At 39.2% G+C, this 55,385-nt stretch overlaps 1 protein-coding gene and 1 pseudogene across 1 annotated transcript; both read right to left on the reverse strand.

Annotated features, from left to right (window-relative positions):
- Window positions 1-17,517: 17,517 nt before the first annotated feature.
- On the reverse strand, window positions 17,518-23,245 carry LOC116521812 (vomeronasal type-2 receptor 26-like). Its single transcript, XM_032236463.1, has 5 exons — window positions 22,874-23,245; window positions 21,513-22,151; window positions 20,223-20,450; window positions 18,699-18,825; window positions 17,518-18,416 (listed from the first exon to the last, which is right to left on the reverse strand). The coding sequence occupies exons 1-5, from the start codon at window positions 23,243-23,245 to the stop codon at window positions 17,518-17,520; spliced, it is 2,265 nt and encodes a 754-aa protein (XP_032092354.1).
- Window positions 23,246-40,996: 17,751 nt separating this feature from the next.
- LOC116522738 lies at window positions 40,997-51,774 on the reverse strand (annotated as a pseudogene).
- Window positions 51,775-55,385: the final 3,611 nt, after the last annotated feature.

Below are 55,385 nucleotides of genomic sequence, written 5' to 3' on the forward strand. Positions count from 1 at the left end.
CTGACTCTGAAGGACCTGAGGTTTTCCCCACCCAAATCAAAACCCCTGGTCACCCATTCATCACATAATCCAATCAGGTCACAGTCCTTCAGCTATCTTTGGTCCACACCAGTGGTGGGATTCAACTAATTTACCAACCAGTTCTCTGCCCTAATGTCCAGCTGGGTAGGCGGGGGCTCGGTAGTCATGTGGTCATGTGGGCATGGCCAAGTCAATGTTACTCAGGTCGATGGGCACTTCGCCTTAGTTGTTACAATGGTAATAAGGGTTAACTGGAGAGGCAGTTTCTGTAAGCAGGGCAATAAAGATTAGGCTAGAAACAACACCAGAAGGTTTCCTTCCTGCCTTCCTTACAGGATTAGCCCTGTAAAGTGGGAAAAAACAAAAGATTTCTTCCAACAACCGGTTCTCGGAACTGCTTAGAAAGTTACCAACCGGTTGTCCCAAATAGGTGTGAACTGGCTGAATCCCACAACTGCTCTACACCTTCCAAAGACCTGGTGGGGATGTCCATGAGAAGAAATGTTATTTTGACTACAATTTCTCCACCCCACAGTTATCTCTCTATCCCACCACACGTTCCCACAGCTGCAATCAGCCTTGCTGTGTTAGCCCTGAAGATTTCCAAAATGGTTTCAGGACTGACAGTATGTTTATGATATGATAAGTGACCAAAGAACAGAAAAGGCAGATTAAAATTCATCTTTGGTATCCATTTCTGTCCTTCAGAACGTGGTTAATCTGGAGAGTCGTAGTATGAAGATAGAAAAATCTTCATCAGATATGTCTGTGATATGATATGTGACCAAAAGAACAGAATAGGCAGATTAAATTTAAAATTAATCTTTGGGTTTAATTTCTGTTTTTCAGACACAAAATATACTTGAACAAATAAGCTGTAGATGCAATATAAGGAAATTAGAAAAAACAAGTGAACAAATAGCACAAATAGTTGCATTAAATAGCATAAAATATAACACGCTTTCACTTAAGCCTAAGGCTATCTCTGAATTGCAAAAACTTTCATAAGACTGAGATTTTTTCATAAACTTTATTTGCAAAGGTAATCATCTTGCTTATTGCATGGAATTGTCAGTGATGCTCAGTAAACAATTTGTAGATATTATTTCCTCTTCACTAGCTGTTCTCTTTTATTTAGTTCAGGCCGTAATACAATAATGTAACATTTAGGTAAAAAAATGCAAGCCAATAACCCTGCACTGGAGCCAAAAATGGAGAAGATTTCCACAGCTACCATATGTTTGCCCTTGGTGCTCAGATAGGCTGGGAAAAAAGACAACCATACACTGCAGAAGATCAGCATGCTGAAGGTGATGAACTTGGCTTCGTTAAAGGTGTCAGGCAAGTTCCTTGCTAGGTAGGCCACCAAGAAACTGACTAGGGCAAGAATGTTCATGAAGCCCAAAACACAGTAAAACATGTAAGTTGACCCTTCATTACATTCTAGTACAATTTCTTTATGCAGGGAATACAGGTCAAAATCTGGAAATGGGGCAGAAGTTGACAGCCAAATGACACAAAGAGAAGCTTGAAGGAAGGAGCAAGAAAAGACAATAGAAATAGCCAATCTGTTTCCTACCCATTTCCTTATTCCAGATCCTGGCTTGGTGGCCATGAAAGCAAGAACTACAATGATAGTTTTGGCCAGCACACAAGAAATTGCTACTGAAAATATGAAGCTAAAAGCAACTTGTCGAAAGAGACATGTCAATATGGTAGGCCGACCAATGAAAAGGAAAGCAGAAAGGAAGGAGAAGAGAAGAGAGGTGAGGAGGAGGTAGGAGAGGTTCTGGTTGTTGGCTTTCACAATCGGTGTGTCATTGTGCTTAATGAATGTAGCAAGGACAAGTACTGTCATGAAAGCAAAGGAGAATGCAAACACCAAAGAGGTAATTCCTAAAGGTTCTTGATAAGACAGGAAGGTGATCTCTTTGATAATGCATGCATTTTGATGGACATTTGTATATTGTTCTCCTGGACATGGGACACAGTCATCTGCATCTGAAAAAGAAGATACTACATTGTTTATATTGCTACAACTACAAGCAAAATTATAGACCTGAATGTCTGTTAGAATGGATAGGAAAAAAGAGATTTTCTTCTGCAACCTCAACTCTGATCCCTTGTAAACTCAATTAAAACTTAATCTGCATCATACTGTGAGCAGAAATGGTATTCTATTTTCTTTAGTACCGGTTCAATAGCGTGAATGTGTATGTTTGGACATACACAGAAGGTCCTTCCCTTAGAGTCATATTTATATATATGACATCAGGTGGGTGGGAGGAGCCGTGTGCTGCTGCCACTACCAGTTCTCCCAAACTGGTGCGAACTGACTTCATCCTACTTCTGTGAGCTGTGAAAATCTTAACTTTCAAGCAAAATGGGAGGAAAGGAATCTTGAATAACAAAGGCAGAAATAGACCAATCAACACATTAGTTTTAATCAATCAAATTCTATTGACCCATGTCTTACCCACTTGTGCTGAAATCTTTCCTTCTGCACATGGAAGGCAGTCGTAGCAACAGAACAGTTTCCCTTCTTTTATGGTTTTTCTATAACCTGAAAGGCAGTGATCATTGCACACAGAAAAGGGCTGAACCTGAAAGGAGACCAGAGAAAAGGAAAATGATATTGCACATGATTCATTCATTCTTGTGTATCCTGCTCAGAGTACAAGATATTTATTCAGGATTATTGTTCAATTAAAGAACAATAATTGTGTAATTATTGTGTAACATGGAGGCTCAGTGGCTAAGACAATCAGAGCTTATCAATCAGAAAGGTCGGCCTTTTGGCAGTTCAAATCCCTAGTACCACAAGTGAGCCCCCTTTACTTGTCCCAGCTTCTGCCAACTTAGCAGTTCAAAATCATGCAAAAATGCAAGTACTTTTTGGCATAGCTTACTCTGGCAAACTATGGAACAGTGTCCTTCAAAGTGGTCAGTAGAGACCTCCAAAGGTTTATGAGACTTTCCATTGTTGTAATCCTAGTTAAGTACTATTCATTACATTTATACAATAAACTTCTGGAGTTTGAAGAGCAATCTAACACTTCATGAAGTGAAGCTGTATAATTGAAGAATTTGGGGACTTCTGCTATAGAATACAGTAGTGGTGAAATTCATTTTTTTCACCACCTGTTCTGTGGGCATGGCTTAGTGGGCATGGTGGAGGAAAGATACTGCAAAATCTCCATTCCTTCCCCATTCCTGGGGGAAGGATATTGCAAAATCTTCATTCCCACCCTACTCTTGGGCCAGCCAGAGGTGGTGTTTGCTGAACTACTCAAAATTTACACTACCAGTTCTCTAGAACCTGTCAGAACCTTCTGAATTTCATCCCTTCAACGTGATCTTGGAAGCTTTGTTTTTAAAGTTGTTTTTGTAGGGATGGTCACACAAAAGGTGGATCCAGCCTACCTGATTAAAACTGGCAGGCCAAACAAGGTCCTTCTCCTGGATGGTGAATTTAATTTCTTCTGAAGTATGTACATCTAAACTTCCAACTTTGATTCTAAGGAGGGACTGGTTTGCCAAGGTGATCCAGTTGATTAGATCAAATCCTGACACCAATTGGCCACGTTCATCAAAGGAAACAGGCTCCCCAGCATTATTGTTAAATGAGACGGTCCTCAGAAAATGATGCAACTCAATGACAAAAGTGAGAAAGGTTTTATATAAATGATTAGAGAAGGAACTTAGGGGACATTTGGAAAAGAGACACTCCCCCCCAAAATACTGATTAATTATTGCTTTCTATTGCAGTATTCATTTAAGAATAGTTAATCCACTGTCCTGGACATGATGCAGAGCATCCGGGAGTACATGAGTACGATGTCATCTAAAGAGGAGCTGCTGAAGGAATGCTGAGGGAATGCCTGAAGCAGCAGCAGACATGACAGGAAAATCAATCAGAGCAAGTGCCATGGCAATAGAAGACTCTCCAAGATATCTGGTCTCAGCAGATATCTGAGGTGTCAAACATTGGGAAATCCTATTAGTAGCTAGAAAGGGCTGATTGTAGCAGCACAAGAGCCATAGAAGCAGGGATCTGCCACACTATATAGGATCCAAGGTACAGACTATGCAGACAGTCTGTACCTTGGAGAAGATCCAACACATAGTAGTAGGAGTGTAAGATACAGGCAGGAACAGCGTGCACTGAATAGCATTTTTACAAGAACATCTGCATAGAATAAGGGCTAGTTCACACAGAAGATCCCATAGAAGCTCATGGAGAATAAGAAAACTAAGATTTTATGGGACTTCCAGTTTCAGAGAGATGGACTGGTAGTAGCCAATGAAATAGACATCATGGTAGTAGATAACAACCAGAAGATAGATGTGGTAATAGATGTAGCAATGCCAAGTGACATAAGAAAGAATGACTATGAGAAGGTGGGTGTGAAAAAAGAACTGCAGAATATATGGAAACTAAAGGCCAAAATCATAATTTGAGTTGTGAACTGGGAAAGTGGCTCCTAAAAATCCCAGGAATTACATCAGAATTGTCTACCCAAAAGGATGAGGTGCCAGAAACAGCTGAGATGTTGCACAATCCCTCAAACTCCCAGACGTCTGGTAAGTAGATGAGAGGAAAGATATAATTGATATGGATGAGAATAGAATTTACATTATGCGTGCATTGGATATGTAGATACATACAGATATATGCTGAAAATGATACCTGCCGTGATCCTTGATGTAGATGACTCAGTTGACTTTTATCTAGCAAAACTTTGTGTTTTCTTTTGAATGAATATAGAGCATCCAATGCATGTGCCACAGTATAAACGGCATTGTAGAGGGTGTAACTGTGGTTATTTATGTGGATGTCAAAAATTGATGAAGGAACAGTCTCTATCTTCTCTTCTCCAGTGCATATGTCATCAAAATTCTTCTCTCCACTGGAGTTGGGGAACACACATTGAAACACATCTTCCCAAAAATCCTTGAAAAATCCATCTTCTTGACTGGTGGCCAGATTCCTTTCCCTAACAAAATCCTGAAATCCAACCAAGTCCCCTAAGTGAACCACAATGGATATAGCACCATGAATGAAGTGTAGAGGGAAGTTCCTTTGCATAGAAGTGGAAGTGAAATCCATCTGAGCTATCATAATCCAGACTTTCTCATCTATTGATGGAACTCGATAAGAGAACAACAATCTCATAGTCAGCATAAATTCAGCTTGTACAACCACAGCAGACGCCATGCTTCCCATGACAGTGTCATATAGTTCATTTCCATCCTCTAATATTTCAGAGTACTCACTCGTGTACGTCTTCTTGGGGTAACTTATAATAAAGTCAAAGCAGATTCTTTTCTGGGAAAACATTGAGATCACTGTTGGTATAATCCCATCTCCATCATCAAAGTTCAGAGAAATCATCCCAACCCATATCCACCCAAAATGTAAAAATAATTGAAGAATCCCCCTGTATTGAAGCATATCATTAGGGGACATCCATAGGAAAACATCTCCATGATTATTGATAGGTGCAGAACCATAGATTAGCTGAAGGAAAAAAATCAATTGAAAGCTGTTACTGCAATAAGCATGCCAAATTTAGTGATAAAATTGTTGAATTGTTAAAGACAGCTTAAAAGAAGCAAACTTTTGATCAGCTGTTATATTCAGCAGTACACATAGAAAATTTGCTGGCAATTTTTTCTCCTCGAAATTCTTGATGCCACATCCCCAAATAAGTTATTGCTTTTGTCATTGAGCAACAGTTATTAAAATGAACATGGAAGATATATTAATTACTGTTATCCACCATGTCTTGACTACCTCACTGAGCTAATACTTAGCATACAACTCTGTCCAAGTGAGGAATTGAATTATATTGCAAGTTAAACAAGGAAGAGTTTTGCAAGCAACCACAATTCTCCATTTTTATTGCTGCAGAACTTTAACAACTTCAGATTTGAAAGAAAGTCGTACTTAGCAGACACATCTTACAGCACACTCTGTAACATTCTCTGTTCCACTTGAGCTGCCTATATTTGATCCCAATTATACTTCTAGTTTCTAATGCTTTCCCTAGTCATTGGGTTCACTGAACCTTTTGATATACTATATATTTTTGTGTACTATATATGAGAAACATAAACAGAAGCTGACCAAAACTCTATTAATTTGTCAAGTGTTGACTATTTAAGGTTCTTGTTTTATTTGATGACAATCACTGTGAAAATTTCAATTTTATTTTCTCTTTGAATATCTTAAGTACCCAATGAATTATTTATTGGCTGAGATTATAATCTCAACTTTTCTAATGTTCTGTTTTGGAAGAAAGGAAGGAAGGAAAGAAGGAAGGAGGGAGGGAAGGAGGGAGGGAGGAAAGTACATATAAGATTAAATATATATGGATGTAGGGAAAGAAGGGGCATCTACACCTGTTGAATCTTGTAGTTGCACAGAATATTTGCCATATCTAGAGCGATCTTTGTATAAGGTCCTCCAATGACAGCTACTTCATTGTTCTGGCCATCACACTTGTAATTGGGGGTGAATTTGTCCTTTGTTGAAAGAAGTTCCAGTGCACCACGATAGGTCCAGCTTCTGATGAAGTTGCTGTTGTAAATTTGGAAGCCCAAGGTGATGTTGGGTAGGAGGTGAAGGTTTTCATTGATTTCCTTCAAAGCAAATTCCAAAGCCAGAATATGTTGATAGTTTTGTGTCAAATACCTGTAAGATGATGATATTAACTCTCTAGTCTCTGTCAGAATGAAGCATGCATTGTTTTCCCACGACAATTGCTCTGGCATTTTAATTTTCTGGAACAGTATGATTGTAACACTTTATTTTTAATCTGACGTCAAGTGATGAAGTCCAGATCTTACATATCAGCTATGAAGCATACAGTTCATGCTCCTTAGATGTCATTTCATTTGGAAAGTAAAGTCTTTTTTCTCAGAAGCATCTGAGGAAATAGACTGTGATTTTGGAAATTTTAGACTGTATTGAATTTCTTCACATTTAGCTTGCCAGAGTACTTTCTGTAAGAATTGGCTAATTGATTGATTGGTGGCAAAAGAATATTAGAAAGTTAAAGGAAAATTAAAGTATAGGATTAGCAACCTTGACAAATGAAAAGAAGCAAAGATAAATCATGCCAAGTCAAATAGCCTTTAGATGGCATCGGTTTTACCGGTAATGCAAGTAAAAATTTTGAAACCTACATTTCCAGCACAACAATATCACATTAATAAGAAAACAATAGAATAACAGTTGGATGGGACTTTGGAGGTCTTCTCATTCAATCCCTTGCTCAAGGAGAAAACCTATACCATTTCATACAAATGGTTATCCAACCTCTTCTTTAGAATCTCAAATGTTGGAGCACCCACAACTTCTGGAGACAAATCATTCCACTGATTAACTGTTCGAACTGTCAGGAAATTTCTTCTTAGTTCTCATTTTGTTCTCTCTTTCATTCTTTTCTATCTGTTGCTTCTTCTCCTGCCTTCAGGTGCTTTGGAAAATAGGTTGACTCCTCCTTCTCTGGGGCAGCCCCCTAATTATAAATTGTGGCCCAAGAAATGCATTGACAAAAGTTTAACAACCAGACAACCTATAGAGTCAGGATATTCAGAGCAAGAGCAGTTCATTTAATGAATGTAATAAATTAAAAAGGCTTACAAAGGGAATCCAGGGTTTTCATGTGAGGGTGGGATTTCAAAGGAGAGTGGTTCAGAAAGCATATAGATTTGGAAGGTTATGACACCCAGGTTCAACTGTCCTGCCTTTAAATATCTGGGAATGGGAAGAGGTTCACTGACCAGACATCGACCAACAGCAAAGCTGTACATCATCTGAGACTGCAAAAGAACGAATAGTGGAATCTTAGTCATCATGCCAGGAGATTTCTTCCTCATCTATTTTTATCTGTAATTTAAATGTCCATTAGCAGCCTCTCTCCTAGAGTACAGAATATCAGGAAAAGATTGGATGAAAATTGGGCTTTCTGACTTTCTGCTGTAGCAGCTCTTCAAGATATAGGAAAGATTCTTTGTGTCATTTAGTTCTTGCCAGTAGCATCTGGAATTCCACTGAGAATACAGAGAAGAGTTTGATAATAATAGTATTATAACAGGATAGGTTGGGGCAGGATAGGATAAAAGGGTATTTCAATTAATTTCCAATTCCAAGCGGCATTTAGCTTGGCCCCAAAACAATTACAGATTATCAGGAGGTATTTGTTACTGAGAACAGTAAAATATGCAAAATGAAAACAAATCATAATACATAAAGAAAAACTCTCAAGATTCATTTCAACTAATGGACCGGAAATGGGTAGAATGTCAAACCAGGATCACCCCTCCAAAGTCTTTTTCAACCCCATTCCCAGATTTCTTCTTTAGATCTGCCACTACTTTGCTCTTCCACAATCACCACCACTACCCCTATGCTGCTTGTTTCTACTGTCCCTGTTTTGAATCAAAAATGTAATCATACTTCCTTTCAAAGCCTTTTCTCAGTTAAAGATCCAAAGGATGTCATTTGCCATTTGGATGGTATCCTTTGCATCAGTGAATGCAAACAATGGTGCATGCCATTGCACTTTTCCACCAAAATGTTTCAATCTCTCCTCCATTTATTCTAAAACAAAATTGGATATGTCCACATATCAAAATGCTTTCTACCCACAATCCTTTCCATGATAAGTAGAATAAGGGTGCCCATATTTCTATATATAAGAGTACCCATACTTTTCTTCATATTGACTTTGATTCTTTCTCTCTCTCTTACTCTCTCTTTCTTTCTCACTTTCATTCATTCATTCTTTCTTCATTGAACATTTCTCTCCATCCCCACCTCTTAGAAGGTCTTGAAAAACTTAATAACTACAAAACCATGTTTGGATAGGAAACAACTTCAGCCAGTAAAATAAATAGGAACAATGGAGAATTTCTGAATTATAGCTATTATCTTGTCTTTGCATGTCAAGTAAGTGTTGATTTTTGAGAACTGCCAGTCTTAGCCCTGCAGCTCTATTGGTAAAATTTCAGAAACATATCACCATTGATTGCTTCCTAAGGCTGAGAGAGAAAGTGATTAGCCCAAGGTCATCCAGCTGACTATGATTGCAAAACCAGAACTCATGGTTACTTGGTGCCCTAACTGCTGCACAAAACTGCTGCACTATTAAATTTTAGTCCATTAAGCAAATCAAGGGGTAGATTACATTTGAATGCTTCACTGTAACAGATTAATAAGGAATTAGGTATCTCACTATGCTGAGTAAAATGTCTAAAACTATAATATACCATATTATCCTTGAGCTGAGATAATTGCTTTCTTATGCAGTTGCTTTAGAATGAGTAGTTTGTTGCATTGATGGTGATTTTAGAACTAAATCAATACAATACAATACAATACAATACAATACAATACAATACAATACAATACAATAGCAGAGTTGGAAGGGACCTTGGAGGTCTTCTAGTCCAATCCCCAGCCTAGGCAGGAAAACTTACACCATTTCAGACAAATGGCTATCCAACATCTTCTTAAAGACTTCCAGTGTTGGGGCATTCGCAACTTCTGGAGACAAGCTGTTCCACTGATTAATTGTTCTAACTGTCAGGAAATTTCTCCTCAGTTCTAAGTTGCTTCTCTCCCTGATTAGTTTCCACCCATTGCTTCTTGTTCTACCCTCAGGTGCCTTGGAGAATAGTTTGACTCCCTCTTCTTTGTGGCAACCCTTGAGATATTGGAAGACTGCTATCATGTCTCCCCTAGTCCTTCTTTTCATTAAACTACACATACCCAGTTCCTGCAACCATTCTTCATATGTTTTAGTCTCCAGTCCCCTAATCATCTTTGTTGCTCTTCTCTGCACTCTTTCTAGAGTCTCAACATCTTTTCTACATCGTGGTGACCAAAACTGAATGCAATATTCCAAGTGTGACCTTACCAAGGCATTACAGAATGGTATTAACACTTCATGTGATCTTGATTTTCTCCTTCTGTTTATGCAGCCTAAAACTGTGTTGGCTTTTTTGGCAGCTGCTGCACACTGCTGGCTCATATTTAAATGGTTATCCACTAGGACTCCAATAAATCAATCCTCATTTTATCTCTGCTACTTACCTAGAAAACTAGGTAAGAGCAAAAGGCTATATAGGTTCTCAATGACCACTCATTCAGCAAAAATACTGGATGAGTGGCAGGGGTGGGTTTCTCGCCCCGTTCCAACCGGTTTGGTTGGAACGAGGCCGGCGGCGTCCTCGCGCACGCACACGGCATCCTCGCGCATGCACGCAGTGTCCTTGCGCACGCATGTGGCACTAGCATCTAGCATGCGTACTAGCATCTGCGCGATGCTCCAGCTGCTCCTGGAGGATCGCGCAGGTGCTGTATGCGTTCTGCGCATGCGTGGAAGCGCAGAATTCGTAAAAATCGGGTAAGGAGCGGGCGCGGGTATGCGGGCGCGCGCGGGCGCGGGGGGGGGGTTCGCCGTTCCCGGAAGTTTCTTACCAACCGGATTGCAGGGACAGGTGCAAACCGGTCGAAACCCACCCCTGATGAGTGGTAAATTTGACCAGACCACAAACAGTCATTGACAACCCAGAAGCTGACCTGGCTGTGACCGTTTTCTTTTTTTGTAGTTTTCTTTTTCTAATGGATTTCTTTTCACATGGTTTCAGGCTTGACACAGCTTGGAGCTAAAGGATGGTAGAGATAGATGGGGTTTTGTAGCCAAAACAAAATAGTTCTCTCACGAGTTAAGGCAGAGGTGGGTTCCCACCTATTCTATCCTCCATCTTGGTTTTCTGTTCTGCACATACACAGAACAAACTTCATTGAAAAAAATGTAAAATTTCCCCCTTTTTAATTTTGTGCACATGCACAGACCATTTTAAGTGCAAATGCCCTGACCACCCGGTCCACCCAGTCACTCCTCACCTCCCGGGTGGCTTCCCTGCCTAAGTTGCCTTGCCTGCATAAACTGCCACATTCTACCTGCCCTGCGCCCCAACTGAGCTGCCTCCTCCTGCTTAAAGTAAGTCTTGCTACCCCAAGCCCTGGATGTTGCTGTGCTCTCCTCACCGGGCTCGCAACCTTCCTTTCCCCAGCCCCTTCCAGGATTCCCATGGACCACATTATGGCTCCCAGTAGGCTTTAGGCAGGCCTGCTAGGCAAAAATATGGTGTGATGTTTGTTTGTTTGTTTGTTTATTGGATTTATATGCCGCCCTTTTCCCAAAGGACTCGGGATGTATACAACATTTAAAAAATCACATATTACAAAAGTTAAAAAGGAAATTAAATAAAGTATCCAAAAACAAACCCAATTAATATTAACAATACAATTTTAAAAATTAGATTAAAATTAACAATTAAATTAATCATTTATTTTATTCTGTTCAGGCCAGGCCAGCTTGCTGGAAAAGTCAACATTTAGGGAGAGTCGGAAGGACCGGAGGTCAAGGATTATATGAAGCTCCGGGGGCAGTTCATTCCAGAGGGAAGGCACTCCCACAGAGAAGGCTCTCCTCCTGGGAGTCGCTAGCTGACACTGTCTGGCCGACGGCACCCTGAGGAGGCCAACTCTGTGGGATCACACTGGGTGGTGGGAGGATACTGGTGGCAGTAGGTGGTCTCGCAGATATCCTGGGCCTAAGCCATGGAGTGCTTTAAAATATGTTGAATCGCACCCAGAAGACAACCGGCAACCAGTGCAGGCCGCCTAAAAGGGGTGCAATATGGGGGCACCTAGGTAACCCCATGATAAACCATGCAGTGGCATTCTGGACCAGTTGAAGCCTTCGGGTGCTCTTCAAGTCCCATGTAGAGAGTGTTACAGTAGTCCAGGTGAGAAAGGACGAGGGCATGAGTGACTGTGCGCAGAGCATCCCAATCCAGGAAGGGGCGCAACTGACGTACCAGGTGAACCTGGTAAAAGGCCCCCTTGGTCACGGCCATCAGATGTTCTTCAAAACTAAGCCTCGTATCCAGAAGGACTCCCAGATTGCGGCCCCTCTCTGAGGGGGCTACAATTTCTCCCCCTATTGTCAAAGATGGACAAGATGCGCAAATTGGGATGTTGGAAACCACAGCCACTCAGTCTTGGAGGGATTGAGCTTGAGCCTGTTCCTCCCCATCCAGATCCGCACAGCCTCCAGGCATCGGGACATCACATCGAGGGCATCGTTTGGGTGGCTTGGGGTAGAGATGAAAAGTTGGGTATCATCAGCATATTGATGATACCGTACCCCAAAACCATGGATGATCTCACCCAGCTGTTTCATATATATGTTGAACTGGAGGGGAGAGAGAACTGACCCCACAAGTGTCGCGCCTTGGGGTCGATCCCTGTCCCCCAGTCAACACAAACTGTGACCGATCCAACAGGTAGGAGGAGAACCACTGTAAAACGGTGGCCCCCACTCCCAACCCCCCCGAGTCGTCGCAGTAGGATACCATGGTCGATGGTATCAAAAGCCGCTGAGAGGTCTAATAGGACAGGACAGAGGAGCAGCCCCTGTCCCGGGCCCGCCAGACCTCATCAACCAACAAAACCAATGGCGTCTCCATGCTGTACCCGGGCCTGAAACCCGAATGAAACGGATCCAGGTAGGCAGCTTCATCCAGGTACAGGGGAAGCTGACATACTACCGCACTCTCGACAACCTTTAGTGCAAAGCGAAAGTTGGAGACCGGATTCTAGTTGGCTAAAGAAGCTCGGTCCAGGGAAGGCTTCTTAAAGAGGGGCCTCACCATTGCCTCCTTCAAGGCAGTGGGAAAGAACCCCTCTCTCAATGAAGCATTGGTAATCGCCTGGAGTGTGAGGATGGGTGGGGCCCAACACCCATTTTGGCTCCAGTAGGCTCCAAGCAGGCCTGCTATATCCAAAATAGGGCATTGGGGGGGGGGGGCAGCACAGCGATTTTCATTCCCACCAGATTTCAGGCAGGCCTGCTAGGCCCAAAATGGAGCATGGTGCTGCTGGTGGTGGGGGCTTATTTTGGTTCCCACTAGGCTTCAGGCAGACCGGCTAGGCCCAAAATAGGTAAGGTAACCAGACGTCCTGATTTCAGTGGGACAATCACGCTTTATAACAATTTATCCCGTGTCCTGGGCCGTTTTTAAAAAGTTTCGATTTTCTGGCTCCATGTTGAAAGCCCAGTGGATTTGCTTAAGAAATCCTAACCGGGGCAAGACAAAAGACACCCTGTCCAACCTCTCTCTCTCTGTCTCAGTACTTTCATTGAAAATATTAAAATGTTAAAGCAACAAAACGGACCCCCCCCGTGCCCCTTTTACTTCATTTTATAAGAAAAAATGACCAAGTACAATAGAGCTGCAGGAAACACTTGGCTAGAGACATCGTGAGTTTTACTTCCTGGATTTTCTGGAGGGGAGGGGTACGGAGGTTAGAGGGCTAGAAAAAATGGTGGCAAAATTTCTTTGAAAAATGTTTCACCATTTTTCACCATTTCAATTTGCTCAGTTCTTTATATTAACATCTACATCATTCTGGGTTGACTTGTAGGGCAAGCCTGCTGGTAAGTGAGCTGGGTTTTTTCTTTTAATTTTTTTTAATGTATTTTAAAAAATATTTTATTTATTGTGCATAGGATTTTTTAAAATTCTGTGTGGATTCTTTTTTTAAATTGTCTTAGACTATTTTAAAAAAGATTCTATCCAAAATAAATTGAAGTGAAACCATGTTTAAAAATTCTATGCACAATACTTTGAAATATATTGTGCATAGAAAGAATAGTTTGAACTATTACTTCAATTTATTCTGTGTGGATTCTTTTTTAAAATTGTCTTAGGCTATTTAAAAAAAGATTCTATCCAAAATACAAAATACCAGCTGCAGTTATTCACTTAAGAACTGTGGCAAGAAAGGTGGTATAATGGGCTTAGTGACCAAAGTTACAATGGCATTGAAAAAAGTGACTGATGACCATTTTTCACACTTAGCGACCATTTTCACACTTAGCGACCATTGCAGCATCCTCATGGTCACATGATCAAAATTTTGATGTTTGACAACAGTTACAATTTATATTTGTAAATTGTAGTTATGTTGAAATAAAAAAAAATATTACAATACTATTTTTGCGTTGTATGAATTTTTTTGTTGCTCCGTATAAAATTTTTGATCATCCCCCCCCCCCCCTGGTCAAATGTGTCCGTCTTTACCAATCTGAAAATCTGGTCACCTTAACAATAGGGCATGGGGTGGGCAGGCCCCCAATCCATTTTGGCTCCCACTAGGCTTCAGGCACACCTGCTAGGCCCAAATAGGGTGGGAGAAGGGCTATCAAGCCTCCCTGCAGCCCCCTGGAAGCAAAAGCAGGTGGAGGTCTTCAAGAGAGAAAGAAAGAAAAAAATCCTCACCATTTGTGGATCTTGAAGTCCATGGAGCAGAGAGGTCTTCAAATTTGGGAACTTTAAGACTTGTGGACTTCAATTCCCAGAATTCAGCTTTGCTGGCTGGAGAATTCTGGGAGTTGAAGTTGACAAGTCTTAAATTTGCCAAGTTTGAAGACCTCTGCTAGCTGCTATCCTTAGGCTCAGGCTAAGCTCATCAATAGTGAAGTTTTAAGAATGCCAGATGATCCATGGGCATGATCTCAGTTTCAAACATCTGGCTTTTCTTCCTCCTACCAAAGACCTTCTGGGGTTCTTCACAGGAAGGGGGAGAGGGAGGGAGGGAGGGAGGGAGGGAGGAAGGAAGGACGGAAGGAAGGAAGGAGGGGGAAGATGGAGGGTGGGTGGGAGGAAAGGGAGAAAATGGGAAGGGAAAGTGAATGAGATATGGATGGATTGATAGAGGGAGGGAGAGAAAGAAAGAAAAAGGAGAGGAAGGACCACAAACCTGGCACTAGTCACAGCTTCAGAGGCTGCTTTGAAACAGCATAGCAATCTAGGGCTGGAAGGGACCTCAGAGGTCACCTAGTCCAACCCCCTGCTCCAGCAGGAGACTTTATATCATCTTGGTTATTTTAGTGCCTCTAACACAGAGGAGAAATTCCCAGAAATCCCCAGACATTGCCAACCTCTCCCCACTAGTAAAAAAAACACCTAGAGCAAAAACTTCATGCAGTATTAAAAAGAATAGATAAGGGGGCTGCTGTTTAATGGACTGCTAAATTGGTAAAATGGACGGCTAAATTGGCAATGCCCACCCAATCACATGGCTGCCAAGCCACTACCACAAAATAAGCTACAGAATCAGTAGTTAAAAATTTTAAAACCCATCACTGAGTCAAGGCCATTTCAACTGCTGGATGACCAGAGGAGGAGGAGAGGCAACCAGCCAGCTCCTAGATTGGTCAATGTGACTTATTGTTTTGGAAAAAGGGAAATTTTCACTTTTTAATGAGGTGAGAAGTATGGGAACTCTTTTAAATTTAATCTCTTTTAAATACATAAATCTTATACAATCTTATAAACACAATAGCTGTAACTATTATTCTCAAAATCTATTCACCATATTCTTCGCATCTGCTTATTAAACATTCTCCGTTATTTAATTAAACACATAAGTAAAACTGTTCTTTCAGGAATCAAACTGCCTCGGAGTTCTGTTTGCAATGGGTCTACTACTTGGAAACTTGACAGTCAGGTGATCTTTGTGTTTGATGCTTGCTTGCAAATATAATGTAGTTTTTCATGGTCATGTGAAAGAAAGTCATTGAGGAAACTGGTAGCATGTTGCAAATTCCAAGCAGGTGATGTCCTTATTTAACATCTCAAGGTAGGAAATGAATGTTCTCCCTGAGGAACTCTAGAGGTCTGTAATGTATAATGGACTTTAGATGCCTCCTATTGATATGCCATATCGTTATTTTCTTGAATACACTAAAAAGTACATTATCTACTGTATCAACTCCTTCTCTGGATTTTCTGGAGAGTTCTAGGAATTTCTGGACAACACCAAAGAACATGGTTAATCTTCATCTAGCAAATAGTGTTATATATCGTCTTTTGACCCCTGAAATAAGCACTTGGCCTTATTTTCAGGGAGGTCTTATTATTTTAGAGGTGCAGAAGATGGCAAGCGTGATAACCTCATGGCTGCTGCTGTGTTGCAATATTTTCAGGGAGGGCTTATTCTTGGGGAAGGGCTTTTTTTAGCACATGCACTCAAAAGCCCGATTGGGCTTAATATCTGGGGAGGTCTTATTTTCAGGGAAACAGGTTAATTGAATCCTGTGCTGGAGCCAAGGATGGAGAAGATTTCCACGGGTACCATATGTTTCCCCTTGGTGCTCAGATAGGCTGGGAAAAATGATAACCACACACTGCAGAAGGTCATCATGCTGAAGGTGATGAACTTGGCTTCTTTAAAAGTGTCAGGCAGGTTCCTAACTAGGTAGGTGATCAAGAAACTGACTAGGGCAAGAATGTTCATGAAGTCCAAGACACAGTCATTGCTCTAATATTAGTTAAAATACTATTTATTACATTAATTTCATGTAATACATTTTTGAAGTTTGATGAACAATCTAGCACAATCTAGTTTCTTTTCTTCACAAAGGGAAACCAACGACCCGAGGAGTTTGGAGACCCTTGCAATACAATATGGCCTTGGAAACTTTATTTTTATTGTTATCCTTGAAAGGATAGTCACATAATCAATGCATCCAGCCTACCTGATCAAAACTGGTGTGCCAAACAATGGCCTCCTGAATGGTGAACTTCATTTCTTTGGATATATGTACATCCAAACATCCAACTTTTCCAATAGGACTCCAAGATCCCTCTCACAGTTACTAATATTGAGTCAGGTACCAATAGCAGTAGACTTAGCAGTAGACTTAGCAGTAGACTTATATACCGCTTCATAGGGCTTTCAGCCCTCTCTAAGTGGTTTACAGAGAGTCAGCATATTGCCCCCAACAATCTGGGTCCTCATTTTACCCACCTCAGAAGGATGGAAGGCTGAGTCAACCCTGAGCCGGTGAGATTTGAACCGCTGAACTGCTGATCTAGCAGTAGCCTGCAGTGCTGCATTTAACCACTGCGCCACCTTGGCTCTACCACCAGATACCAAACTCATGTTGGTGCAAAACATGACACCTGTGAAAAACATGTCTTTGCTTCCCTCTCTTTGCAACCTCTCGGCTCTGCTAAAAAAATAACTTAGAGCAACAACTTTGTGCAGTATTAAAAAGAAGAATAGAAAAGGGGGCTGTTGTGTACTGTTTAATGGGGTGCTAAATTGGCAAAATGCATTGCTAAATTGGCCACACCAACCCAGTCAAATGACCACCTAGTCATGTCCATCCAGTCACATAACATCTAGCCACATCCACCCAGTCACCTGACCACCTAACCATGCCCACCCAGCCAGTCATTAGGCAAATCAAACTACAGTCTTGTTTAAATTTAAAATGGAACTGGAATAAAATACAGTCAAAAATGAAATTGGAATAGAATATAATAATTTAAGTTATAGATAAGATAAAATTATAAAATACATGGAATTGTCAGCGATGCTCAGTAAACAACTTGGAGATATTATTTCCTCCTCACTAGCTGTTCTCTTTTATTTAGTTCAGGCTGTAATATAATACTATAACATTTGGGTAAAAATATGCAAGCCAATAACCCTGCGCTGGAGCCAAAAATGGAGAAGATTTCCACAGCTACCATCAGTTTACCCTTGGTGCTCAGATAGGCTGGGAAAAATGACAACCACACACTGCAGAAGATCAGCATGCTGAAGGTGATGAACTTGGCTTCATTAAAGGTGTCAGGCAGGTTCCTGGATAGGTAGGCCACCAAGAAACTGACTAGGGCAAGAATATTCATGAAGCCCAAGACACAATAAAACATATAAGTGGACCCTTCATTACATTCCAATATAATTTCTTTATGTAGGGAATACATGTCAAAAGTTGGAAATGGGGCAGAGGTTGTCAGCCAAATGGTACAAAGAGAAGCTTGAAGGAAGGAGCAAGAAAAGACAATAGAAGCAGACAATTTGTTCCCTACCCATTTCCTTATTCCAGATCCTGGCTTGGTGGCCATAAAAGCAAGAACTACAATGATAGTTTTGGCCAGCACACAAGAAATTGCTACTGAAAATATGAAGCTAAAAGCAATTTGTCGAAGAAGGCATGTCAGTACTGTAGGCCGACCAATGAAAAGGAAAGTAGAAAGGAAGGAGAAGAGAAGAGAGATGAGGAGGAGGTAGGAGAGGCTACGGTTGTTGGCTTTGACAATCGGTGTGTCATTGTGCTTAATGAAGATAACTAGCACAAGTACTGTCATGAAAGCAAAGGAGAATGCAAACACCAAAGAGGTAATTCCTAAAGATTCTTGATAAGACAGGAAGGTAATCTCTTTGACAATGCATGCATTTTGATGGACATTTGCATATTGTTCTCCTGGACATGAGACACAATCATCTGCATCTGAAAAAGAAGATACTACATTGTTAATATTGCTACAATTGAAAGCAAGATTATACTTGTGAGAGTTTGTGTATTAGAATGGATAGAAAAAAAAGATTACATATTCTCTTCTGGAATCCCTGAATCAAAACTTCAGCTCCATCCTATTTTGAAGTCTAAACATTCCAACTTTCTAGTGAAATGGGAGGTCAGGCAAAACATCTTGAATAATAGAGGCAGAAGTGAACCAGTCAACACATTAGTTCTTGTTCGATCAAAACAATCTATTGATACATATTTTACCCTCTTGTGCTGAAATCTTTCCTTCTGCACATGGAAGACAGTCATAGCAACAGAACAGTTTGCCTTCCTTCATGGCTTTTCTTTGACCTGGAAGACAATGTTCATTGCACACTGAAAGGGGCTGAACCTGAAAGGACAAGGGAGAAAAGGAGAATGTTGAATTCAGGTTTTGACAGTCTGGGGGCCATACAAGAGATTAATTAATTCTTGTGTCTCCTGCTTAGAGTCCAGCAAAATGTTTCTCCAACGTTATTGTTAAAGTAAAGAGCTTTTTAGTCATTGATACATATAAAACATGAATGAAAATAGTAATATACCTAAAGAAGCCAAGGTAAACGTAAAAAACTCTAGAAGGTCAAAAGATGGGAACCATTATAGAAGCAACCTATTTTAAGGTGTGATGAAAGTGTGTGTGTGTGTTTGTATATGTGCGTGTGCATGTGCGCGCACGCACACACACACACACACATATATATATATTTGTGTGTGTGTATACATATACATATACATATACATATACATATACATATACATATACATATACATATATATATATACATATACATATACATATACATATACATATACATATACATATTCAAATACATATACATATACATACACTTACACTTACACTTACACATACACACATACACACATACACACATACACACATACACACATACACACATACACACATACACACATACACACATACACACATACACACATACACACATACACACATACACACATACACACATACACACATACACACGTTGGTCTTGTTGTATTCGGGTCTTTTCCCATGTAAGATTGAGATTGTCTTGGCAACGTTTCGGTGAGGTCTTGCCGAAACGTTGCCAAGACAATCTCAATCTTACACGGGAAAAGACCCGAATACAACAAAACCAGCATATCTACACCCGTGAAAATCTATGAAAACATATACATATGTATACATACATACAGTACATACATACATCTCAATTCCACAAGTTATAGATACCAAAAATCTATAGGAAAGATGGTAATTATTTAAAAACACAAATAGCAAAGTAAGATGTTTTTTTTTTTTTTGACATACTTTAGCAAAATAAAGAATAGTGTCCTTCAAAGTGTTAGGACATATCTCCAAAGATTTATGAGACTTTCCATTGTTGTTGCTGTTGTCATTAGTGTCATATTTAAAGGACTATTTATTAAAATAATATAATAAACTTTTGGAGTTGGGTGAACAATGTAACCTTTCATGAAGGGAAGCCAAAGAGCTGAAGTATTGGGGGATTTCTGCTAGAATGTGGTCTTGGAAGCTTGGAATCTTTGCTTTTCGTGTTGTGTTTGAAGGGAATAAATTCATGTAATACATATTTGGGGTTTGATGACGAATCTATGATGTCATGAAAGAAACCAAAAGAGCTTAAGACTTGAAGGTTTTCTTAGATATAACGTGATCTTGGAATCTTTGCTTTTCTTAATGTTGTTTTTGAAGGGACAATCTCACAATAAATTCCTCCAGCCTACCTGATTAAAACTGGTGGGCCAGACAATGGCCTTCTCCTGAATGGTGAACTTCATTTCTTCAGAAATATGTACATCTAAGCTTCCAACTTTGACTCTAAGGAGGGACTGATTCGGCAAGGGGATCCAGTTGATTAGATCAAATCCTGACACCAATTGGCCACTTTCATCAAAACTAACAGGCTCCCCAGCATTATTGTTAAATGAAACAGTCCTCAGAAAATGATGCAACTTAGTGAAAAAAAGAAATCAAGATGTCATAAAATTAATTAGACAAATATTTAAAGGAAACTTGGAAGAAGTAACATTTGCTTGATTAATTATGGTTTTTTCATAATATCCATAATATCCTTTATGTATTGTTCAATATGATCCATTGTTCTTGATAAGCCCCATCCAGTAGTAAGATGGTACCTGAAGATGAGCTGCTGACAGTGGACATGATAGGAAATTCAATTACAAGAACTGTCACAGCAAGACAAGACCCTGCATGGGATGTACATCAAATAGCTGAGGTGTCAGTCATTGGGAAGTCCTACCAGTGACTGAACCAAAGAACAGCATGAGTCATTGATCATAGTAGCACAAGAACAGACACTAAGTACCAGACACATTGACGCTGTCTAAAAACATGGCAGGATCTAAGATGCAGACTTTGTAGAGAGGTCTCAGAGACAACTCAACACATATTTCTGGTCTGTAAGATGTAGGCAGGAACAGCATACAATGAAGGGCAAAACCAAACAACTGACATTTTGAACAGGAACATATGCACACAGTAATGTCTAGATCTTCTAAGTCCAGATGTGAGATCCCACAGATTGTGTGCGGAGTATAAGAAAGCTAAGAGTTTGTCGGACTTCCAGATCCAGACAGATGGTTTGGAACCAGTCAATCCACCATAAATAATCATAGCACTTAAGGACAGAAAGACAAAGTTGGTGATATATGTAATGGTGCAGAATGACAGCAACATCAGGAAAAATGAGAAGCTGGACAAGTACGGAGTGATTTTGGAACTGGAGAACACATGGAAAGAAAAGGCCAAAGTGGTTCCAGGTGTAATGAGAGCACTTGGGGCTATTATGCCTAAGATGGAATAGTAGCTCTGATTAAATCCAGGAACTACATCAGATATCTCCATCCAGAAAAATGCAGCACGAGAAAAATCGAACATAGTGTGCAAGCACACCAAACTCCTAGCTCTCTGGAAGAGGACTCAAGATTGAAGAAGAAACATAATGCAGAGAGAAAGACAATTTATAAAATACATACATAAACTGAAAATGTTACCTGCCAAAATTCTTGATGGAGAAGATTCAGTTGACTTGTACCTGGCAAAACTTTGTGGTTTCTTTTGAATGCATATAGAGCATGCAAGGCATGTACCACAGCATAGACAGCATTGTAGAGGGTGTAACTGTGGCTACTCATGTTCATATCAAAAATTGAAGAAGGGAGTGTCTCAATTTTCTCCTCCCCAGTGCATATGTCATCAAAATTCTTCTCTCCACTGGAGTTGGGGAACGCACATTGAAACACATCTTCCCAAAAATCCTTGAGAAAGCCATCTTCTTGATTGGTGGCCAGATTCCTTTCCCTAACAAAATCCTGAAATCCTACCAAGTCCCCTAAGTGAACCACAAAGGATATAGCACCATGAATGAAGTGTAGAGGCCAGTTCCTTTGCATAGAAGTGGAAGTGAAATCCATCTGGGCTATCATAATCCAGACTTTCTCATCTATTGATGAAACTTGATAAGAGAACATCAACCTCATACTTAGCATAAATTCACCTTGTACAACCACAGCAGATGCCATGCTTGCCATGACAGCGTCATATAGTTCATTTCCATCCTCTAACATTTCAGTGTACTGATTAGTGTATGTCTTTTTGGGGTAACTTATAATAAAGTCAAAGCAGATTTCTTTCTGGGCAAACATTGAAACAATTGTAGGTATAAACCAATTTCCATCATCATAGTTTAGAGAAATCATCCCCACCCATGTCCACCCAAAATATAGCAATAATTGAAGAATCCCCCTGTATTGAAGCATATTTTTAGGAAACATCCATTGGAAAACATCTCCATGATTATTGATAGGTGCAGAACCATAGATGATCTTAGAAAGAAAAATAATTGCAATGTGTTACTGTTGCTAAGCATGCAAAATTTAGTGACAGAATTGATGCATTGTGTAAAGACAGTTTATAGTTTAAAGTATGTAATGCCTAGTCATTCGATCCACTGAACATTTTGACATGTCATGTATGTTTTTGTAATTTTGTATGAGAAACAAAAATAGAAACTGACAAAATAAAAACATGCAAGCTGGCCAAAAATGATTTCTGTTTTAATTTGTCAAGTATTAATTATTTCCAATGTTCTTAGTTGTTTTATTTGATCAGAATCCTTGTGAAATTTCAACCCTCATATTTTTTTTCTCATTGAAATGAATTGTTTAAGTAAGTAACCCACAAATTAGTAACTGGAGATTATAAACTCAAACCTTCCTAACGTGCTGTTGGGAGGGAGGGAGGGAGAAAAGGAAGGAAGGAAGGAAGGAAGGAAGGAAGGGAGGGAGGAAGGAAGGAAGGAAAGAAATCTAAAATTCATTTGCATGACTGGGGAGAAAATGGGAGCATACCTCACCTGTTCAATCTTGTAGTTGCAAAAAATATTTGCCATATCCAGAGCAATCTTTGTAAAGGGTCCTCCAATGACAGCTACTTCATTGTTCTGGCCATCACACTTGTAATTGGGGATGAATTTGCCCTTTGTTGAAAGAAGCTCTAGTGCACCACGATAGGTCCAGCTTCCAATGAAGTTGCTGTTGTAAACATGAAGGCCCAAGGTGATGTTGGGTAGGAGGTGAGGGTTTTCATTGATTTCTTTCAAAGCAAATTCCAAAGCCAGAATATGCTGATAGTTTTGTGTCAAGTACCTGTAAAATGATGATATTAACTCACTATTGTCTGTCGGAATGAAGCATGCATTGCTTTCCAATGGAAATTGCTCTGGCATTTTAAAGCTGGTAGAGAACTATTGTGACACTTTTTCTTTACCCTGATATCAAGTGGCAGGAAAGGCAGGTCTTAGCAGTGAGAAGATGGACTTTCAGGCAGCTCCTGAGAGACCATCTATACTGGGTCATCTGGACGATTTGTTTCAGATCTAAGTTGTCCCGAAGAGACAGTGAAAGGTGGTGGGAACTCCAGTGGTCCCAGAGATGTTCCCAAAATCTCTGGGAACCTAAGGAAAGCCCTCCTAATCCAGTGATTTCCGGATCAGCCGATGCTGACTATAACTGCAAAAGCCCAGAGAGAGAGTGGATATAAGCATGTTGTTTCTTGTGAGTTTTAAATCTTTTTTTTCTTGTTGGAAAGAGAACACTCTAAATTTGAAACTTAGTTTAAAATAAGGCTGACTAGTGAGAAAAGCGGTGGGGACAAATGTTGCTGATTGGAAGTTTATTTTTCTGTTCCTTTCTTTTATCTTTGGAAGCCAGGCTGGACTCTTTTGTAATTTAAATCGGCCTCTTGTGTTCCTCCTTTTTGTTATCGATATTTTTAACTTTGAACCTAATGGGGACATTGAATTTAAACTTAAAGTGCCTTGAAGATCTGTTTTTTGTTTCCTTTTAGCCTTTGGTTGTATTTTAACAATTAGTAATTAACAAACGCTACGGAACAACAAGCTAAAGCAAGCTATAAACTACAAATCACAAGCTAACACTGCCATCTAGTGGACTTGAACTTTGTTATCAAAATCCCCCCTGTAATGCATTTGATTTACATATTTACGCAGCTGGAGTCTTGCTAGACAAAACAGCAGAGCTGAGAGTGACCTTGGAAAGACTTTTATCTTGGGGGGGGGGGGGGAAGAGTCCGAAAAAAACCATTTGTTTTAGCTTGTTGGCATTCTTTCATCTCTCAACACCATTCTCACACCATCTGCTGTGGAGATATCGACATTGATTTTTTTCTTTTTTGATCATCCTTATTGACTTTTTGATCTTTTACACTTTTTTTCTGTTTTGATTATTCTTTTTAACCTTTGGAACATTCTTTTTGACCCTTTGACTATTTACATTTTTTTTTCTTTTCCCACTTGTAGCTGAAGGACCTCTCCTTTTCTTTTTGGAGGGGGTTTTTTATATATATATATATATATATATATATATATATATATATATATATATATATATATATATATATATATATATAAAGTCACAACCCCTGGTATGCCCAAATATGGGAGGAAGGTCACACTTCCACTCTCCTTCGGCTCGTCACAAGAGACCATCCAGACAGAAGCCTTTTTTGTTACATTTGTTATATTTATGCTGATAAATAAATAAAGGGAGACTAGTATAGATCTATTTCAAGCTATTTAGCTCTCATCAGCTAGCCATACCCTTGCTGTTCGATTTATCAGCATAAATATAACAAATATATATATATATATATATATATATATATATATATATATATATATATATATGTATGTATGTATGTATATCTTCTTTTGTATTCTCACTGTATTTCTTTCTTTTCTGAAGAAATTGGGACATCAACAGATGATCCAATTTAAATTTTGAACAAAATAGTTGGAAAAGTTCCTTTTTCTTCCTTTCCTTTTTTCTCCCTTCTTCCTTTTCTTTTCTCTCTCTCCCCTTTTTCTCATCTCTCCCTCCTCTCCTCTGTGTACTTTACGTACTTCATCCACTGTACTTATAACCCTCCACCCTCTAATACTAATTGGCTATGAGTAGAAAAGCAGTTGCTTTTGGCTCTACATCAACCTCTGCCTCCTCACCTGCAGGAGGCCAGAGGACAACACAGACAATGTCCCAGCATGAAAAAGAGAAGGAAGCAAATTTTGAAACACTTATGCAAATGATGCAGAAAATGCAAGCAGGAATTGACAGTAAAGATAGCAAGTTAGACACCCTTGTAAAAAAAAAATGGAGGTAATGGAACAACAAAATCAAAGCATAGTGCAAAAAGTTGATAATATGGAAGGGAAAGTTGGAAGCATGCACAACTGGATGCTGAAATACGAAGACGGAATTCAAAAAATTGAAAATAAAATTCAAGAACGAGAGAAGAAAAGCGAGAAGCTAGAGACCAGACTAAGTGATGTAGAAAGAGAGAGCAGTGGAATATTAAGATGGGAGATGGATAGGTCTGAATTTTTCTTAAGATTTCAAAACATAGAAGAAGAAAAAGGAGAGGACTTAGTTTAGATAATTTCAAATATTTTGATAGATGTACTGGAGATGTCCCAGGACAAAATAATAGAAATTATAGACGAGAGTTTTAGAGTATACACAAGATATGCAATGAGAAACGCTCTCCCAAGGGAAGTGCATGTAAGATTTACTAAGAAAACAATTAAATCACAAATTTTACAGAAATAGAGAGATAGAAAATTAGAATATAAAGGTAAGGAGATTGTAGTTCTCAAACAAATTCCGAGAGAGGTGAGAGAGAGGAGAAGAGAATATCAATTTCTGACTAAAGTATTGATAAAAAAGGTGTTAATTACAGATGGCTCATACCGGAAGGTTTACCATGTACTTGGCAAGGACAAAGACACAGGATAGATACAATTGAGAAGGCAGAAGCTTTCTATGAAGAATACTTTAGAGAAATTGCTGAGAAAGCTGGGAAAGATGACTCAGCGGTACAAATACTGGAACCACCTGCAACCGCGACCGGAAAAAAAAAAGGAGCAGTAGGTGGAAGTGAGAAAGATGGGGCGACAGGGAATGGAAGCCATAAAGAAAAACGAGAACCCAGATCTACTAGAACGATAAATCCCGTATATAAAGTATAAACATGGAAGAAAGAAAAATGATTACAATTAACATTAATGGACTTAATTCAGTAATTAAAAGGAAGAAAATATTTCATAAATTAGAGAAATTACAACTTGACATAATTTGCTTGCAAGAAGTACATATCCAAAAGAAATATGAACATTTATTAACTCAACCAAAGCTTAGGGAAATGTTTTCATCATTGGCGAACTGCAATAAAAGAGGAGTGGTCTTTTATATTAAAGGCAACATCCCAGCAAAAGTAGTCTATGCAGAGGAAGAGGGAAGAATTTTGATGGTGGAAATTATGGATACCAAAAAGACACTCCTAATTGGAATCTACGCCCCCAATGAAAAACAAGATGAATTTTACAAAAAACTACACAAAAAAGTTTTGGAACTAGACTATGCTGATATTTGTATGATGGGAGACTTTAATGGCATTGTGAATCAAAATATGGACTATAAAACACATAAAACAAAAAAAATTAAATAGGAAGCCTCTGCCGAAATCTTTTTTTAGGATGACAGATGAAGTAAATCTAAAAGATATATGGAGAGAAAGAAATGCTAAAAAAGAACAATACACTTTCTACTCAAACAGACATTCTTCATTTTCTAGAATAGATATGATATGGGTCTCAGCAGAGTTGAGCTCCAACATAAAAGAAATTGAGATTGGAGCAAGTACCTGGGTGGACCACAATCCAATTTTAATTAAATGGAAAGGCCAAAGGGCAAGACCTAAATGGACACTAAATAACACTATATTGAAAGAAAAAGAGTTTGTACAAAAAAATGGAAAAAAGCTAGTGCTTTTCCTTAAAGAAAATAGGAAAGAAGATACGTCGTTGCAGAATCTCTGGGATACAATGAAGGCTGTTATCAGAGTTTTGACAATAGACTACATAAGGAAGAGAAACTCAAAGAAAAGACAAATGCATAAAGCTCTAGATAATGACTATAAAATACTTGAAAGAGAACTACAGAGAGCACCACAAAAAAAGATGTCAAAATAAAAATGGACATAATTAAACACAAAATGGACCTATTAGAAAAGGAAGAACTGGCACAAAAAATTAGAGGTGCCAAACAGAATTATTTTGAAAATGCGAACAAGCCAGGCAGGTGGTTGGCATATAAGATGAAAAAAGAGAGAGAAACAAAGAAAATACTTCAACTAAGAGATAAACAAGGAGAAATTCAGTATGGAAATACTGAAAAAAAATATTATACAAGACTATTATGCTAAACTCTATGAACAAGAGAAGGTGGAGGAGGGACGAGTTAAAAAGTACCTACAAGATGCCAATCTCCCCCAGGTACCAGACGAAACTAGAATAATGTTAGAAAGTAAAATAACAATGATGGAGCTAACAGAGGCACTTAAAAAACAAAACAATGGGAAAGCTCCAGGACCAGATGGACTACCTGTGGAATTCTACAGAACATTTGAAGAAACATTGACCCTCCCACTCCTACAAGTCATGAATGAAGTGATGTCTGAGAGCAAAATACCGAAGTCATGGTCAGAAGCGTATATCACACTACTACCCAAGGAAGAGACTGATCTAACTCAAATCAAGAATTATAGACCAATCTCTTTATTAAATTCAGACTACAAGCTATTTGCATCTATACTAGCTGAGAGACTTAAAAAATATTTAAATGGCTTCATCCACTCAGTCCAAAATGGCTTTTTACCTAAAAGACAAATTAAAGACAATATGAGAATGATTTTGAATACCTTGGAATACTATGAGGCCCATCCTGAAAAACAAATGGCACTGATGTTCCTCGATGCGCAGAAGGCCTTTGACAATGTGAATTGGCAATTTATGTTTTTGCAACTGGAGCAGATGAATTTTGGCAAGAAATTCACTCAAACTATACGAATGATATACCAGAAACAAGCAGCAAAGATAATTGTAAATGGAGAACTAACAGATCTGATTGAAATAAAGAGAGGTACAAGACAAGGCTGCCCACTATCACTGCTACTCTTTGTCCTAACACTAGAGGTCTTAAACAGAAAGATCAGAGAAGAAGAAGAAATAAGAGGAATGAAAATTAAGAGAGAAGATTATAAATTACAATCGTTCGCAGACAACTTAGTTTTTATTCTTGAAGATCCATTAGAAACAGCATCCAAATTGCTGGAAAGAATAGAGGAATATGGAGAAGTAGCAGGCTTGAAAATAAACAAAGATAAAACAAAGATCATGAGAAAGAATATCCCAGCAACACAAAAGGAAGAGCTGTCAGAAATGTTGCAGATTCAAAACACAAGTAAGATTAAATATTTGGGGATATATTTATCACCTAGATGTAGCACTCTTAAAGAGGATAACTATACCAGACTAAAACGACAAATAGCAATTGACTTGGAGAAATGGGAAAATTTGCATTTATCAATGATGGGAAGAATTTCTACAATTAAAATGAACATTCTACCTAGAATTCTATATCTGTTTCAGACAATCCCAATCAGATTGGGTAAGGATTTTTTTCAAGATTTAAATAAAAGAGTTTTGAAATTTATTTGGCAAGAGAAAAAAGCTAGAATAAAACTTAAATTACTACAAGATGCTAGATCGAGAGGAGGATTTGGGCTACCTGATTGGGAGCTATACTATCAGGCAACAAACTTGATGTGGATTAAGGAATGGATATTATTAAAAAAAACTCTAGATTATTGAATGTAGAAGGTCACGACTTGCTGTTGGGATGGCATACTTTCTTATGGTATAAGGGTACTAAATCACATGGTTACTTTAGAAGACATTATATAAGGGAGGTGTTGTTGTTAAACTGGGAAAAGGTCAAAAGACTACATTATTTAAAAATTCCAGTCTGGATATCAACAATTGAAGCATTTTCATATCCAATAATATATAAAAAAGAACAAACAGTTAGATATACAGAATTATTGAATACAGAGGGTGAGCTCAAATCTATTCAAGAGTTGAAACAAGAAGGGATGGAAATGAATTGGTATTCATATGTACAGATACAATCTAGATATAATGAAGATAGAAAAACTGAAGGTCTTTATAATAAAATGATTGAGTTAGACAAAATTTTAACAAGCACTGATGAAAAAGTAATTAAAAACTATATGGATATTTATTGGAGTTTAAATTGCATGAAGAACAAGTTAAAGAAACTATGATAGCTTGGGGAAAAAACTTTAGTTATGGGATTGATTTAGAGAATTGGCAGAAATTGTGGTCTCAAAATTACAAAATGACAATGTCTACTGCATATAGAGAAAACTTGTATAAGATGTTTTACAGGTGGCACCTACCCCCGACCAGAATCGCAAGAATGTTCAAGAATAAATCAGAAAAATGTTGGAAATGTCACCAGATACCTGGCTCATACTACCACATGTGGTGGACTTGCACTGAAGCTAAAAGATACTGGACTAAAATCCACATGTGGTTGGAGAAAATGACACAAACAAATAGACTTTAAACCAGAGGTCTTTTTATTGGGGATCATACCAGAAACCTACAACAAAGACTTAAAATATCTGATTGTAAATGTGTTAAATGTGTAAATGTGTTAACAGCAGCGAGAATTGTATTTGCAAAAAACTGGAAAAACGAAACAATACCAAAACAGGAAGAAGTTATCTGAAAAATAATGGATTGTGCTGAAATGAGGAAATTGACATTTGAAATTAGAGAGCAAGAGGATGAACAATTTTATAAGATATGGGATTTGTTTTATCGGTGGCTAGGGGGGAAAAAAACTTTGGAAATGAAAAATGATATACTTATGCCTTAATTGAAAAAAGTAAATGATGATATAATTATGCTGTGAAATAATCTAATAATGACACAATGAAGTATTAATATAAGGTCTGGGGATATAATGTATAAGGTTAAGAACTTATTATAATGATATTTCGCTGCTGATAAAGCAATTCTAATAGGGGAACAAATGAAAACTGGTATATATAGGCAGCGATACTTTGTTGAAAAATGAAGGAATAAGATCTCTGTTTGAAGGTATGAAATGGAAGGTTAACAATAAATAGAAGTATACTTTCTGGGGAAAAATAATGCTAATGTTAACTGAATATATATTGTAGAATGAAAATGAGGCCTTTAGTTATATTAGATGAAATATTTGAGACAGTAAATATTATTTGAAGATGCAGAGGTTAAAACAATTGTAACCAAAAGACATGCTGCATGTGATGATGGTTTTTTTTTTCTTTTTTTTCTTTTTTGTCTTCCCCCCCCTTTTTTAAAAAAAAAAAAACCCTAGGTTATTGTGGTGTCTATTAAATATACAACAGAGAGATACGGGATGTATAAACATAGTAGGGATGCACCTGTGATCAAATGACATATTGTACGTGATGGGGGGGGGGGGGGTTGTCTTTTTTCCCTTTTTTTTCTCTCCTTTTCCCTTTGTTTTTTCTATTGTTATGTGATGTCTATGTAATAAAAAATAAAATTAAAAAAAAGAAAAAAAGAAAGACCTATTTTTACTTGTCATCTCAAAATGAGCACTTGGAAATAGGAAAATTATCCAGATCTTACATGTCAGCTATGAAGGATATTCATAGCCACTTAGGTGTGATTTCATTTGGAAAGTAAAGCCCTTTTTCTCAGAAGCATCTGAGAAAATAGACTGTGATTTTGGAAAGTTTAGATAATAATAAATTAGTTCATGTATAACTTCCCAGGGTATTTTCTGTAAAGATTGACTGATGGCAAAACAATATCAGAGAGTTTATGGGAAATTTAAAGGATAAGACTAGGAACCTTGAGGAATGAAAAATCAAAGACCAGGCAAGTTTTCTTTAGATGGCTTAGCTTTTGCAGGAAATGCGAGCAGAAATTTTAGAGCCTATATTTTTTTCAGCATTGTAGCATAATAATATCACATTAATAAAAGTGGCTCATGAAATGCATTGACAAAAGTTCAACAACCAGACAACCTACTGAGTCATCCTATTCACAGCAAGAGCAGTTCATTTAATGAATATAACAAATTAAAAAGACTTACAAAGGGAATCCAGGGTTTTCATGTGAGGGAGGGATCTCAAAGGAGAGTGATTCAGAAAGCATATAGATTTGGAAGGTTATGACACCCAGGTTCAGCTGTCCTGCCTTTAAATATCTGGGACTGGGAAGAGGTTCACTGACTTGACATCGACCAAGAGCAAAGCTGTACATTATCTGAGACTGCAACAGAACCAATAGTGGAATCTTAGCCATCATGCCAGAGGATTTCTTTCTCATCTCTTCCTAGCTGTAATTTAAATGTGCCTGAGCAGCTTCCCTCCCAGAGTACAGAACATGAAGTATCAGGAAAAGATCGGATGAAAATTGGGCTTTCTGACATTCTGCTGTAGCAGCTCTTCAAGTTATAGGGAAGATTCTTTGTGTCATTTAGTCTTGGTAGTCTTGCCAGTAGCATCTGGAATTCCACTGAGAATTCAGAGAAGAGTTTGATAATAATAGCATTATAACAGGATAGGTTGGGGCAGGATAGGATAAAAGGGTATTTCAATTAATTTCCTATTCCAAGCAGCATTTAGCATGGGCCCAAAACAATTACAGATTATCAGGAGGTATTTGTTACCGAGACCAGTAAAATATGCAAAATGAAGACAAATCCTAATACAGAAGGAAAAACTTTCAAGATCTATTTCAACTAGTGGACCGGAAGTGGGTAGAACGTCAAACCAAGATCACCCCTCCAAAGTCTTTTTTAATCCCACTCCCAGATTCTTTTTTATGTCTGCCACTACTTTGCTCTTCCACAACCACCACCACTACCCCTATGCTGCTTGTGTCTACTGTCCCTGCTTTGAACAAAAAATGTAATCACATTTCCTTTCAAAGCCTTTTGTTAATTAAAGATCCAAATGATGTCATTTGTCAGTTAGATGGTAAACAGTAAAAAGTAACAGAGTTGGTAGAGAACTTGGAGGTCATCTAACCCAACCCCCTGCTCACACAGGAGACCTGTCCTAGGGATTCGAACTGCCGACCTTTCTGATTGACAAGCTCAGTGTCTTAGCCACTGAGCCACCTAGTCAGATGGTATCCTTTGCATCACTGAATGCAGGCAATGATGCACACAATGACAGATCTCTGCACTTTTGCTCAAAGATGCTCCAATCTCTCCTTCATTTCTTCCAAAGCATAATTGGATATGGCAAAATACTTTCTACCCACAATCCTTTCCAGAATAGATGGAATGAGGATGACCATATTTCTAGATAAGACTACCCATACATTTTTTTCATATTGACCCAGATCTATCTATCTATCTATCTGTCTGTCTGTCTGTCTGTCTGTCTGTCTGTCTGTCTGTCTGTCTCTCTCTCTCTCTCTCTCTCTCTCTCTCTCTATCTATCTTCCTTCCTTCCTTCCTTCCTTCCTTCCTTCCTTCCTTCCTTCCTTGACTACTCACAATCTTATTCATATTCACCCAGACATCTATTTCTTTTTTCAAGGTCACAGTACTTGGTTCTCCATCTCCGCATCTTAGAGGGTCTTGAGAAGTTTAATAACTAGAGCCAGTCTCCAGATACCAGACTCCAGCCCCAAGACTGGATAGCCAATCACTTATTCTCAATCCCAAGCACCTCACAGATTAGTATTTCCTATAAATACTGGGGGGGGGAGAGAGAATAATAATAATAACACCTGGGTAGTTGTCGGGAAAATAAGAGGAGAAAATAGTCTTAGGCCTGTTTACCACCTTGAATTATAAAAGTAATAAAGACAGGATTAAAAAAAAACCTAAGATGCTGAGCTTGTCATTCAAAAGGTTGTCAGTTCAGTGATTTGAATCTCTAGGGCTCAATAACGGAGTGGGTTCCTGTTACTTGTTCCACCTTCTGCCAACCTAGCAGTTTGAAACATGTAAAAATGCAAGTAGAAAAATCAGGACCATCTTTGGTGGGAAGGTAACAGCGGTCTGTGCACCTTTGGTGTTTAGTTGTGCCGGCCGCATGACCACGGAGACGTCTTTGGACAATGCTGGCTCTTTGGCTTTGAAACGGAGATGAGCATTGTCCCCAGAGTCAGGAATGACTAGCACATTTGTACCTTTATGTTTACCTTTAAGGTAAATAAATAAATAAGATCCTTGTATTAAGTCTGGCTGCAGGAAATTCCACTTTAGTTCTAGATTTGACGTCTCCTTGATTAGTTTAAATCCATTGATTCTTGTTCTGCCTTCATGCGCTTTGGAGAATACTGTAAGTTGACCTTCCCTCATCTTTGTGGTGGCCCCTTAGATATTGGAACACTGCTATCATGTCACCCATAGCTCTTATTTTCATTAAAGTAGACATATCCAATTCCTGCAACTATTCTTCATATGTTTTAGTCTACAGTCCTCAATTATCCTTGTTGCTCTTCTCAGCTTGCTTTCTAGAGCCTAACCATCTTTTTTATATTTGTGGCAACCAGAATTAGGGCTACTTTCTCAGTGTGGTTTTACCAAAGCATTATAAATTGATAATAACACATAGTGATTGTGGTTTTATTCCTCTGTTAATGCAGTCTAAGACTTGATTGGCTTTTTTGGCAGCTGTAGATACTGCTGGCTCATATTTAAGTGTTGTCCACCAAGACTTCAAGATTCAGGCAGTTCATTCTGGTATGGCTGAAGCAGTAGCGGAAATAGCAGGTGGGTCTGCCTACCCTCCCTGGTTCTATGCCGGCCTATTTAAGCTCATTTTTGAGGCCAGGAACATGCACAGAAGACACACATGGAAGCAAAGCACATGCACTGAAGGCCGGGAAGGGCATGTGCACCAGTGAAGTGAGCCAGCAAAAGATGAAGCCATACTGTGAGTAGAACAGGTCTCTTTACTGGAGTCTCAGCTTCTGCCAGCCAGCTGGCTATACAGACTCAGCACTCCCCGCCCCTATTCCTGGTTGATCCCTGGCTGGCTCCAGTAAGTACTTTTTTGGCCAGCAAGTACTCTTCGAGCTTGGTTGCTCCCTGGCCAGTTCCAGCAAGCACTCTTCAGGTCTGAACAGACCACAGCTGGCCTGCCTTCCTGGCACCTCTCCCAGTATGAGTCTCATCACCCAACACCCATCTGTGCCCCCATGAACCTCCCTATCCCTGTGCATGTGTAGCAACTCTGAAATGGCGTGTTGTGGCATCATTTAACAGTATGCTGTCTCAGACGTTGACACCCTCTCTGGTAATTACTACAGTATTATTGAGCCAGGTATCACCAAATACCAAATGCAGATTGGCATATCATGCAGCCAAATTGAATTTATTACAGCAGAAGAAAATCTTTCCCTTGTGAAGAATAGGACTCTTTCATGTTATTTTTCTCACTCCCATGATCCTTGATGGAGAGGATTCAGTTGACTTTTATCTGGCAGAACTTGAATGAATATAGAGGGTGCATGTGCCACAGCATAGATGGCATTGTAGAGGGTGTAACTGTGGCTATTTATGTGCATGTCAAAAATTGATGAAGAGAGGGTCTCTATCTTCTCTTCCCCAGTGCATATGTCATCAAAATTCTTCTCTCCCCTTGAGTTGTGGAACACACATTGGAATGCATCCTCCCAAAAATCCTCAAGAAAGCCATCTTCTTGATTGGTGGCCAGATTCCTTTCCCTAACAAAATCTTGAAATCCTACCAAGTCTCCTAAGTGAACCACAAAGGATATAGCACCATGAATGAAGTGTAGAGGCCAATTCCTTTGCATAGAAGTGGAAGTGAAATCCATCTGTGCCAGATTTGATCATATTGTGATGGAACTTGATAAGAGAACAACCTCATACTTAGCATAAATTTACCTTGTACAATCACAGCAAACGCCATGCTTCCCATGACAGCATCATATATTTCATTTCCATCCTCTAACATTTCAGAGAATTCATTATTGTATGTATTTTGGGGGTAACTTTTAATAAAATCAAAGCAAATTCCTCTTTGGGCAAACATTGAAACCACAGTCGCTATACACCAGTCTCCATGTTCATATCTCAGAGGTATCCTTCCAACCCATGTCCATTCAAAATGTAGCAATAACTGGGGAATTCCCTTGTATTGCAGCAGATTGTTAAGGAACATTCAGTGGAAAGCATCTCCTTCATTAATTGTAGGTGCAGAACCATAGATGAGCTGAAAAGCAATTGAAAGGTATTATTGTAATAGGCATGCAAACTTTGGTAATGGAATTGCTGAATTGCATGAAGACTGTTTGTGATCAATAGTTAGAGACAGTAAAACACATAGCAAATTCTCTGCAAATTTGTTCTCCATAAAATTCTTGATGCCATATCCCCAAATAAACTTTTGCTTTTCTCACTTCTCAATAAAGACAAACAAACAGAAGTTTCTGTTCAAAGCAGAGGGGGGGAAACAAAATGAAGAGTTATCATAATGGACAGAGAATCTAGATTAATTATGGTTTTAATCAATTAAAAAAGTAATATGCATCGGCTACTGATCCCAAATACTTTTTTCTAGTTTACATGCTTTTCCTAGTTATTGAATTCATGGGACATATTGATGTATCGTATAGGTTTTTGTACTTTGTATGAAAAATATAAATAGAAGCTGGCTAAAATAAAAATGTACAAGTTGGCCAAAATAGACTTCTTTGTTAATTTGTCAAGTGTTGACTTATTCAATGTCCTTAATAGTTTTGTTTGATAGGAAAACCTGACCTTGATGTTTTTCTCATTGAAATGAATACCTTAAATACTCCATAAATGGTTAATTGTTTGAGATTATAACCTTAACCTTCCTACCCTGTTGTTTGGGAAGGAAGGAAGGAAGGAAGGAAGGAAGGAAGGAAGGAAGGAAGGAAGGACGGACGGAAGGAAGGACGGACGGACATCTAAGTTCATTTGCATGACTGGGTAGAAAATGGGAGCATACCGCACCTGTTGTATCTTGTAGTTGCACAAAATATTTGCCATTTCCAGAGAGATTTTTGTATAGTGTCCTCCAAGGATAGTTGCTTCATTGTCCTGACCATCACACTTATAATTGGGAATAAATTTGTCCTTTGTTGTGAAACCTCAACCCTCATGTTTTTTCTCATTGAAATGAATTGTTTAAGTAAGTAACCCACAAATTAGTAACTGGTTGAGATTATAAACTCAACCTTCCTAACGTGCTGTTGGGAAGGAAGGAGGGAGGGAGGGAGGGAGGGAAGGAGGAAGGAAGGAAGGAAGGGAGGGCTTTTAAACTTCATTTGCATGATTGGGGGGGAAATGGGAGCATACCTCACCTGTTGAATTTTTTTTTTTTTTTGTGGAGAAAGAAGGGCGCTTTATTCATTTTCACATTCAATTTTTTACAGTCACTTATATACTGGATATTTGCTATAAGAAAAGAAATAAAATAAAATAAAAAAGAAAACACAACTCATCATCATTCAGCATAAAACAAAACCCCACCTGACACTTCCATCCTCCATACACCCCATCTTCCCCCTCCAACTTTCCTTTCCTCCCTCTAACACTCCCCTTTCCTACTTCCCTTTCCCCTCAAACCTTCCTTTCTCCCCTTCCTCACCCTAGCATTCCCCTTACACCCTCCTTACATTCCCCTCTTACTCCCTCCTTGCTCCTCCCTCTTCTTTCCCTCTACCTCTCCCCTTGGTGTATTCCTTTATTCAACTCTTATTTATTAATATTGAGCTATGAAGATAGAAAATAGGAAACAAAATATGATTTTAAAAAAACCAAGGAAAAAAATATAAAGAAAGAAAAAAAAGAAGAGACAACCGTATACAAGTGCATTCTTCTTCTTATTGAAACTATATTACCACCCACCCACCCACCCCCAGTAGGTCCCCCTCCCTAGTCCCCCCCCCGACTTCCCAGGGCCCACACCTGGCACTGCCCTCTGTCAAACCCCTTCTGAAGTATCTTGTGATCCTATGGATTAAAAATAAAAGTAATATGAGAAAAAACTAAATAAAAAGAAATTACAAATTATAAAAAGGAAAAGAAAAAAAAAGAAAAAAAGAAAAAAACTCTTTGTATTAAGCTCAGTCCCCCATCTTTATTAATGTTTAAACAGTATAAATCATTCTATATGTATTTTATTCTCGTCTCTTGCTTCTTTGTTATTTACCCCATCTTCCTGTAGACTCTCCAATTCATCTTCCTTAACCTTATATTCAAATAAAAATTTATGCAGATTTATGCAGAGATCAGTTTACGATCTAGCTCAAAATAATCTCACCAAACTTTCCCTTCTAGTAGGATTTAAGCAGTGTGGATCGTTCCACATATTCAAATAGTAATTTACACAAGAATCAATTTGCATTCTGTCTCAAAATAATCTCACCAAGCTTTCCCTTCTAATAGAGTTTAAACAATGTAGATCACTCCACATGAATTTTACCCTCGTCCCTTGCTTCTCTGATATTTACCACTACTTCCTGTAGTCACTCCAAATAATCTTTCTTAACCTTATTTTCAGATAATAATTTACACAAGAGTCAGTTTGCCTTTTAACTCGAAATAATCTGATCAGGCTTTCGCTACCTCTCCACCTACCCCGCGTTACCCAGCTCCCTTCCTCCCAAACCAAAGTTCAGTGAAGTTACCATCTCCACTCTCTTCCCTTTAAAGTCCTGGACAATTTAAATTAAAGTTCAAACATATAAGTCCCGTGAAATATGTGTTCAGCATCCGCTCCACGCAGTTCAGTCCCAATATCACACCACCAGTATCCAATTCCGCTTTTTCTACCGGAGAGAGACCGCAAACCCCCATTCAATCCACAACTTTGACAAATATTTTGGAATGTCTAATAGGAAAACATCGTAGTCTAGAGACTGAATGTCTTGCAAATTGTTGGGTCTAGACAGGATTACCGTATCGTAAACCAGACAAATATTTTGAAGACATAGCTAAATCCTCGATCTCCGCTCTTCTGCTTCTCCGGAAGGGGGAGAGCTACACCCTCCGTCTTGCAACCATGTGGTCTGCTGCTTGCCTTCTCCTTCTCCTTGTCTTTCCTCTTTTCCGAGTGAGTCAGGAAGTCCCGCCTTCAAAGTCTTATAGTAGAAATCTCGAGCTTCCGAAACAGAATTGAGACGAAATCTTTGATTCTCAAATGTGACCGTGATGCCAGCTGGCGCTTCCCATTTATACTGTATCTGGTGGTTTCTAAGCTCTTCAGTTAGGAAAGTATAGTCTCTTCTTGCTTTTAACATCTGGGATGGTATTTCTTTGAAGACAATCAAATCCTGCCCATCAACTCGCAACCTATTATTGTAAAACTTTTGTATGATCGCATTTCTGGATTCTTTTGTGGAGAAATATATGATTATGTCCCTCGGGAGCTGTGGCTGTTCTGCTACCAACAAATTCTGGTGATAGATTTTTCGAATCTGCCAATCAAAATTAAATCCCGGGCTTCCCACCGCATGGCTGAAGGCCTCAACAAAAGTCTGTTTCAAATTCTCTCGCTCCTTTTCGCGCAATCCTCGGACTCTTATTGCAAATGCCTTCCTGTTAAAATTTATCATAACGAGCTGTTCTTGAGTATCTCTAATTTTTTGTTGTAGTGTTTGGATGTTAGTAGTCAAATTAGAGTTAGCCTCCTCCAAGCTTTCCAATTTATTCTCCATTTCAGCGGTGTAATCTGTCAGAGCAGACATGGCTTCAAACGTATCCGCCTTCATTTGGGCAATCTTAATCTCTAGATTATCATATAACTCCAATACAAATTCTTTAATTTCCTGTTTAAAGTCATTAAGCATTTGAGAAAGAAATTCCTGTGTTAAGAAATCTCCAGTAGAGGGCGTAGGAGACAAGGGCAGCGATTTTGTAGCAGATTCTTTAAGCACATTCGTAGAAAGACGCTTCAGCTTTGACCTGGGAGCCATTATAAGTAAAAGCTAAAGATAAACAAATAAACAGCGTTCTCGCTCCCCTCAATTTCCCCCCCAAAAAAATTTGTTTGTAGATTTTGGGTAGTTAATGAGGAATAGTCTCCAGGAAGGTAGAGCCGGCTAAGTACATCCCCTATCAGTCACCAACGGAGAAAAATCGCCATTTTGTAACACGTTTGAACAAAGAAGCCTCTAGGACAAACGAGGCTGGTGTTTAAGATAGTAATAAAAGTAAAACCTCTCAGGGGTGGGACCCGCTCGTATTAATCATAAATAACTTCAAACAACTTTGCTTTGTCCTGAGGGGGGAGTCTCCTGTCTGGAGCTGCAAAAAAGGCAGCTGAGAAGAACTGGCTGGAGATAAGAGCTCAGCTAACGCTGGATCTAATCTCCGTCCACAGCCAAAAAAAAAAAAAAGAAGAAGGCTGTGAACTACGAATAGACCCTAGCCACTGAGCTTCTCCCTGCCCCTTTCTTGCCAAAAAGGGGTGATATCTTTGATCTTATTTAGATATACAGACCAGATCTCTGAGAGGAGCTCCGTTGAGCCCCTTTCGGTGACAGGTTCCGCCCCCTGTTGAATCTTGTAGTTGCAAAAAATATTTGCCATATCCAGAGCAATCTTTGTAAAGGGTCCTCCAATGACAGCTACTTCATTGTCCTGACCATCACACTTGTAATTGGGAATGAATTTGTCCTTTGTTGAAAGAAGCTCCAGTGCACCACGATAGGTCCAGCTCCCAATGAAGTTGCTGTTGTAAACATGGAGGCCCAAGGTGATGTTGGGTAGGAGGTGAGGGTTGTCATTGATTTCTTTCAAAGCAAATTCCAAGGCCAGAAAATGCTGATAGTTTTGTGTCAAGTACCTGTAAGATGATGATATTAACTCACTAGTCTCTGTCAGAATGAAACATGCATTGCTTTCCAGTGACATTTTAAAGCTAGAAAAGAACTAATGTGACACCTTTTTTTTAGCCTGACATCAAGTGGCAGGAAAGACCTATTTTTACTTATCATTTCAAAATGAAGACTCGGAAGTAGGAAAACTATCTACCTCTTACATATCAACAATGATGCATACAGTTCATGCTCCTTGGATGTGATGTCATTTGGAAAGTAAAGTCCTTTTTGTCAGAAGCATGTGAGAAAATAGGCTGTAATTTTGGAAACTTTAGACCATATTAAATTTCTTCACATTTAACTTGCCAGAGTTGTAAGGATTGATTGATTGATTGATTGATTGATTGTAAAAGAATATTAGAAAGTTAAGGGAAAATTAAAGTATAAGATTAGCAACCTTGACAAATGAAAAGTAGTAAAGTCAAATCCTGTCAAGTCAAATAGTCTTTAGATGACATCAATTTTATAGATAATGTATGTAGAAATTTTGGACCCTATATTTCCAGCACAACAATGTCACATTAATAAAAAAAACAATAGAATAATGGATAGGACTTTGGAGGTCTTCTCATTCAATCCCCTGCTCAAGGAGAAAATCTATACAATTTCATACAAATGGTTGTCCAAACTCTTCTTTAAAACCTCAAATGTTGGAGCACCCACAACTTCTGGAGACAAGTCATTCCACTGATTGAATGTTCTAACTATCAGGAAATTTCTTCTTGTTTCTAGTTTTGTTCTCTCCTTGATTAGTTTCTATCTATTCCTTCTTGTCCTGCCCTCAGGTGCCTTGACAAATAAATTAACTCCCTCTTCTCTGTGGCAGCCCCCTAGTAATAAATGTGGTCCAAGTAATGCATTGATTAAAGTTCAACAACCAGACAACTTACAGAGTCAGGATAGTCACAGCAAGAGCAGTTCATTTAACAAATATAAAAAAATTAAAATGTCTTACACAGGGAATCCAGGGTTTTCATGTGAGAGTGTGATTTCAGAGAAGGCAGGGCCTTCAGCTTGGGCTTTCAGTGCTTTCCTCCCTCTATCTGAACAGGTTCGTAATACATAATATACAAATTATATTTTTTTTCAAGAGAGCTTCCTTTTCTGTAAAATCCATATTTCTATTTTTGCTTTTAAAAATTATACATAATTTCTAAACTTGCAGGGAAAAGTAGTTTACTTTTGTTTTAGGGTTAGTTGCTCCTTTTTGTTTAATTCGGGCCTCAGGACAATAATGTAGCATTTGGGGGAAAAGATACAGCCCAGTAATCCTGCTGCAGAAGCCACAATGAAGAAGATTTCTACAGCCACCATGTACTTCCCCTTGGTGCTCAGGTAGGTTGGAACAAATGACATCCAGACACTACAAAAGACCAACATGCTGAAAGTGATAAATTTGGCTTCATTAAAACTGTCAGGTAGTTTCCTAGCAAAGAAAGCCACTATGAAACTGATAGCAGTCAAAACCCCCAGAAAACCAAGGGCAGTATAAAACATGATGGCTGAACCTTCATTACATTCTAGGACAATTTCTTCAGTCATTGAATGGATGTCAGAATCTGGGAATGGGGGAGAAGTTGCCAGCCACACACTACAAACTGTGACTTGGACCAAGGAGCAAGACAAGACAATAGTATAAGCCAGCCTTTTCCCAACCCATTTCCTGGTTTTGGAACCTGGCTTGGTGGCCATGAAAGCAAGAACAACTATGCTTGTTTTCCCCAGTATAGAAGAAAGGGCTACAGAGAAGATGATGCCAAAAGCAGTTTGTCGCATGAGACATTTTGCTTGATCAGGTTGCCCAATGAAGAGCAAAGTGCAAAGGAAAGAGAGCAGGAGGGCAATGAGGAGAATGTAGGTGAGGTTCCTGTTGTTGGCTTTGACTATGGGGGTATCCTGGTGTTTAATGAAGATTCCCAGCACCACAACTGAGATGAAAGAAAAGAGGAAAGCGACACTGGTCAAGGTGATTCCCAAGGGTTCTTTGTAAGACAAGAAAGTCCTGAGTTTTTTAATGCACTGATCCTGGTTCTTGTTGGGATAGTATTCTTCAGGGCATGGGAAACAGTCCTCTAAACCTGAAAAAGGGAATAGACTTTAGCTCAGTCTTTCCTAATTTTCAGAAATACAATATTTCAGTGCCTCAAATTTCCTGTAATTTATCATGAAACATGGGAACTTAGGAATTTGAAATCCAATTTATCAGGAAGGCTGTAGGGCAGGATTATTCAAGGACAAATCCTTGAGAATTATTTGACTTAATTCATAGTATTCAATTACATTTGAAATCGGATGACATCTCCACTCACATTGTTGCCTAGAGGAAACAAGTCATACAGTCTGTGAACAGTGTTTATAATAATTGCCTTCGTGTTAAGGTTCTCCTGAGTTGGAAAAATTAATTGGTATTCTATGCTCACTGTGCAGGAAGATATTAATGGAGATGATTATGGCAAAATCTCTCACTTTATATTGAGCATATTGTTCCTTTACACTGTGGAGTTCTACATGTTGGGACAATAGAGTTAAATTACACTGACCAAGCTCAGAGAGCAACAGCGACTCCACAGTTCAATCCTGACCTGCATATATTTCTTCTATAGAAAGAAATCATAGTAGGCTAACCATTATTTCACAACTCAACTCACCTTCAGGGATACACTATCCAATTCAGGGCTGGCCTGCACTTCTTTAGATGGAGGGACTAAGCACAAAGTAAATTTTCATGTTGCTAGACATATGTATTCATAATTGTCTGGGGTGGACATATTTTTAGGTCCCTCCTCCTTCTCGATGGGACTGGTAGGGAAACTCATGCTGACTGGACATGAATCTGACCATGTCAATGATATTGTCAGGCCTGCAGTTATATCTCTTTTAGGATCTTTGGCCTAACACACTCTCTCTTATTTCATTATGCTGTTTCATTAGTGTAGCAGTTGGGAGGGGGGAATAGAAAGGAGTAGAATTGTGGAATGTGTTATTGTCATTCTTTTCTAGAAGCCCAAGGTCATCTTTTGTCTCTGCACCTCTGCACCTGCCTGGAACCAGCTGGGTGAAGATGCCAGCATGGAAGAAGAAGACTGGACCATGTGATGGATTTGTGGGTGTAGGGACAAGATCATGAATTTTCAACCAGGTGGGAATCTTAGGTAACTACCAGAATTGGGATTCCACAGATGTGTCAAGATGTCAGACTTATTAAATTAGAACTTTAAGGATCATTTTGCCTTGGACTCTGATTTAATTCTGCATGATACTTGAAATGCTGACAGATATTTGATATCCATCATTTATCATTGACCATTTATATATTTTGTTCTATTTCATCATTAGCTGATTCTAAATGACCCTAGGTGGCTTATAGCATGTGAACAGAATTATTATGAAATGATAAAATGGGAATAGATAAGAAAAAATAAGGGAAGGAGAGTAGGCCAAAAACCACACATCACACTCCCATGATCTATATTTCAACCACCCTAACCCTAATCCTGGAAAAGTTCAGAATACATTCTAGAGGTTCTGAGGTAGAAACTAATTCAGGTGTCATTTCTCCTTTTGTGAGGTGGAGTAAAGTTTCCTTGGGATAATTCAATGGTTGTTGTGGTAACAATCTCTATTCTCAGGATCTATAGGGTTAAATGACCCAATGTCTATGAATAAAGCTAGCTGTTAATCCAGTGTTGCCTGGGTATTTGTTTATCCCAATTCTGTATTAGACTTTCACAAATGTCCAAACCAAATGTAATATCTAATGTTGGATTTTCCCCCTTATCAAAGGGAGGCCCCTTGTGAAGTACTGTGAAGCCGTTACCATGACAACTCCACTTTGCTGCACAGTAGAAGCCATTTTAAGGCAGTAGAGTAGAAGCCATTTTAATTCACAACAGGCTGTATCTTAATGCAACCCCCCCAGGAGTGTTAGGAGTGTTTTACCCCACAGTATTTGTTTCCAGAGAGTAAGTCATGTGTGTACCAAGTTTGGTTGAAATTGCTTGAGGCGTTCCAGAGTTTTGCTGGACCATACACACACACACACACACACACACACACACAGCCTTATGTATGTGTATATGTATATGTATATATATTTTTTAATTTTAATTTTTTATTCAACTTGTATGCCGCCCTATTCCCGAGGGACTCAGGGTGGCTAACAAAACCGAAGGGAAGGGGAACAATACTAAAGGAAAGGAAACAAAAACAAATAACAATACAAAACCAATTTAAAAGGTCTCAACAAGCACACCAGTTCGAGTGGGGATGGAACTCAGCAGCCCCAGGCCTGCTGGAACAGCCAGGTCTTAACGGCTTTACAGAAAGCCTGAAGGGTGGTGAGGGTCTGAATCTCCATGGGGAGATTGTTCCAGAGGGCCGGAGCAGCCACAGAGAAGGCCCTCCTCCGGGTAGTTGACAGCCGGCATTGGCAGGCAGATGGAATTCGGAGGAGACATAGTCTGTGGGATCTAATGGGTCTTTGGGAGGTAAGCGGCAGGAGGCGGTCTCTCAAGTACCCAGGTCCAATACCATGTAGGGCTTTATAAGTGATGACTAGCACCTTGAAGTGTATCCAGAGACCAATAGGCAACCAGTGCACTCGCGAAGGATAGGTGTAACATGGGTGTACCGAGGCACACCCACAATCGCTCTCGCGGCTGCATTCTGGACAAGCTGAAGTCTCCGAACACTCTTCAAAGGCTGCCCCATGTAGAGCGCGTTGCAGTAGTCCAGTCTTGAGGTCACAAGGGCGTGAGTGACTGTTGTGAGAGCCTCCCGGTTCAGGTAGGGACGCAATTGGTGCACCAGGCGAACCTGGGCAAATGCCCCCCTGGTCACAGCCGACAAATGGTGATCTAAAGTCAGCTGTGGATCCAGGAGGACTCCCAAATTGCGAACCCTGTCTGAGGGGCATATAATTTCACCCCCCAGCCTGAGAGTTGGAATACATGGCCAATTATTGGGAGGGAAAAACACAAGCCACTCGGTCTTGTCAAGATTGAGAGCAAGTTTGTTTACCCCCATCCAGACCCTGACAGTCTCCAGGCACTGACACAACACGTCAACCGCTTCACTGAGTTGGCATGGGGCGGACAGATACAACTGTGTATCATCCGCGTACTGGTGATATTTTATCCCGTGCCGTCGAATGATCTCACCCAGAGGCTTCATGTAGATGTTAAACAGGAGGGGGGACAGGACTGAACCCTGTGGCACCCCATACCTAAGGGGCCTAGGGGTTGGACTCTGCCCTCCAACCAACACCGACTGCGACCTGTCAAGGCCACTGAGAGGTCAAGGAGCACTAGGATGGAGGCGTGGCCCCCGTCTCTGGCTCTCCAGAGATCATCGGTCAGTGCAACCAAAGCAGTTTCTGTGCTGTAGCCAGGACTGAATCCAGACTGAAAGGAGTCTAGATAATCTGTTTCATCCAAGGACCGCTGGAGCTGAGAGGCCACCACTTTCTCAACAGCCTTCCTAAGAAAGGGGAGGTTGGAGACTGGACGATAGTTATTTAAAAAGGCTGGATCCAAAGACGGCCTTTTCAGGAGGGGTCTCACCACAGCCGCCTTTAGGGGGGGTGGAAAGAACCCCTCCCGGAGGGAGGCGGCTCAGCGGATGCAATCAGAGCGGCAATGTATGTATTTTTTGAAGTCCGAATTGCCAGAAGGTAGGCTCTGATACAGGTTTAACAGTGTTCGGTCTGACTCGGACTTACTGGCACTCCAGGCATCTCTTTTGGCGCTTCATCTCCCGGAGTTCCTCAGTGAACCAAGGAGCCCTCCTGGATCCACTGCCTCGGATAGGCTGTAAAGGCGCAATCCGGTTAAGAGCCTCTGCTGCCGCCGAGTTCCAAGCAGCGACCAAGGCCTCAGCCGGACTGTGGACGAGAGTATCAGGTATAACACCAAGCGCCGTCTGAAAGCCCAAATGGTCCATAAGGCGCCTGGGGTGGAACCACCTAATATGGTATATGTATATACATATGGTATATATGTATATACGTATGGTATATATGTATATGTATATGTATATGTATATGTATATGTATATGTATATGTATATGCATATGCATATGCATATGCATATGCATATGCATATGCATATGCATATGTATATGTATATCAGGGGTGGGTTCCTGCCAGTTCTAACCTCTTCTACAGAAGAGGTTCCACAAATATACAGTGCCATGTAGAACAAGTTCCAGCTCCCTGCCCCCGCCCGTACGCACTTCATCTAGATGAAGAGTGAGAGGAGGAATTCTGGGAGTTGAAGTCCACAAGTCTTAAAGCTGTCAAGTTTGAACACCCCTGGGTTTTTTTCTAAAGGGTTAGGGATGAAAGGGTCTTGTAACTTGACAGTTTTAAGACTTGCACAATTCAGTGCCAGAGTTCCTGAGCCAACATGACTGGAGGAGGAATACTCCCACCCAGTCATAAGGCCGGCAAGCCACTCCCACAAAGCAGGCCACACCTACAGAAGAGGTTCTAAAAAAATTGAAACCCACCACTAATGTATTTATATATGTATATGTATATTTTAAAATATTTTTAGTACTTTTATTTTATTTTTTTTAATTATAAGAGGCCCAGAGTTATTGACTAAGATGGGCAGGTACAAAATTGAACTATCAGAAACCTGGGTTGTACTTTGAACCTATTGATCTTCAGAGCTAATTCTTCTTGTATGTCATCTCCTACCTGTCTGGTTGGCAATTTTCCCTTTGGGGCAACGAAGGCATTTGTAACAGCAAAATGGCTTCCCTTCTATTTTCATCTTGCTGTAACCCAAGAAGCAACGAGCATTGCATAAAGAAAGAGGTTGTGTCTGATAATAAATGAAAGGACAACATGTTTAGAATTTAAACATTAACAATCTAGAAATCACCATCTCTGAGGAATATTTTTCATTCCTTTATTTATGAAACATTCCATGCCAGTTACAAGACATGTCTTATACCTTATCTTTTTAGAATAATGAGTGAGATAAATGGAAAACTCTTTATTCCTCTGATAGCCATCAAGGATTAGGGCTAATTAACTTAGAAGTAGGAATACTTTGAGTTTCTTACACCAAATCTTCAACATCCTTTAGCAAAAATATTGCTTTTCCTATGCTTGTTTCATTAATTTGTGCAGCTGTTCAAGCAAGCTATTTGGACATCAGCTGCAACATGAGTTGCTAACCAGCACTGAATCAAAGTTACCTGGTTAAAGAAGATGGGCCAGACCATGTTATCTGTCAATAGAGAGAGAAGGTTTTCCAGTTGATCAGATGGATTGACTTTTCCAAATTTGACCCTAAGAAAGGATTGATTTGGGAACGTGACCCAATTGATAATATCAAAGCCAGATGCGACCATCCCATTTTGGTCAAAGAAAATATTATCTCCAGCACTGTTGTTAAATGAGACTTTTCTTAGGTAGTGATGAAGCTCAAGGGAAGAATATGACAATAATTAAGAAAAATATTCATTGATGGCAAAATATATAGCAATATTATTTCAGAACATATTGTTATGCCCCCTAATATAATAATAGTATTAATTCATCAGTTCCATCAGCAGGCCCAGGAATAATTACCAGGAGAGGCAGAGGAGTGTTAAGCAGGACTAACAACTCTGTCTTCATGGTTATAATCTAGAACTACGTATATGTCACAATCACCAGCTGCATTATTGTCCTCCTTACTGTTATTTAGCAACTGCACAATCTCTTCTATCTTCCTCCTCCCCATTGATTCTCATTCTCTATTGCATTTGGGGATTTGGGGCTCCTGTGCATGCGTTCACAGGCATTCACAGGCACTTTGGGCACTTGGTTAAAAGGTTAACCATTACTGATATAGTGAATCCAATGTAGTGAATCTGAAGGCGGGAGGGAGAGAGGAAATACCCTTTAACTATGCTGCTGGAGCTCATGATGAAATTAGCTCAATATTCATTATTAAGTATTCATAAAACTTACACTTTTTCAAATTAAAAAAGCTGGGATAGATAGCTTCTGAACTACCTAAGACATTCCTCCAGCATTAAAATGGTTTCTATATAATTTGTGAACAGCTGTAGATATGGAAGCAATACTATCTGCTAGATTAGTAAATATGCAGTAGGAGTTTACCTGCCACGTAGGATGATTGAGAAGCTTCTGCTTCCCACTACCGTCCATTGATCTGTGTTTGGAATGGGATGTAAGCATGGCCTGGAGAGCATGTGCCACCACGTAGACGGCGTTGTAGATGCTGTAGCTTTGCCCAGTCATGCTCAATTCAAAAACAGGGTCTGGAAGAGTCTCCAGCTTCTCTCTCCCAGTACAACTTTTCTCTGACCTTGGGATTAAAATGGAATTTGAGAACGAACATCCAAAGGCTTGTTCCCAAAAGACCCTTGAAAAACTGTCCTCGTTTTCTGCAACACTGTTTCTCATCTGGAGAAACCTATTGAATCCTATCAATTCTTTTGATGACACTGCATAAGAAAGAGCCCCATGGATAAAATCCATACTCCAGTCTCTTTGAAATGGAACTGAAGTATATTCCATCTGGGCTGGGAAAATCCAAACTTTATCATTTATCATCTCCACTGTTGGGTCTCAATAATCGGATACATAGGAGATCGTCCTGAAAGCTGCCATGGCCTGATTTTCAGAATACACAATCGCTACCCTGGAGCTACTTTTCATAATGACTTTGCATACTTTAACAAAAGCCAGGGCTTGTTCTCCCATCTCATTTGCAAAAGCAACTGTGGGCAGCTCTTCAATGTAATCAAAGCAGATTCCATATTGGGGTAAGGTGATAAGTGCTTTCCTCAGAAATCGTTCGCCGATCTCATTTCCTTGAAATATTACCCCAATCCAAGTCCAGTTAAAATGAAGCAGCAATTGGAGAATCCCCATAATGTGAAGATATTCATTTGGATACATTTGATAGAAGAAAGCTGTGTGAATCATGTTATCTGTCACTGGAGCAGAGCCATATGTGAGCTTAGGAGGAAAAAAAACCCAATCAAAATATAAGAGGTATGTGTATGTATTTGGTATAATTGAAAAATGGTTAATATGACTGATCCATATTGTTAGTTTGATTTTCAAGGCTTTTTCCTAACTCTTTGAGGATCTTACTTTAATTTCTATGAAGTTGATGGCACTAAACTGTTGTGGCCCAGCAGGAGCCATGGGAGCTGCCACCAGACTCCGACAACGAGGGGCCCTCTGAGTCAGCTCTGGAGGATGTGGAGGACCATGGACAGGGTTCCGACTCTGAGCAGGGCGCAGAGAGGCTGGTTGGCCACCAGGAGGCACCTGAGCCTTGGACCAGTGGGGAGGAGACAAGGGAGTGTGAGCCTGAGGTCAGCAGTAAGTTGTTCCTGGATGCCCAGCACCGAAGAGCTAATAGGCGTCAGGAACAGTTGCGCAAGTACAGGAGGTAATTGCACTCAGCTGGTGGTCATTAGGCTCCTCTCCAGACTATAAAAGGACTGCTTGTGCACACACCCCTCTTGCAGAAGTCAACGCAGGAACTAATGTCGAAGAACATTATTGTGAGCTTGGCAGGCTGGATTGCTGCCAAGCTTTATCTGTGCTGGATTGCTGCCCAAGCTTGTCTGTGCCGGTTTGCTGCCAAGGACCTGTCTGTCTGTTAATTAAATGCCATAACTTATCTTTGGCTCGGAGTGTGTGTTGGTGTGGGACGAGGGGGGTCAGAACATTAAACTGTCACCACTTTTGGAAATCTATTGTTTCTAAAAATGATATGATACAATTTGATCATCTTTGAAAACCCCTTTCTGTGGTGCATCACAGAAGTCTAATCTAATGAGACCATTGACTTTCAGGATTGATGTAATATTTTTATTACTTTTCTATCATCAATGCACTTGGGACCTTTGAAAACTACGGCAGTCCACTGAATTAATTGTTCTCACTATCAGGAAATTTCCCTTGAATTCAAGGTTGAATCTCTCTTTGTTAAGCTTCCATCCATTAATATACTCCATTACTATAACTGGTCTGTAACTTTTGTATCTTTAGAATAATGATAATTGCCTTCTAAGTGAAATTTTGAACCACCTTCTCAGTTAAGCTCCTGCTCCAGTGTCCACTGAAAGAAAGGGAGACCAATGAACAAGGGAAAACTTTCTAGCCTGAATAGAACAGCTGCTTCCATACTTGTCTGCATACACACACACACACACACACACACACACACACACACACACACACACACACAAATATATGGGAGGGAGCATACTGTTTCCCTTTTTCTGTCTATCACTTTACCCTAGGAGCTGTCCAGGCAAAAAGCAATTTTTTATGTTGCATTTGTGCTGATAAATAAATAAAGGGAGACTAGCATAGATCTATTTCAAGTTATTTAGCTCTCATCAGCTAGCCATACCCTTACTGGGAATCGAACCCGGGCTGTATTACATTTCAGGCAGTTGTGTTAGCCACTCAGCCACAGGTTTTCCTCCTTTATCAGCTAAGCCAGGGAAATAGGTATGTATTATGTCACAACCCCTGGTATGCCCAAATATGGGACTGATATGTAATACAGCCCAGGTTCAATTCCCAGTAAGGGTATGGCATAAATTTAACAAATGTAACAAAAAGGCAACAGTAAAAAAAATATTGGGTTTCTGTCTGGATGGTCTCTTGTGACGAGCCGAAGACAGAGAGTGGAAGTGTGACCTTCCTCCCATATTTGGGCATACCAGGGGTTGTGACTTTAAATATATATATATATTTTTACAACCCCTGGTAAGCCCCAATTATGGGAGGAAGCTAACTGCTTCCATCATCTGTCAATCGGCTCGTCACAAGAGTCCATCACGACAGAAACCCAACATTTTTACTGTTGCCTTTGTTATATTTGTGTTTTTTTTAAATTTATTTATTTATCAGCACAAATTAAAAAAAACACACACACGTATGTATGTATGTATGTATGTATGTATGTATGTATGTATGTATATATCTATATCTATATCTATATATAGATATATATATCTCCAAACTTCAGGCAGCTGATGATCAGCAGAAATAGCCTGCAGTACTGCACTCTAACCACTGCGCCATCGCAGCTCATATCTGTGTGTATGTGTGTATGTGTGTGTATACATACATACATACTTACATATATATACTCACACACATATACATGTATGTATGTATGTATGTATGTATGTATGTATATATTACTTTTCTTATTATTTTCTTGTTATTTCTTTAATTGTTATGGAACTTCAATGGAAAGTAGCAGAAAATATTTCAAAAGGAAAAAGGAAAAAAATCTCTCTTAAGAGCAAGAGGATTCACCTCCTTTCCATTTATTTCAAATGCGAGACAAGATGCTGCAATTCAGCACAATTTTCAGTAAATTGGAACTGGAAAATATGAAAGAAGCATTAGCACTTAGACCTAGCTACTACTTCACAGTGCTTTTACAGTCCTTTCTAAGTGGTTTACAGAGTCAGCATATTGCCCCCAACAATCTGGGTCCTCATCTTGCTAACCTCAGAACGATGGAAGGCTGAGTCAATCTCGAGCCTGGTAAGATTTGAACTGCCAAATTGTAGGAAGCCGGCAGGCAGCAGAAATATCCTGAAGTACTGCATTCTAACCACTGCACCACCACAACTCTTAGAATAATGTAATGTCTAGCCAGACTTTATTTATTTGTTGGTTGTAATTAATTACAACAAAAAGAGAGAAAGATGTTATGAAAGAGGAACTCTAATATCAATAGGATGTTTAGGGGTCTTTTTGTTTAGTCAGGCTTACCTGTGGAATCTTATAAATATTCAGGATATCTGCCATAACCTGAGAGATATGAGAATTCGGTCCAGCAATAACACAAACTGAGTTTTGGTCCATGCTGCATTTATAGTTGGGAACAAATCTGTCATGGGAAGAAAGAAGCTCCATAGAAGCCAGGTAGGTCCACGTTGCCATGAAGTAGCTGTTAGATATCCCAAAGCCCAGAGTGATGTTTGGCAAGATCTGGGGATTTTCATTGATTTCCTTTACAGCAAAGATCAAGGACAAGATATGCTGGTATGTCTGTAAAAACAAACTTTAAAGGAGGGTAATGCCTATGTCACAACAATCAAATTTCCACAAAACTAATTTGTTGCATTTCATTTTTATAACTTTTGTCAACAATTCAAAAAAAAAAAAGAAGGAAAGAAAAAAGACCAGACTGCCTGTAGAAATTACTTTTCTATAAAAATCAGTATAAAAGAGGGAGAGGAAGAAGAGGGAGTCAAACTATTTTCCAAAGCACGTGATGGTAGGACAAGGAGCAATGGGTGGAAACTAATCAAGGAGAGAAGCAACTTAGAACTAAGGAGAAATTTCCTGATAGTTAGAACAATTAATCAACAGAACAACTTGCATCCAGAAGTTGTGAATGCTCCAACACTGGACATTTTAAAGATGTTGGATATCCATTTGTCTGAAGAGGTGTAGGTTTCCTGCTTAAGCAAAGGGTTAGACTAGAAGACCTTCAAGGTCCCTTCCAACTCTGTTTTTCTAAATCAGCTTTTTGGCAGATAGCCTGTTTGGTATCCATATCTCTCAATTATCTCTTTCAAAATATTTTTTATAGCATTGTGATGTTTCTGTCTCATTTTGAAAGATGAAGTGTTGTATATTGAGGCACATTAGAAATGACAATATCTAAAAATTTGGAAAGAAATTCTCTCTGTGATGTCAAAGACATTGAATTAGAGAAAAAGAATTAGAAAAGGTGCAGAGAAGAGCAACAAAGATGATTAGGGGGCTGGAGGCTAAAACATATAAAGAACAGTTGCTGAAACTGCATATGTCTAATCTGATGAAAAGAAGGGCTAGTGGTGACATGATAGCAATGTTGCGATATCTCAGGGGTTGCCACAAAGAATAGGGAGTCAGGCTATTCTCCAAGGCACCTGATGGCTTGACAAGAAGCAATGGGTGGAAACTAATAAAAGAGAGAAGCAACTTAGAACTAAGAAGAAATTTTCTAACAGAACAATTAATCAGTGGAACAACTTGCCTCCAGAAGTTGTGAGTCCTCCAACACCCGAAGTTTTTAAGAAGATATTGGATAACCATTTGTCTGAAGTGGTACTGCGTTTCCTGCCTAAGCAGTGTGTTGGATTGCAAGATCTCCAAGCCTATTTTTCTATTCTATTCTAATTAGACATATGGGTTAGACTGTTAAACTGCCAAGAGGAAATTCAGTGGAAGACGCAACATTCTTTCTACATATTCGTTAAAAGCCAAAACGTTGTGCTTCCATGTTTATGCTTTCTATGTGTTCACATTTTAAAATGTAAGATCCAAGAAGTTTCCCTGAGCCACTGAGATGCCAAAGAGAGTGAGACTTGAGATGAGGCTTGCAAAAAACAAACAAACCGTGTTTTATTTATGGCCAAAGTAAAAAGGCTGGGTGACAAAACTATATCCAAAACATAGAGACAAAATGCATGTAAGTTATAGCTACACCTAGGTAAAGTTTGTCTAGGATCTTACACATTTGTTTAGCCCATCAGAGACAAAAGATGATTATTCAATGTGGACAATGTCTTACCCATGCCCTCCCCACTTATCCATGGAGTGTTCTTTGTCCATGCTCTGTCCATGCTCTGTTATCTTACAAAGTATCCTTTTCCTTGTTTGTTCGTGTTCCTAATCATCCCCCTTTATCTATGGAGCAGGATGTTCCTGGGAACTGTCTACAAGGTGCTCTGAAGCAAATTACAGAAGCGAGAAACCAGATAGGATACAATTCTTTTACAGAATGAACTCCTAACAAATGATTCCTAACCACAGCAAAAGAGTACAAGCAACTTTTTTAACAGAAGCAAAGAGCAAAGGTTAGATGGATTCATGCCAATATGACCTTTCAAAACAATTCGGCCTTTCACCTTCTTTCCATGATTTCTTCCCATTCGTCTCGTCCCCCTGTCTTTTCCCCCAGTGTGACTGAACCCCTTTCTCAAGATAATCTCATTCAATAAGTGATGAACTTATCTTTGAGTTACCTAGTTTTCTTGCAAAAGATGGATTCAAGAGATCCTCTGTAAGCAAAACATGTGATTTGTATCACTAGTTTTCTTACAATTATGTAATATAATCCTTCTTGTCTCCCATCTCTGAAGCAATTCCTTTTTACCTGATCTTCCTTTAAATAATTATTCTAGCTCATTCTCTAGTACTATCCCTTGCCTCCCTTCCCCCCAAAAAAATCCTCACTCAGGACCTTATTCCATATATCTGTGGGAATGTGATTTAGACTGGAAAAAGTCTATGGAATAAACTAACATTGATTAATGTTGCCATAAACCAGATTCTGTTCTCAGAAGAAAACAAGTTTGTCAGGCAGCTGTTACTTCTATTTCTATTCTTCACTGATGAATATCTGCCAGACTTAATCAATAAAGAAAAAAGTGACATGGAACAAAAGAGTAGAATCGTATCCAGATAATAGAAAGAATAGAAATGCTTTCTGTCTAGAATGCACATTTAGTCTCCAAATAAATTTTGATTTTACCTCATAGAAATTTCTTTTCTGTGTAGAATGTGATCTGAGCAGTTACACATATACAATACTATAGTGGAATTGTGTTTGAGACAGAATCATTGGGAAACTAGAAAGCAGAACATTGAGGGAAAAACTCAGATATCTGTTAAGCAAGATCAAGTACAGTGGTAAAAAATTGATGAAGATGAAACAAAGTGAGGGGAAAAAACCCACTATTTTTACTGTTAACCCAGTTATTATGAACGATATAAAAAACAAAGTAGAATCTCTGAGATTAGGGAGGTTAACTGAAAGGAAATAAAATTTATATTTCAATAATCTATGCCATCCCCCAAATAGATTAACTAATTCTCCAACCAGATTTGGCAGCTGATATAGTTAAGAATAATAACTACATACAAAGGATCATCAAGAAGCTCTTCAGATGGAATTGTTTTGAAGGTGATTAGGTTAGACATCATGTAAATCAGAGAAATAATGCCACCAATGATGAGATCACCTGAATGGTAAGACTTGTATTTAATACTAGGGTTGTTGATAGTGGATTTAGCATCATGGCATATGACCTGAGAAAGCAGTTTTATCACCCACAGCCTGAAGAGTAACATAGCCAATCACGGATGTTTGTTGCCCAAATGATCATTGATATGGCTTCTGAATATAGGACAATCTAACATTTCTTCTCAGGGATCATTGAAATGCAGAGACATATAGGAAAAACAATCAGAATCACAGATATTCTTGCTCCATATTTGAATGTGTTTAGGAAGAAGAAACATTAATAACATCACTCAGTTTTGATTGGGTGTCTGTTTTGCTCTGCTCTTTAAAACTCCCTGGAGACCATAGGAGTAGAATTAAACAATGCCAATTATCTCTTGTTCTTTTGGTGTTGCAGAAGAAGATAATTGATCTCATCTAGGAGAAAACAATTTCATTATTTCTAGGTAGCAACAAGAGGAGAAATGGATTGCAGTCAAGGGGATAAAATCTAAGGAATGGAAATAAACAACCTAGTGAAAAAGAACACGTTTAC

The sequence above is a fragment of the Thamnophis elegans genome, chromosome Z, assembly GCF_009769535.1.
Source record: "Thamnophis elegans isolate rThaEle1 chromosome Z, rThaEle1.pri, whole genome shotgun sequence".
NCBI classification, from domain to species: Eukaryota; Metazoa; Chordata; class Lepidosauria; order Squamata; family Colubridae; genus Thamnophis; species Thamnophis elegans.

Coding starts and splice junctions, on each gene's coding strand:
- LOC116521812 (XM_032236463.1), bottom strand. CDS start 23,245: ATGCCAGAGCAATTTCCATTGGAAAGCAATGCATGCTTCATTCCGACA. Junction 22,152..22,873: donor GCAACTACAAGATTGAACAG/GTGAGGTATGCT, acceptor ATGTTTGCCCAG/AAAGAAATCTGCTTTGACTT. Junction 18,826..20,222: donor GGCCCACCAGTTTTAATCAG/GTAGGCTGGAGG, acceptor TTGTCCTTTCAG/GTTCAGCCCCTTTCAGTGTG.